The sequence below is a fragment of the Nelumbo lutea genome, chromosome 8, assembly GCF_056320005.1.
Source record: "Nelumbo lutea isolate HS-2025 chromosome 8, American lotus-T2T, whole genome shotgun sequence".
Taxonomy (NCBI): Eukaryota; Viridiplantae; Streptophyta; class Magnoliopsida; order Proteales; family Nelumbonaceae; genus Nelumbo; species Nelumbo lutea.
This window is the reverse complement of record NC_142691.1, coordinates 17,220,959-17,281,906: the sequence shown is the minus strand read 5'-3', so window position 1 is coordinate 17,281,906 and position 60,948 is coordinate 17,220,959. Positions and strand designations below refer to the sequence as shown.

At 33.9% G+C, this 60,948-nt stretch overlaps 1 protein-coding gene and 2 long non-coding RNA genes across 7 annotated transcripts; all 3 read left to right on the top strand.

Moving 5' to 3' along the window:
- The first annotated feature begins 788 nt into the window (after positions 1–788).
- On the top strand, positions 789–6,002 carry LOC148843056 (codeine O-demethylase-like). Of its 5 annotated transcripts, XR_016103349.1 has the most exons (7): positions 789–1,460; positions 1,635–1,897; positions 1,965–2,292; positions 2,504–2,775; positions 3,241–3,313; positions 3,430–3,498; positions 5,656–6,002. XR_016103349.1 is itself a non-coding variant. In XM_088958178.1 (5 exons), exons 1-4 carry the CDS (start codon positions 1,197–1,199, stop codon positions 2,744–2,746), a joined length of 1,098 nt encoding a protein of 365 aa, XP_088814304.1. In that variant the 5' UTR covers positions 789–1,196; the 3' UTR covers positions 2,747–2,775; positions 5,656–6,002. The 5 variants fall into 5 exon arrangements, 3 of the variants coding, with proteins under 3 accessions (XP_088814304.1, XP_088814305.1, XP_088814303.1); XR_016103348.1 differs by lacking the exon at positions 5,656–6,002 and having other exon boundaries at positions 3,430–3,596; XM_088958178.1 differs by lacking the exons at positions 3,241–3,313; positions 3,430–3,498.
- A 4,810-nt stretch (positions 6,003–10,812) lies between these two features.
- On the top strand, positions 10,813–13,020 carry LOC148843055 (uncharacterized). Its single transcript, XR_016103755.1, has 3 exons — positions 10,813–11,173; positions 11,481–11,614; positions 12,879–13,020. It is a non-coding gene; the product is annotated as an uncharacterized LOC148843055 (long non-coding RNA).
- A 3,750-nt stretch (positions 13,021–16,770) lies between these two features.
- On the top strand, positions 16,771–18,409 carry LOC148843054 (uncharacterized). The gene is made up of 3 exons (XR_016103754.1): positions 16,771–16,837; positions 17,018–17,111; positions 17,798–18,409. It is a non-coding gene; the product is annotated as an uncharacterized LOC148843054 (long non-coding RNA).
- Positions 18,410–60,948: the final 42,539 nt, after the last annotated feature.

Below are 60,948 nucleotides of genomic sequence, written 5' to 3'. Positions count from 1 at the left end.
AAAAAAAAAAAATCATCACCAGCTGTAATGTGGTTTTCCGGCACAATTTGTAAATTATTATTATTATTATTATTATTTTTTCGCATGAACCTCATTCAGACGTTATCATAGCCCAAGCGGATACATTCGCAGGCAGACAATTATTTGTCTTTTTTTTCCCCAAAAATACTATCTTATTTTAGTAATTATATAAAAATATTAATTTGTATTGATATTAAGGGCAAAAAGTTGCCCTTAACCGCAAGAAACCCTACAAGATTCGCCCATGTTACGGTACTAACGGGCCTGACTTGTGAGAAGGTAGCTCAGTTGCGTTCAATCTATGGTAGGTCTTCTGACGTATTACAGCAGATTCAGTCTCTCAGGCTGGGCCCACTCAGTTATAGGCTCGCCTATCCCAGAAAAAGCCCAAACTCCGAAACACCAATTTTTTGAGGCTTTGGAAAATACGATATGATGCGCCCCTCACATGCCGTGGGCAATTTGTGTTTATGGCAGTGTTTGGTATGGTATCCATTTATTTGATAAATATGGATATATCCTTAAATCAGCATTTGTCCTATCCCCACAATTATAAATTTTGGTATTGATTTACATGTACTTAAATTATTGAAGGAAGTTTTATTTTAAAGTTTCTACGGCGCCTAATGGCACCTAATCTCATAAAAATATTTATCAACCATTTTTCTCGGTTTTAAAAATAAATCAAATACAAATATTATTAATAAACGAAAATTATACCAAACACATACTATATCTATTCCCTGCTTCGGCTTTTTATTCAATTTAATACAAAAGATGATGCTTTAATGGCAGTGGGTAAATCCGATGAACTCATCACCCGACTCAGCTCATGAGTCATGATGTCTACAACCAACCGCCCGCGCTGCACCATACCATTAAGAATGCTTGTCAGTCAAACCAAAAGAAAGCAACTTCCCTTATTAAAATTATATGAAGCACATGCACCCAACAGTACTCTCCAATTCCCATCTTAAACTTCCTACGACTCTACTGTGATAATAGTATTGTCCTCCTCACCGAAGAATTAAAAATATCAATTAGAAAACCGAGGAAAAGAAAGCAGACCGAGAGAAGTCCTTTTCAACCTTATCGTCAAAGACAGAAATCACCATGACTTCTGGCACTATCTCTGCAATTCACCCACTCTGATCTTCGGTTCAATCAGCGACGACATGGGTGGAAATCCTGCCACTACCCAAGAGGCACCACTGCCTAAGAGGGTCCAGGAGCTTGCTATGAGCGGCGATGAACCACCGGCTAGGTTTATCCGTAAAGATTACATCAACGACGATGGGACGGCCATTGTTGATGCAGTCTCGTATTCAGTTCCTGTCGTTGATCTCCGTCGCTTGTCATCCTCCTCTTCATCTCTCAACGACAAAGAAGAAGAGATGGAGAAACTAAGATCTGCTCTTAGTTCATGGGGACTATTTCAGGTCCATAACAACACTTTGCCACTTAAACTTTTAAATAGATCTTGCTCTGTTTTCTTTACCAATCTCCTTGGGGGAAAAGTAGTCTGGTCTGGTTCCTCTTTTAGAGTTATCTTTTATAATAATCATCATCTTATGTTGTTAAGTATTGAAATGTTTCTTTTGAAACTTAATTAGGTAGTTAACCACGGAATTACAAGTTCTTTCCTTGATGAGATTCGTGATGTTACGAAAGGATTCTTTGATCTTCCCATGGAAGAGAAGCAAAAGTACGCCAGAGAGAAGCAGAGTTCATCCAATAGCTCGGGTGAAGCCTACGGGACTGACGATATTATTTCGGAGGATCAGATTATTAACTGGTCTGATCGGATGTACCTCTTAATACTCCCAAAAGATCAGAGGAGATTCGAAATATGGCCAGAGAAGCCTCATGCTTTCAGGTACTTTGAGTTTTATCATTAATTAATTGTATTAGCAGAATCAAAATCGATAACAATGCTATTGCAGAGAAACCTTGAATGAGTATGTCATCAAGACAAGCTTGGTAGCTGAGCTCCTTCTCGAAGCCATTGCGAATACACTGGATTTGGAAGAGAATTACTTCATGAACCAGTCAGAGGACCAGACTTTAGCATTTGCCCGGTTTAACTACTATCCTCCTTGTTCAAAGCCAAACCTTGTATACGGACTTAAACCCCACACAGACGGATCCATGATCACCATTGTGTTGCAAGACAGAGAAGTGGAAGGCCTCCAAGTTTTAAAAGACCAAAAATGGATCAAAATTCCGATAAACCCTCATGCTCTGCTGGTAAATTTAGGGGATCAGATGGAGGTATGCTTTTTCTTTTCTTTCTGAATTATTGACATGTTATTGTTCCATGGTAAGTCAATTCAGAAGTTGGGGTGAATCAAGAAAGTACTGAACTCATCTTAGTACTTGGGTTCACCAGACACCCCAAGAATATGACTGCATGTTGAAATCAAACTCTGCATCTAGAAATCATGGTCTGAAATCTAAAGAATCTCGAAAATGACACTGGCAGATAATGAGCAATGGGACTTTCAAGAGTCCCATGCACAGGGTGATGACAAATTCAGAGAAGGCAAGAATCTCTATTGCTACTTTCTATTCACTACCATTTGAGAATGAGGTTGAACCAGCAGAGGCATTGATCAGCGAAAGCAGACCCAGGTTGTATAGGAGGGTGAAGGTCAAGGACTATCTCGAAATCTTCAACCAAAGATACCTGCAGGGAAAGAGGGCAATCGACTATGTCAAAGCCTAACTTATGAGTCTCATCTATCATCTCTCAAGGTAATTAGCTTTCAGAAATAGTTGTGATTTGGTTACATCTCAATGTAGTCAAAATTGCACTATTTTCAGTAAAAATCATCTGGTATCCAAACAACAAAACAGAGGTGAGAGAACTATTTCAGTATTTTGGAACATAATTCAACTCAAGACTTGTTAATTACTTGAAGATGCAGAGGCAACAACTACCTTGCTCCTGAAACTCTATACTATTGTCCTAGGATTTTAATGTCCTCCCATGTGAAGAACCCTTGGTTAATTTGTAAAGAAATTCTGGCAATTTCCTGTTTGAAAATGTAATCTCCAAAGAACTAATTTTGATATGCAGTAGATAATTCAACGCATATCCATAGAGCTTGAGGTCCTCCTGTTTCAGCAGCTTGTTGAAATATGAACTGTCAAATTTGAACTTGTTTGCACCATCTCCCTTAAATCTATGTGAGGAAATTTTGTATCCTCTCTCTGCAGAAGGAATTTAATGATGACTGGGTGATCCTCCAATGGCCTCAACTATGACAAGCCGAGCAATAAGCTGGCAAAGGTCTGCTTAATTAATTTTTTCTTTACGATAATAAATTGCTTCCTCTTAAGTCTTCAATTGAGCCACTAATTGCAACCTCTGTATCATAAATGGCCGCATCTTTCTTGTCACTTCAGGGGAAGCAATAAAAGTAATCATTGATTCTTATAAACCCGAAAAGCATGAGGCTGGTCGATCTGCCGGAGGTATTTGAAAGGCATTCTTAATCAAATCAATTGTATCTTTCAAAAATTTTGGCTAAATGCCTCTCTCTTAATCAATCAGTTTTGATCCTACGACCACAAATGATGGATGATATCATTATTTCTCATGAGATATTCCATTATCTAAAACATCATCGAAAAGGTACAGGCTATGTAGCTATCAAACTAAACATTGCAAAAGCGTATGATCTTCTCGAATTGTCTTTTTTTCCTAAAAATCCTTAAAACTTTAAACTTTGCTCCAGAGTTCTGTCAAATCATTCATGAATGTGTTTCCTCAGTCTCTTACTTGGTTCTCATTAATGGTATTGCAAATGATAGGATTTCACCCACTAGAGGTATACGACAAGGAGATCATTTATCTCTTTATCTTTTCATTATTGCCATGGAATACTTTAGCCGTATGATTTCCAAAGCTGAGAATAATAACCAACTACAATGTGTGAAAATTTTACCTCGCGCCCCCACCATTTCTCACCTCTTATTTGCTGATGATATTCTTCTTTTCTTGAGAAGCCATGGAGAGGAATTAGACTCAGTTAAAACTTTACTTCACCAATTTCAGAGTCTCTTAGGACAATTAATTAACTTGGATAAATCTGGTATTTATTTCAGTAAAAATAACCATTCAAAACACCAATGTATGATTCGAAGACAATTCCAAATGAAACCCCTTCCTATGAATTCAAAACATTTGGGTCTCCCTTTAATTTGGGGACGTAATAAGCACTCCCAGTTTTCTTTCCTCTTGGATAACCTTAAGAATAAAATTAATAAATGGAAAGCTTCCACCATTAATCAAGCAAGTAAATGAATTTTGATACAATCAGTCATTCAATCAATTCCAACCCATTCCATGTCTGTAACTCAATTACCTAATAAAACCATTTTTGAAGTTGATCAAATCATTAAAAACTTTTGGTGGAATAAATTTGAAAAAATCCCCATCCTTACCATTGGGCTTCTTGGAGTAAACTTGCTATTCCCAAATCAGCTGGTGGTTTAGGCTTTCGGCAAACCAAATTAATCAATCTTGTCCTTCTCAAGAAACTCACTTGGAGATTTCTCAATAATCAAAAACAGTGGTGGGCCCATATTTGAAAATCCAAATATCTACCTCGTAATGCAGTTTTTCCTTATAGAATTTCTCATTCTAGCTCTTATTTTTGAAAATCTATAGCTCCAAAATTGCTAACTTAATCTCCAGAGGTAGGATTTCTAGTATTCATTTCTTCTACATAAAATACAATCCAAATTCCTTGGGTTCAATAAAATTATCAATTCCATGTAATTGCTCAACCAGTACCTAATCATTTAACAAATACTACATTTTTCTGATCTCATAATAAATGGTCATTGGAACTCTTCACTAATCCAAAGTCAATTTGATTCTCATCAATTTTCTCAAATCCAAAATACTCCCATATTACCTGCAAATTCTCCCACTCACTAGATTTGGACAAAACACTCATCTAGGAAGTTTAAGACTTCAGTTGCCTATAATGACTTGATTCAAAACTATCTTCCTATTCTCCCTGATCAAGTCAAATTTTGTACTAAATAGATTTGGAAACTCTCTTACCCTCCAAGATATCAACTTCTCTTATGGAGAATTATCCATAACTATATCCCCGTTAAGACGAAAATCCTTCTTGACTCTCAAGACTTATTTTGCGTTTTTCATCAACAACATCTTGAAAACTCAAATCATCTATTCATTGAATGTTCTTTCACAAAATTTGTATTATTTGCTTCTCCTTGGAATATCAATATTATAGAAATGAATCCTGCATCTTGGATTGACTCTATCCTTTATATTGAGCATAAAAGTCTAGATAAAGATACTTTTCGATTAATACTTTCCTGGTATGCTATTGCTTTATATTACATTTGGCATGCTAGAAGTGAAAAGATCTTCAAAGATTCACATACTTCTAATATTTGGGTTATTTGGAAAACTAATTCTATCTTTCAGGCAATTTCATCTCTAGATATAACTTTCCCCTCCCAACTATGCTTAAAATCTTAAATTATGTACTAATTGTCTCATTTTTATTGATGCAGGAAAGATTAATCATTCTTTATTTTCATATGGAATTATTATACTCAATACTCAATTACATTGTATCCAAATTTCAGGAGAAAAGAAGTTGCAATCTATAGAAGAAGCTGAACTTTTTGCAATCCACCAAGGGAGCATTTTAACACAGCAGCTTGGAAAATCTCATCTGATGTTTTGTTCAGACTCTCAAGTTGTAATCCAAGCTCTCCAAAATTAAATCTCTCCCTTGGTCGTCTCTAGGACTTTTGATTGAAACTTAGAACTTACTCTTTGATTTTACTTCTTTCCAACCATTACATATTAACAGGAGGTATAATGTTGCTGCGCATCAAATAGCAAAATGGTGTAAAAATATTCCACAGGAACATATTTTGCTACATAACTATCCTCTTGCTCTAAACAAGGTCCAGGACTTTGTATTTTATTCTTATTGTTAATATATAATCTTTTTACCTGTCAAAAAAATAAAAAAATCAAATCAATTGTATCTTTTTGGCTTCTCCATTAGTGAGATGGGTTATGTGTTTGCTTCTAAAAGTTTATGCAGCTTAATATGCAGGTTTTTATTTGAGAGGCAGAGGCCATAAGAGTCCAGATCTGTTCCTGACAGAGCGCTCCTCAACGCAACTCAGCTATACATCCAGAACATTTCCTGTAATTTGTGTTATTATTCATGGGAAGGTGTTCTCAATACATGGTGGGATGGGGCTGTGAAGTCAGTGTGAGGAGCAAATCCCGATTCAAGGCCATAGCCTGAGGTGACGGGATCTGTTCCTCATAAATGGGCGCCTCACAGGTACATCCACCGTGCGTGTGAGGCGGCCAATTGTGAGGAGCAGATCTGGTCTCTAGCCTGAGAACAAGCATGGTTGGTTAAATCTCTCTCTAAAGAGTTAAAGACTCCATTTAAGAGATAAAAATAGCAACTGTTTAGGCCCATAACCATTAAATCTGTTGAACTATCACTGGCGCCTGCTACCCACCAAATTTCAAAATTAACGAGAAACTCTGTGCATTATGTAGCAGATTTTGGTATTTTTCATGAATAAGTATATTATTCTAGTGCTGGGTATTAAAGTTTGGGCTCCAAATGGATCAAAACGAATTTATCCAAATTTGGCCCCTTTATTTTCAAATTCGAATAGGATCTTGTCCATTAGGTTTATATCCAATTCGAATGGAATTCAGATTGTAATCAGATATTAAAAGCTATAAGCAATTAAACTAAAAGTTGCCAAAATTATATATTATTAATTAAATGAAGTAAGAATTACTTTGATATTGCATTTTATAAATAAAAGGAATTCAAAATTTTCTATATGAAACTTGAAACTATGACAATTTAAGAAATCACAACAATCAAACCATCTTTATACAAAATAAATTTTAAATATACTAGTGAAAGGTACAAGTACCAGTTTTATAGTAATATGGATACGAGTATTGTTTTAAATCAAATCAAATCAAATCAGATTTTCACACAAATGGGGGAGGGGGCCGGCGTGGCCCATGCATCTCCCGAACAGGATTTGATCCCAAGTCTTGGCTACAACCAGCAGGGATCTTACCATAGAGCCAGTCGCACCTTGCAGATTGATTCATATTTGATCCAATTATAAATGGATTGAATTTGATATACCGTTAATGCATTGATTTCAGATTGGAATTCAGGGAATCGAAATTAAACTATTATAACACTAAAACATAAAAAGGTACCTGTTATTCTGTTCTTAGCAATCGGGATTGAATGATCGATGTAAATGAAAAGGAGATAATCGTGCAACATGGGTGACAGATGGACGCTTAAGGGCATTTTTACTTGGAAATGGATAGCAGAAATCTTAAGCTTCACTCATTGTTCACACAAATGGTGGTTTGCCGATTTTGTGGTTCTCAATGAAGAATGCACAAGGCAGATGGACGCTTAAGGGCATTTTAGTCATAAAAATATATTTAATAAGGCTGACATGAAAATGACATTTATGCTGATGTGGATAATTTTGTGGATGATGATACTAACAATTCTCTAAGGATGGTGAGTTTTAGAAAATAAAGATGGATCTCTCCCTCCATGTTTTGAAAAGTTATGGCAAATATAAGATAAATGCTGAAAACTTAAAGTGAGCTTTAGTCTTATAATGACAATAACCACACCTGCCTGGTCAATAGAAGAGGACCCATCTGTATTTATTTTAGGGATTTTTGGACTGCAATCCCTTCAGAAATATTTTTTGCAGCCGCCCCCCTATAAACCACAACATGACTGAGTCCACCCCTAGGAAATCCTAGCTCCACCTAGGGGTGGATTGAATCATAGTAACCCCTTTATTTTAAGACACCCAGCAGATGGGGATGTGGGGTTGCCATCTATCTAGCTGTGTCCTTAACTGTGTCACAAATCACAATCCATCACTTGTTAATTTGGCTTATTAATTCGTTTATATGCGCATTGACAGTTGACCAGAGCACCGATGCAGTGTTATTTGTCAATGTGTGGAAATGGAGATGTAGAACACGCCTTTGAAGCGGACTGATTTCATGCTGTCAATAAGTGTTATTGCTACTGGCCTAGTGTTGTTGTTTCTTCATCCTCGCCACACCTGAAAGATTAATTTCTCATTAAGAGAAGTGTACCATTCAAGCAACGCCACAGGAAAACAGGCATGAACGCGTGGTGTTAAGTTTTTAAGGCGACATATGCTTATCAACTCCTTGAGAGGTTTTGAAAGAGATTTTGTAGAGTGTGAGTAAAGTGTAGTGCGCAAAATATCCAATTCGAATTCTGCTATGACTTTTTTGGTGGATGTCAGATATCATTATCATTATTATCATTATTATTATTATTATTATTATTATTATTATTATTATTATTATTGTGTTATTGTTGTTGTTATAATGTAAGTAGGGATTTGCTGTCCGATAACTTCTGTTGCTTATATTAATTAAATACAGCCCCACTAATGACAACAAAATAATATCAAATATATGTTTGGCATTGGTGTTGTATATACCGAGAAAACGGTGTTTTTTTTTTCATTTGAAAATATTGCTACCATGTAAGGCATTTCCTAGAGTAATAGCAATACATTCTGTTTTGTACCAGTGCTCTATGTCTATTTTCAACACTCATACCTATTATAGAAAGTTCATCTCACTGCCACATTATGTTCTTATTGACATTATTTCCAAAACATGATTTGAAGCATCGTTTTTTTATGAAAAATTGATTCCAAATATGGAACTGTCTTCTGAAGCATTGATTTTTTCTAACATGGCTCTGATGTGTCATCATTTTTTGAAACAACAGTATCGATGCCAAACACTGCCTTAGGAAAAAGGGGATTTTGCCCGTTCACATTGGCCAACCTTTCCTCAATGTAAAACATGGATGGTCGACAACTTTTTTTTTTTTTTCATAGGGTGGGCATTCATTACCCAAATAGTATCGGGGTACAGTGGTGACAAGCCAATCAATCTACAGGGTTGTGTTCAAAATGTGAGCTTGTTAATAAAACGTTGAAAAACCTCCTATTCCAAATGAAATTGCACTTTTTGACAGCTTGAGACTGTACGTTTATATTCCAAATAAACAGTCTATTCCAAATGAAATAGACCGTACGTTCAATTCAACAGCTGCTCAAGCTCGTGCAACATTTATAGGACCTCACAGCCCTATTTCACTGTTTGTTTGGAACATCTCTCATCATTTGTCTTGTTATTCCTCGGGAGACCAATACATCATGGGATGAGGTCCATGAAAGGTAGGACTGTGAGCAAGGTTTAAAGTATTAGAAACGTTATATGTATTAGAAAGATAAATTTAAGAGACGTATCGAGATATGTTTTGGATACGCATGGATATGGACGAAAAATTAAAATACGCATGAAAACATATGGAAATGCTATAAATACTCTAATAAATCATAAATAAACATCAATACTATTAAATATAAGACATAAATGAGCTATTTATGCATAAAAGTACCATGTTTTAATATATTTTATGAAAAAACATATTATAATCAATAAACGGGAAGTTGAGAATAGAAACATACTATCTAATTATGGACATAATAATAGATCAAGTAATTATTTTGCATGTTTTATTCTAATTTTCTAAAAACTAAATAATTATTTTGCATGCTTTATCTTAAAAATTAAATTAAAATTAAGAAAAATAAATATGTAACAAAAAATTGAATGGATTTATGGATATAATAGATAAAACAATTATTTTGCATATTTTATTCTAAAAATTAAAAACAATAAATATCAATGTTTTAAAACACAGAGGCATTCTACTACCTAGAGGCGTGAAGCATAGTTCAGAATGCAAGAGGTGTAAGCTTCCTTAAGAAGAGGAAGGAGGAAGGGGGGATTTCATTTTTTTCTTTATCTTTAATAAAAAAATTTATATTAAAAAAAATAAAATGCATAATAGTTGTTAAAAGGGGTGTTTTGTTGAAGCGGAGCAAAACCCCCCTAACTCAAAAAAATAAATTAGGCTACATCAAAAAGGGGAGGGAGGGGGGGTCTGGGAAGGGATAGGGGGAAAACCACTTTCTTTCCTCTTATATTTTCTAACATTGGCTGAAAATGTAAAAGAAATTTGAAAAAACATATTTATTTTTACTCTTTCTTTCACAATCTTGAAAAAATTGTTGAATCTTGAAAAATTTTATAAGATTTGAGTATTTAAAAAGGTTAAAAAGCTTTTTGAAGGGTTTGGAAAAGAAAAAAGGGCTTTTGAAATGTATTTAGAAGCCCTCTTTCAAAGGAAGTTTTATTTGTGTTTCCACCACAGTAAAATTGCACTATATCAGTCGATACGCTACCGTATCGATAGTGTATTGGCCGTTATAGTGCCAAAATGCATCGATAATCAATGATACAGGCACGATATAGCCTTGATACAATGAATAGATATGACACATTCAATTTAGTACCATATACCATGGCAAAAACTTGCTAGAACGATATATATCAACCGATACAGACCGATATGTAAAGAATTTTGAACCTTGACTGTAAGTGAGGTCCACTGACCCAATAATGAAAAACGTGCAGATACACGGGTTGCAGGTTTCATCCGGTGAAGGGGTCCGGATGAGCTGAAGACAACAATTTACAACACGGGCTGGTCACCCAACCGCATTGTAACATGTAAGCACCCCACTTAAACCTAATGTGAGAAACGAACACTACTAGAAAAATGAGAAATAGCGGCGGGGGGGGGGGGGTGACGCTATAATATTTTATAGCGGCAGTCGTTTAAAACTGCCGCTAATAACTTTCCCTCCTCTTTCATTTTCCCATTCTCTTCCCGTCCTCTTTCTCTCTCGTGCGCTCTATCTGATCTCTCCCCACCGACTGCTAATAAATAATGCACGAATTTGGTCTATTTCCCCTCCTCTTTCATTTTCCCACTCTCTTCCCGCCTTCTCTCTTTCTCTCTCTCTCACTTTTCTACTATCCATACCGGTGGAGTTTGTCTTAGATTTCCACCGAGTAGAACCAATCAGCGACTTCAACGTTAGTGGTTGATTCGGTCTTTCACCACAGCATTGAACCAACGCCTCGAAGGATACATTAGAGGTAGGTTCCTTCTTGACTCTCCTTTTGTTGTTAACCACTTAGTTTGGCAGAAATTTTCAATTAGGTCATATGAAATAGGTGCTGATCCGACTGTGTCTTTAGAGACGGTGATGAACCATTTACAGGTTAAACCGAATATCCATTTTCCTTTTATTTGATTCTATAAAAACCATTTCTTCATGGTGTGGGCAATCAAAATTAAAATTATGTGTCATTGCATACACCATGTATATATTTCTTTCTTCCTTTCTTGTTTTGCAAGTGAATACATATTTGACTTCTCATGTTTGGGCGCGACCATGGACAGGAAACAACTCTAAATCATGTTAGGTTTGTGGGACTCCTAGGTGGTGGTTTTGGTTCAACACCGGAAATGAGTAGAAGGAACCTTATATGGATGGTTACTAAAATGCAAATTGTCGTGGAACGTTATCCTACTTGGTAAGATATATGCCTGGATAATTCCTAGTTCACATGTTTGTTATCTTCTCTCTCCCTGTATTTTTCTTTTCTTGGTATTTGAATCATCGTCCCTCTAGGATGGATATGAGGAATCACTTTAGGATGGATTCTATGTTCTGTCCATACAGAGGGATAAGTTTTGCTTGTTTTCCTCCATGGTTTGTCGTGTCCTATATCTTTGTATTGTTTGGTGGAAGGTACAAAGTGCAAGTTGCAAACTAGGGTTGTTCTGATGCTATTTTAACTGTAAATTGGAGTTTGGCCTAACATCTTGACTTTGCTCAGTTATATGTGTTTGTGATTTTGGTAATTGGTACCCAAGTCCTGGCTTCAAACCTCAACTTTAAGTACTGGATTAGCTTTTTAGCTAACTGTTCAAGTAAACTCAAGCCAGTTGCATCTCTCTTCCCCTGTTCTCTCCTAGCTAAGTTCCACCCATGACAATCTGGATGTAGGGAGTTAATTTGATCTCTATTGTTTTGATCAGCAACAAGTTGATTATTTATTTATTTATTTATTTTTGAAGTCCGGCTGTGTAGATCATGTAGTCAATAGATGCTACAAGTTCCTATACTGGATAAAATTTCTATTGGTGTTGTCTAACTCTCAATATTTCAATCTGATAAATCTTTTGTTGGAATTTACTCCAGAGAGTTCAATGATTTATAGGTGCAACTGAAATTGTTTGCAAACTTGTATGCATTGTACTACCCATGAATAGATTGGTGCACCTAACTAGTTTGAAAGAGTTTTGTAAAGCTTAAAGGAAGAAAAGCTTAAAGAAACAAATAATGACTATAGTCTTGAGATTAATTGTAGATCTAGATCTTGCAGCATACATGTTTTCTGGTTTCTAATCAAACTTATAATCTTTAAGGTTATATTTTTAATGAATTTATGGGGTTAACTAACTTGAATTTCTTAAATCTTCACTCAGATTCTACTCCTTGTGATACTATAACCTTTATATAGTACATACCATTATTTGGTTGTAGTGTGCGAATATACTCTTTCAGGGGACTAATTCTGTACTTTTCGAGTTGTATGAGATATTTGAAACTTGAACTGATCGTTTATATTTTTCTATGTGGTAGATTCTACATTTAAGTAATGGATTTGGTGGTAACAACAATCAAATACGTAGTTATAACAATCATATCATAGTTATTAATCCTCCTCCTCTCTATTCTTATTTAAGTAGCCAGTGGAATAAAGCTGGTTGTTTTTCTTATCATCTTGGCAGGGGTGATGTTGTTCAAGTGGATACATGGGTTGGAGCATCTAGAAAGAATGGGATGTGGCGAGATTGGCTTATTTGTGACTCCAATTCTGGTGAAACACTCACATGAGCTACCAGGTCGGGAATTTTTGGAGAGATTTTTGTAAATGTTGTGATATTGAAGAATTGATTACTATTTCTCACTAATGATATGTTGGTGCTATCCAAGATTTTAGTTTTAAATGGGGTTGTAGTGGCTGACTTGATATTTGGTGGTTGGTACTCTTTCTTCGGCTTTATACAGTGTGTGGGTGATGATGAATAAGCAAACAAGGAAGTTATCTAAAATTCTAGATGAGGTCAGAGGGGAGATAGAACCTTATTATATTGACTCTGCTCCACTGAGTGAAAGACAACGGTGTGCTTTGCAGAGCTTCTTCCATGGATTGAAAACTGGATTTTTTCTTCCATTGTTGCTTTCCTTTTTCCTTGGGTGCATGACATCGATTCTTTATCTAGGTGATCCTATCCTTCTAGCCACCTATTTAACACTAGCATCCTAACCAAGTGGTTCTGAATCTTAAGTGGAAAATAAAGGTGAATATTTGGATTTTGGTGAAATTTATAATGTTCCTAATTTGTATAAAGAAGTGCCTTGAGCAACCAATCAAAAGGGGGAAGTGCCTTGAGCACAAATTGTCTATGCTTGGTTGTATGTGTTTGTCTTCATTCATTATTTTTTTTGGAAAGTGTCTTCAGTCATTATTGTATCATTTTTTTGAATAAATTATATTTATCTTTGTACACAATGTGATTTCCAGGAAGTTTTAGTGAAGGAAGAGGGAAAAATGGCTTTCTTTTTCTATTTCTTAACTAATGGGGCCTAAATAGTCAAGTCTCTTTTCATGCACTGACCATGATTAACCCAAATTTGGCCTTCTTTTTTTTTTTATAATTTATAATTTATAATATACATATTATTGGATTTCTTATGAGATAGTCCCCAATCCTAACTTATTTTTATTAGTTATGAATGGGATGAAGACACTTGCTGGCTGAGATGATGATGAGCTTGACTTAGATGGCTGGTTCTGTTATTTACTTGGTTGTTAATATTTGGATTTTGGTATTTGGGTTTGGATATGATGGTGAGCTTGACTTAGATGCTCTTATAGTGAATTTGATGAGTTTGCAAACTATGAGTTCACCATTTGGAGATCAGCCTGGATGGAAGTTTAAAGAGTTGACTGAGTAGATCTCACTTCCCTCTCTGTGGAATTTGAAAGTAAAGTTTTTACTTTGTTGAGCATCATCCAAGTGATGAACACCAACTCTTCCATCTATCGAGCCAACCTAAAATAAGCCAAAGCATCATGTTTAGAAATCTCAAGACTAGCTTCAGAGTAAAATCTATCAATGTGTGTGTATAAGATATAAATGCTGAAAAGCTAAAAGGTACAAATTAATTAGAGAGAATACTTCTCGGGAAAGGGAGCCTTCTATACCTTGGAAAGGCATCAGAAGCAATGGTTTATTTCTCATCCATAGGATGCTCCCCACTTGTAGCCATGAACCCAGCAGAATTTTTGCTAGATCTTGCCAATGGAAACATAAATGATGTTTCTGTACCATCAGAACTAGAGGATAAAGTGCAGATGGGAAATTTGGAAACTGAAACAAGGAATGGGAAGCCATCTCCAGTAGTTGTGCATGAGGTAAAAAGTTGTCTTTGAATCTCCAAAGGACATGATCTCTCTAAAAATAACAGAATTTAATTCACTTGGAATATTAGAAGCTGAAATCTTACTTTAAGTCTACCAACACTTAGAAAATCAAGTTCTCATCAATTTTTATGCTAAATTGTCATAAAGTTGAACATAATAAGTCATTCTTGCAGTAACTAGAAAATACTAGGTTCTGGCTGTTGCTTATGCTGGATGAAAACAGTAGCTTGTGGAAGCCTATGAGACACGAGTTGCAGAGGAGAAAAAGAAGCTTATGGTGTCAATCTCCATTGATGAAGAACTTAAATTGAAGGTATCTTCTCCAAGACGAGAATGGGGGACAATCTGGTGGCAACAGTACTCCATCCTATTCTGGAGAGGCCTGAAAGAAAGGCGCCATGATTATTTGAGTTGGTTGAGAATTACTCAACTTCTTGCTACTGCAACTATCTTGGGTTTGCTGTGGTGGCGATCAGATTCTAACACCATGAAAGGGATGCAGGATCAGGTAATGACAGTATAAGTTCTCAAACTTGAAACTTGTTGAAGTTATCACCAAATTGACTAACCACAATCAAATATTTCTCAGCCAAGAAAGAGGCTACAAAACCCATCAAATGACCAACCTAGTAGGATGAACTTCAAAGTCAAAGTGCTGGTTGTACAACTTCTTGTTCCATCTCTGAACTCTTCAATGCCCCCCCCACCAACCCATCACAAGCACAGCTGGAATGACTGGTGGAAATCTTGAGGTGGTCCACAAACCTCAAATGTTACATGACATTATGTGGATTTGGGCGGAGTGGTTTCTAAAGGGTAACCTGGCCTACTTTGAGGTGTCACTGTGTCAGCCCTTCATGACTCCATCAAAGTCATCATTTATAGAAAATTATTTTAGTATTTGAAATTGACCTTTGCTTTTTTTGTCTTCTAATATGCTGATTTGCAAAGAGTTCATTTATGCAGTCGGTGACTACTAAGATTGCTCTCTGATGCCATTTTAGTAGGATGCAAATGTTTAATAGTGTCAAATGTCTACATCTATGTACTAGTGCTTCCAACCCATAATCAAACTGGCCCATCCCCGACCAGAATTCCAAGTTGTTTCACCACTGCTTGCCTGCAAAAAAACTGTTGGCTTGGTCAACAACCCAGTGACCCAGATGGTTGAGCAGCTGAACCATTTGACCGGTCAGTGAATCACGGGTTAGATATTAATTTTCTTTTTTCCGTTTTTGTATTTTTATCCATTTCTATAATTAATAACACATATTTATCACATTTATTTTTTGTTTAACATGATGAATATATAATATTGGGCATATACCTAGTTTTTTTCTGAGTTTTCTCCATATTTATGGTGAGAGACTGTTGATAATGACTGAAGTGGTTGACCTGAATGACTTATTGCATTATCTTATAGTGGGTAAAATAAATAAGGAGCTCACAATCTCCTTAATCACTTATTCACAAAAAAAAAAAGACAATTAGTGATTCACCTCAGCCACTTCAGATGTTATAAAATAGCCCCTAAGTCTGAAGTTGGATCCCTCTGTCTTTAGTTAACTGATCTTTCTGGAGTTGAAGGCATTCACTTTTGGTAAGTTGGAAACTTTCTGTTTGAATAAGGAAAGTAGTTAGTAAGTAGATGTAAAAATTCGATGTTCTCATTGAATTCATTATGTATGGTGTAACACATTTTCTATTACTAGTGCCTTGTTGCCAGTTCTGCTTTCACCTAGGATTTTGCATGTAAGTTTTGTTTCATGACTTTGGTGTTTAGCAGGAAATGGTAAACAGGTTGCCAGTGCCAGTAGTGTTTGAATTGACTTGAGATTGTTCTGTCAATTTTCTTATGGAACTGAAGCTGTACAATCTCAGGATAATTTTTCCCTCTGTGTTCACTCTCTCCATAAGAAATGTGCATTTCTGTGGCTTTTATTTCTCTGCCATCTTTATGATCAGTTTCCGATTTTGGAGTGCAACTTGGGTGGGCCTGGATTGAGCATTTGTTAAATTTTGAAAGGGCCCAGGCCCAATGCCGTCTGATGCTGTAGAAAATTTCCAAACAGGGTACCCAATTTGCACCCCTCCTCTGGTTTGTGGCATTTGTCAACGCTAACTTTTTTACTTTTATTGAACTTAACTAAAGTGGAGGTTTTTCCCGTTCTCATATATTTTATGCCATGTTAGATGATGATACGTCTGGAGGAAATGACGAAGACAAGGTGCTAATGGGGTTTATTGATGAATCCAAAGGTTGTATCTTTTTTCAGACATCTTAAACAGTTCCCCCTTTTTAAATGAAACATGACCATCTTCCATCAGCATACTTATTCCTGTTCTGGCATGTCCTACCTAACTTATTCTCTTTGTGGGTTTTGTTCTTATGGAAATGTTTAATGCTTACATTGGTTGTTTATTTGATAAATATTGCAGATCAGGTAATGTCATGAGCAGCATACCTTTGTCTCCACAATGGCTCTATGTCAAAACAAGTGAGACTAAGACAGGACCTTCTGGCCCATCGGGGGTACAAACTTCTTTACTTGTATTCATGTACAAAAATATATTATTTTGTATTTTCTTGGGAAGATAAAGTGAGAAAGCTGCTCACAGTTTTTGTTTGGATCAACCTATATCTCACTATTTTATAAAAAATCTTTGCTTTGGCCAACAACTCATCGACTGGATGGTTGAATTATTGACCCACTCAATCTGTTTACTGGGTTGCTGGGCTTTTATAATGCTTTATTTCTTCTGAATTTTTTCTTGTCACGATGCCATGGGTTGACCTGTTGACCCAGATGGTTGAACTGGTGATCTGTCCAGCCAAAGGACAAAGCAGTCCAGCCTCTGGCTTGGGTTTTAAAATGTTGCTTTATAGTTTATAACGCATTTATATTCCACCTCGGAGATGGCTCTTAATGATGGGGTGCATTTTGTTTAATTAAAGGAATTATAATCTGTATGTTGATATAATTCTTTCTTTTTTCTTTTATTTTTGCTTGCCTGTTCTTTGTCATGCCTTTCCACTCAATTTAGTTTTCTTTTTTTTGAGATCCATAAAGAATATGGTTAGTTTTATTCTCTTTCCACCATTTGTGTTATTTTGCCTCCAAAATAAAGATCCATGATCGAGCTTCACATCTCAAAAGTCAGCCAAAGTTGCTAAATATCAAATGATTAATATGTTATTTTGGATTTGTCATTCTATAGGAATCTGAGAATTGGCAGTTGGAAGAAGCCAACTGCACTCTATTCTTTTCATTTTTCTGGGGGCATGTGATCATGACAGGAGAGGAGAGGAATGCAGGAGCCTCAAATCAATTGAATATCTGCAGCTTGCAATGAAGATCAATTTCTCGACCTTACTTCTCGTTTGAGTGGCTAGTGATCATGATAGGAGAGGAATGCAGGAGCCTCAAATCAATTGAAGAGGTCAATCAAGAGATCGAATTAACAGATCTGCAGCTTGGTTGACATTCTCTTCTGCAACATCGCCAGATCCCAAGTCTAAATTAAACCACGCTATTGGTTAGTGGTTACAAAGAAGTGGGAAGGCAAAATATATTTCAAAGCCGTTGAATGGAGAAAGGACTAGTATTCAAGCTTAAATCTCTGGTTTTCGAAGCAGCCTGCTGGGAAAGCACATTGACATTGAATCAATCTCTTCAACTCAATCAATTTGCAAATTAAGCATCTACTTTGCCACTCCAATGCATATATAAATTTACTTTTGTACATGACCAAGGAGAAAATCTCCCCAATGCGAACATTAATCAATGAATTATTTTTTTGTATTTATTAATGAAAAATTTTTGGGATCAATTCTGACCTTGATCAAATTATCTTGTAATTGATGTTTTATTTTGTTTTATTTCGGTATAAATGAATATAGAGAAAGTAGGTAATTTGAAAAAATTAGAAAAAAAAATTGGTTATTTGTAAAAAATGCTAAAGAAGCTCAAGGCTGCCGCTAGCCGCTAATAGCCTTTTTAGCGGTTATACTGGCAGCCATTATAATTGCCACTAGAACGTTTTAGTGACAGTTCTTTTAGTGGCAGTTTGCCGATTGTCAGTAAAAGTCATTTTTCTTGTAGTGGAAGAGTTGGGCGTGATCGACGATCGATTTCCGACGATTGACATCAGATATTGGACGTGAAATAAAACCGACGACTGAATCCAACCAGGTTTGCCAGCACCAAACCCTCTCATTTTTTGGTTGCAAATCTTTCTGAAACTAAGACTCAGTTTGGAATAAGTACAAATACAAATCTTTCACAGCCATAAGAGTTTACAGCCACACGAGTGTGGACTAAGTTAACAGTAGAAGTCTATTCTTTTTATCAAGGTTTTTAAAAGCGATTCAAACAACGAACCAGTCAAGGGTGCACTTCCTGGGTTGAACGGTCTGACCATTCAAACCAAACTGTTGGCCCATTCTAACAAAAAATAAAAAATAAAAAATAAAAAATGGTCAAAACTGTTGAATGAATTTAAATGGTTCAACTGCCTAGGTCAACAATTTACTGACTAATTCAACATGTTTTTGGCAAAAATTTGGTTTTAGGGAAAATGGAACCAGTCACCTGCCCAGTTCCCGGTTCTTTGGTCCGACCGTCAAGTCCAGCCGTTTTTGAAAACCATGTTTTTATTATAAAAGGAGAAAGGAAAAGAAGTGAAAGAGTTAAGTGTATCTCTCGGTGATTGTTTTTAAAAGAAATCAGTGCTCAAATAGTTTTCAGAAGAGATGGCATCTTGTGGTCATTTAAACCTGAACCGTTGGTCAATGTAAATTATATTTTCACTGAATCCAACCCAATTTTTTATTCCTTTATTTTTTATTTTTTAAAGTTATAAAAATTTTATGATTAAATAATTAAGTTATTTGTGACTTTTTATAACTAGGTGATTACCGATGTAAGATTGATAAGGAATTGAAATTCTTCTTCCGCAAGACATCTATTCACTTATCTCTTCTATGATTAAATGATTAACTTATTTATCATTAAACTTTACCTCAAGACATATATTGACTTTTCTCTTTATCTTATTAAATGGGAAGACTATTAGATGTTTGAACGGATCCACTTGCAATTTCTTAACTTCTTACACAAATACAACCTCAACGGGAAAAGTGTTATCTTAGCAATTTGCTTGGAAATAGCCCATGGTATATATGATCTAATTCACATTAGACCAAGCTTTGCGAATCATTTATTATTGGAAATATTACTCATACCTATGTCTCCCTAATAATATGAATGAATCAATAAATATTAAGGCTATGTTTGATTTGAAGGAAAAGATAGGGAAAAGAAGGGAAACACAAGAAAACTAATACAAGGGTTGTAAAGGTTTTCCTACCTTTCCCTTCCTTTTCTTATATTTTCCTTCAAACCAAGCATAACCTAAAGAGATGGGGTTTAGTAGTTTTGGGAAAGAACATAATGATATTCCTACTTTGATAATAGGTTGAGTTGTTGAACTTTTATTGTAACTTGCCATTTTGAGGGGCACCCTTAGTACTATTTTTTTTTTTATAGTAAACGAGAATGAGAATTAGGAGGTCCAAACAATAGCAAAAATATATCCAACATAAATCTAAATAACACACTAATAGAAAAAAACCAATTACATCTATAGTTTTTAATATGGGCATGGTTTCAACCCTTCAACAAATAATTGATCACAAAACTTTAAACACAACAATTATTTAACATACTTATCGAAATCAGCTACTAGCTTATCGAGCTCTCTGACACAATTTTCTTGGATTTCTTCATAGTTTGCAACAAAGTAGCTTCATCTGAATCATTGTTTGAAACCATCCATTCAAAATTGAGATTTATGTATATTTCACTGAACTTCTGCATAGCTATTTCTGAAAAGGTTTTAGAAATTCAATGGCCAATAACTCTATCAAAAGTGAGGTGATTTGTTTTTGTTTTTGTACTTTTATATAAAGCCAAATTGCCAACGTACATTTCTGTTTTCTAGCCTAGATTAAAATAGCAAAAAAGATATGTGCATAATTTATTAAATATTTATAGATATGAGAAATATATAATAATACTATATTAATAATTAAACAGAATACCAATACAAAGAAATTTTGAAATTTTTATTTGTTTTTTTTGTAAAGAATAACAATTTTATATATTAAATAAAATTTGTTCATGTATCATATATATATATATATATTATATTCTTTTAATCAACAATAAAAAATGAAAGAGGGTTTATTTGTTGGTTTCAATCTTGACCCTACCTCTAAGTAAAAAATACAAATAATAGAATATTATTGATCAGCCTTTTCTCTATGTCCATGATAGGAAAAAAAATGATCTTTACAATAAAAGATAAAATGCTAAATTCCTTATAACTTTTACAGAAATCAGTTATAACTTTTACAAAAAATCAATCCTAAACTTTTATTCATTTCTTGCATCAACAAGAACATTCATGTGGCTATATGATAGTAGCAAATCCATCATATAATATCAAGTATTGCAAATTATTATTACGGCTATGAAGTGTGAAGAACATTCATGTGGCTATATGATAGTAGCAAATCCATCATATAATATCAAGTATTGCAAATTATTATTACGGCTATGAAGTGTGAAGAACAACAAAAAAAAAAAAAAAAAAGAAAGAAAAAAGAGAAGACAGGGAGAGAGTGAAAAAGGAATTAGGGGTCAATAACTAGATATGACTCTTTGTAATTTTTTGAGCAAGGTTTTCTATTTAGGTTGGACCTCTCTAAGACAACAATTAGATAGTTCTCTTTGTAACGGCTTGCTCGTGGAATCAGAATTAATTTTTAGGTCTCTCTATAATGGATTGCTCACTCAACTAGATTTTATTTTCTAAGGCAATAGTTAGATTTGTTGTTTCTAAGCCAAAGTTTTTGCAAAAACCCTGTACTAGAATCACTGTGAATAACTTAGCTTCAAAAAGATTTGTGACAAAAAATGAGAGGACTTGGTGTGCATGTTGACAAACCCGGTTGGATTTGGACCTTTGTAATTCTTTTCATTCGATGTTGGATATTGGTCGCCGGTTGCCGGAAGTCAATAGTCAACCGCTGGTGCTGACTACAACTCTTCGTTTTTAAGCTCCCCTTAAAAAGATTTGCGGCCAAAAAAATGAAAAGGTTTGGTGTCGGCAAACCGGGTTGGATTCAGTCGTCGGTGTTGCTTTACGTCTGATGTCGGATTCATTGTTCCAAATGTACAAATTGTACAATGGTGGAAAAACGACAAAAAACACCGCAAAAGAGGACCATGCCTCCAACAAAGACAACCAATGCATAGAACCCAACAAAGAAGACTACATAGCAAGGGGTGAAATGGGGAATATATCTGTATGGAGTACAACAAAAAAACTAAGAGCTTGTTTGTTTGTTCTCACTCTAAAAGAATGTTGTTTTGGATTCAAAATAATGATTATACTATTTAATAATTAGTTATTATTAATATTATTATTTAATAATTGATATTAATTATTAGTTAATAATTGTGACTTATTAAATAATATTAGATAATATAATAATTAATAATTAATTAACAATTGTAATAATAATAATTAATATTTGATTTATTACAAATACTAATTATTATAATAATTAATAGTTGTTTATAATTATTCATAATTAGTTAATAATAATTAGTAATGAATAATTAATAATTATTATTATTAATAGATTATTAACCTTTTGTAATTCAATGGAGAAATAATATTCAAAATTGTTATGATGATTAATAATTAATTATTGATTATTAGTGAATTAATAACAATTACTAATTATTAATTATTATAATATGAATTATTAATTAGTTATTAATTAATTTTTAATTATATTTATATTTATTATTATTATTATAATTAATTAATAAAAATTTTTATTGCTAATGAGTTGTTGGTAGTCTTTCTCTCATTTTATCACTTATTGGAGCTATTTCTAGGTTTCTGTAGATGATTTTATTCCTAATTCTATCATTTTAAGTTTTTTTCACTCATCTATTATCTTAGAACTTATATTTCTTCCACACTCATTTTTTGAATATGTTGTTTGTTAACTGCCCAAAACTTTGTTCCATACAATTAATATAGTTGGCCTTACAATTATTTTATAGAATTTTCCTTTTAACCTAAATAATATTATCCTACCACACAATAGTTTAGATGCACCCCTCCATTTTACTTAGCATGCTCTACTTCTTTGAGTGGCATCCTCCTTAATCTCTCCCTTATTATGAATTATTGAATCAAGGTACTGGAAAATGGTCACATTATAAGTGACACCCTCCTTTATCTTTTGGTTTCCAATCCTAAGTGTATCATAATTTATACTCTTATTATTATTAAATTTATATGTCATATACTCTATTTTAGTCCTATATTTTTTAACTCTCTTGTTTCTAGCACATTTTTCATAAGGTTAATTTTGTATTTAATTTTTCATTAGTTTCATTAATTAAAATAATGTCATCGACAAACAACACTTCCTAAATATGTTTAGTCAATTCATTTATGACCAATGCAAATAGATAACATCTAAGTACTGAACATTGGTAAAGACCCATTATAATAGTAAAATCTGAAGTCTTTACTACTAATGTTCTAATATTGGTTGTTACCCCATATATATTCGTAATTAGCTCTATATAGTTATTTTAAACCTTTTTATTTTTCAAGACCAACCATATTATTTCTCTAGGAACTTAATGATAAAATCAATGAACGCCATATAAAGATCATTCTTCTCCCTGAACTTTTCTATAACAATTGTCTTAGCTCTTTAAAGAATAATCTTCTCTCACTTATGGACAAAATTTCAAGCTCTAAATATCATAAACATTCCAGGAATAGATTCAGTTTGGTTTTTGAAAGTAGGATTCAAGGACTAAATACAATAAAATAAAAAACCCAATAAAGCAATCCTCTATTAGCAAAAGTAATCAAAATTTCAAGCTTTCTTACATTACTAACCCGAGAATGATAAACTTTCTAAAGCTTGAAATGGTTCCATGAAAAAAATACAGCCAGATAATGTATAGTTCTCTTCCTAGTGGCTTCAGCTCCGACTCCTACAAAGAAAGCGAAATGAAAACCTCTCTGATTCCCTACATTTGGTCTGCTCCATCTAACCTGTTGAGCTCTTAGACAATGCGTTTAGTATTTATTTTTGATTTATGTCTCTTCTAAAAGAACTTTGGGTTTTGATTTATGTCCATCTAACCTGCACTTCACGTATAATCCTTGCACTAGAAATTAAGCTTCTAAACTTTAACGTCGCAGTTCCTGATTTTCAATCTTCCTTTGAAAATTAGTGCATCCAATCAATCAAATTGCAAAGATTTTGGAGTAAATCCTTTTCCTCTTTCTTTTATTATTTTCTGCTTAGGAGTCCTTATACAATAGAAACAAGCAATTTTTGTCCATATTTATAAGATGACCTAATATTGATTCTTATGCTTTCAGCTTATCTTTCTTCTTAGGTGAAGCAATGAGCAGATTTCTATTTGAATAAGCTGCTTTGGGTACTCGATCGGATTAGAGGGAGGAATTAAGGAGAGGGTTAGGTTTGTGTATTTTGTTGTTTAAAAAGAAAAAAGAAGTACTTTGCATAAGCCAACAGGATAATCTGTGGCATCACATGAGAGAATAGACCGACTTGAGTAGCCTTCCATGTATTGCAGTGGATCCACCAAGACGTTACATCATCTAATTCAAGGTGGGGCATGATAACACATCAAAAGTTTTGATTTTATTATTTCAGTGCAGCACAATAAATGTGCTTCGAATCAAAGGTGGGCCATATCAAATATATAAAAAATTGAAAGGTACCCTGATAAAGTTTCTAGCTGGTTGTAATGAAACCTTGGAAATACATTGAAAGTTGGGGCCATGGTAACACATAATGAAAGGTTTTGAATTTTGATTTTGTTATTTCAACGCAGCACTATAACCTTGTAATCCATCGTTATTGTTATAGTGGAACTTTTGCTCCCTTTGGCAAAACCACATTAAATCTCTGTGTGTTCATCAGTTGCTTTATTTTCTGTTTATTTTTGTATTTCTCTACTTACCAATAGTTTCAGATCTTGGCATTTTCATTACTAAGGCTCAGTTTGGAAGGATTATAAATATAATTATGTATACTACAGATAAATGCAAAATAATACAAAATAATACAAAATACATGATTTTGCACTCTACATATATATTTGCATTTGTACTCCTTCCAAACTGAGCCTAAGGGGCTATATGCTCATCATATGCGTGATGTTGTTTAAAATAGAAATAATAATTAATACATCAGAAGTTGCTGAAAGAATAATTATTCTTCTTTTGAAAAACAAAATACACATAATTGCAAATACGTAGTAAGAGGAAGGAAAAACATATATATTCATGGCACGTGGATTGAAAAATATATTCATATGATAGTAATAATATGCTTTTAAAATTTTGAAGAATTTTGTAATATTTCTGTATATTAAAATAATTCTTATTTATCACATTTGTTATTTTATATGATAAACATATGATATTGGAGATGTACCCAAATGAATTTTATATATTTTAATAATTTTTATATCTTTTTTTTTTTGTGTTTTTATCTTTTATCTCTTATTTTTATTATTTAATTAGAACACCAAGGGTTAATATATTTGACCTAAAAGGTTGAACTATTGACCTATTCCCAAACTCATGAGAATAACTTTGGTTTTGGGTTAGTTTTGAATTTCATGTTTCATTACCATGATCAATAAAAATAATTCTTTTCTTATCACATTAGTTCAAATAACATTTTCTACCCCCACAATTAGGGCCAAAAGATAAGGCATTTTAGTCAATAGAATAGCATGCCACAAAAGATGATGGGATTTAAGAGTAGAATTTAGTGAAAGATGACGAGTGTTAATATCTTACATATAAGTCCTAATGAGAGGGAGTTAATTAAATAAAATGAAAAGTAGTAATTCAAATTATAATTTCTACCCTCACAATTAGAGGACCAAATTGTCAATACCATTATCAAATACACCCTCATAATTAATCAAATAAAAGTTTCACTCTCTTATACATACCGTCAATACCATTGTCATATATATCCATCCACCATCCTTCAAAAGCATTCTAATTCCCCATTTTTAATAGCCATTAGCTCGGTACCAAACAAAAGAAAATAACATTGTTTGGTCTTTTAAACATCCCACAGACAGGAATACGCATCAAACACCACAACAACCGCCATGGTAACCATCCCGCGACAGATTTGTTAAACCATTATTCACACAAAACTGATTTTGAAAATTAGAACAGAAACACAAATTAGATATAATACTGCTACATTGAAACGGAACTCAACTCACAGATCTTCTAAGTATCAAATATAATACATGGCAAATGCAATCCAAGTCAAAAAAAAAAAAAAAAAAGCATCCTTTGTCATGTTTATTGTCACAAGAGTCAACTATCTCTCATTCTCAAAAGCAGACAGATCTCTGATTTTATACTGTAATTCTCTACAGGTAGCAAACAAAATGGGCCCTGAAAAAGAACATGAACAAAGTAAACGAACCATAGTTTCTACATGCTCACTACAAAAGAAAAGAAAAAGAAAAAGAAAGCAAGCACAAGTATTATCTCTAACTATTCCAAGACTACCACGAGACATCTTTGTTAATCCGCACAAAATTTCTGTATAATCTTTTCCTCCACCACTCCTAATAAACACAAAAATCTATCACTGAACGTTTACCATATATGGTCCCCATCCAAACAAACCCTTTTAAAAATATGGATAGCCGTGATATATATCTTGCACCAATTCATCACTAATGAAACTTTCTGCAACTCTTGTATGACCATCTGCTTGGTCACTAGTGCTTTCTTTTCTCAGCCCCTTTTATAGGGGGGTATTTGTAACCGAGTTCATACTGCATAAAGAAACTTTCTGGACATTCATATATGCTCTAGCAGGAAATTGATTAAAACAACAACATATTGGCGTCACTCCATTGAGAATGGAGAAAGAAGCTGGATTAGATGTTCAATTAATAATGACTAGCTAAAGGAAGGGAAGGTAACAAAACCAACAGAAATTAATTTGGAGAGTGTATATACAGTATAAATAAATACATACCAAATTAAATAATACGAAATACAAGTTTTACATTCTACATGTTTGTATGTGTATTAGTTTCAAACTGAGTCTGAAGCAGAAATCATTGAATAAATATTAAATACATGCAACATGCATGCAAAACCATGTATGATCCTGCATAATAACCAATCTTAAAACTAAGGGACCAAGAAGAAATAAGGCATAAGGCATTCATGCGCATTTACAATAATATCATTAGATGTATAAAAGGTTAGTTGAAATTAATTATTTCAAGCAAATGAATGACATGCAGAACAATATGACTAATTAGTTACCTTATGTTTCTGAAAAAGGTTAGTTGAAATTTATTATTGAGAAAACCAAAAAGGCATATATGTATATATACAACAAGTATACAAAACCAAAAGCCGCTGCAAAATGAGCCACAAACAAGAAAAGAAACTAATAACCCCTTAAACAGGCCCAAGCCTACACCAAACACGCTAGTCCGGTTCCAAACAAAAAGCAACAAGACTTCAAGGGACAGTACCGCACCCTAAGTAACCAAGCTCCAGACTAAGTCCCAAGAACCCAAAAGGGTCCCTCGCCTCAAACAACTGAAGACCTCCCTTTTCCTTCTTTGTTCATTCCTTCCCAAGTACAAAGAGGCAAACATCTTCTTAGGCCAAGACCTTTCTACCCCTACACCCTCTTCCCCTTCCACGCTTCAAGATTTTGTCAACACAACCTATTTGTTATTTCTAGTTGGTTTCGCCTCCAACACCTTAGATCTTAACACGCCCCACACATCCTCCTCGATCAACATCTAAAAATGAGACACCCAATGTCTTCCCAAAATCCAACATAGAATCCACTTGACCCTCAATGGTGTGAACATCAGAACCAATGACAACATCAGCTCTTTCTGCATTGGGGCTAAGAGTTGTGGTTAACGTTGTTGAATTCTTGGAACTGAAACCGACACTAGTAACATCTGCATCCAACAAGTGCGGAACAGAGTCCACCCGAGAATGAGAACCGGAAACAACAGACTTTGGAGCAGTGCTGACAAGATCAACGAGAACCAAGTCTTTTCAAAGAAGCTTGCCTAGCGAGAGATTCCCGGTTTTGACAAGATGAGGCAGGAGCCCTGATTTTCACTGGGTCCAACTGTCCAAGTTACGCTTTAACTATAAACCAATAGACTTTGGAGCAGTGCTGACAAGAGCACATGGCTGAGCATCGTATCTACTTGAAACTTGGGTTTGGTGTTTGGTGTACTCCACTCCACTGATCATCCACGTGATTTTCAATCATATTGGAATTTGTTGATATCTAATAGTTTGAAGGATAATCTTGCTCTTTATCACATACAATTGGCAATGATATAACCGCTTTTTTCAAAAATCAAGTGCCAAAGGTGCATGTGATACCTTGAAGAAGAAGTTCCAAGGTAGTGTCAAGGTACATACTATTAAACTTCAAACTCTTAGAATGGATTTGGAGAATATGAAGATGAAGAATTCTGACAACATTAGAGATTATCTTAGACTGAGAGAAATTGTCAATCAATCAAGAGCCTGTGGAGAAGATATTATTGAATAAAAAAGGTGGTTGAAAAAATATTAATTAGTATGGCAAAAGAATATGATCTAATAGTAACCACCATTGAGGAGATAAAAGATATCACCACTCTGTCGTGATAGAATTGATAAGCTCTCTAGAAGCTTATGAAAAAAGACTAAGAGGCATGATGAAAGATCTATGGAAAACATTATTCAGTCTAAGATCAATATAAGGTCTCTGAAAAAAAAAAAAAGGTGAAAGAAAATTCAGAGATTTGATCCGCTATATTGATAGTGATTGGGCAAGATCAATGGATGACATGAAGCCTCAGGTTATGCCTTCTCTCAAAGATCTGGTATATTTTCTTAGTCATCAAAGAAGCAAGACACAGTAGCACAGTCATTAGCAAAAGCTGAGTACATACATAGTAGCAAAGTCAAGCCATGTGGCTAAGAAGAATACTTGAAGAAATGGGTGAGCGGCAAAAGGAACAAACAATGATCTATGGCGATAACAAGTCTACTATAGAAATGGTAAAAGATCCAGTATACCACAGCAGAACAAAACACATTGCAATCAAATACTATTTTCTACAAGAAACAACTAGTAAAGGAGAAATTGAGCTCAAGCACTACAATACTAAAGAACAATTAGTAGACATTTTCGCAAAGGCATTGTCACATTTAAAGTTTGAGTTGTTATGTGACCAACTAGGAGTTACAAGAAAGTATATTAAGGAGGAGTTCAAACTTTTAGAATTAATTAGCTGATGTGACTCTAGATACTCATATTATCTCTAGGTTTCTAGTAATGCTAAGAGAAAAGGTCTACAATGTTGTTTGGCTTTGAAGCATCGACTTAGCTTTAATATAAATAGGTGAAGCCATGTTCATTAACTTTAGCACAAGTCAATACAAGTACCTATTTTCCCAACGTCTTGAGCCCTTACCATTTTCTACCACTCTACATTGCCTATTTTACTCTCTCTGATACCACTATCCTTCTATAAACTAACGCACTAACGCACAAGCTCACACGCATCTCAAGCCCCAACTGTTCTACACTCCTCAATAAACTAATAGAGTTGAAGGGCACTTCATCTATCATAAGTTTCAATGCCGATGATGTAGTTATATTGTACCATTGTTCGTAATGGATAAATAGGGCTACAAATAGATAGAATCAAATTAGAATAGAGATATATATTCGATTTTTTTGGTAATAAGCTACATATCTGAGTTTGATATATAGTTATTGTTGAATTGTCAAACAAAGATTTAAAAATGGTTTATGTTGTAAATGCATGGGAGTGTAAATGGACTGATTACACTGTCCTTTTCTACTATAAACTAGAATGTTCATATTTTTTTGATAGGAAACGTATGTAGGCATATTATATTCACATATTTATTAAGGTTTAAGTTATACTTGAGGAGAAATGAGTATATTTTTATTAAGTTTAAGTTATATGGGCTATATACGTGTTCAAGTTATTAAAGGTGCTAAACCTAAGTTGGGTTTTATTAATTTGGTTTGGGAATAGTTTTGTCAATAAGTGGAGTTTGGGTCAAGGTATAGATTTGGGCCTGACCTAACAAGTGTTGGATTTTAATCTCATAAGAGATTAAATTTAATGGGGTTTGATTGATCAATTACATGAAAAATACACCTGTACATGTCTTGAAAAATAGTTTTTTTTTTCTCTTACTAAAACCAGTTTTAACTTGTTCCACATTGGAAAATTACAAAACTTGTTTTGAATTTTTAAATAGTAACTTATTTACACTCCTTAGAAATATAGAGGAGAGTATAGAGACTTGCTACCGCACAACGCGTGCGCATGTATTTGTAGCGCAATGAGGTGCTTTAGATACACACTTTGCTTGCACTTCACATGGCTCGCGGAGGGTGGCTTTGACTTTTGATACAAGGTTGACCGTTGATGTTTCAACGGCTTCGACTAGGAATGATCAAGAGGCACTATTCAAAGTTAACAGTCATTAACTCTTACTTACCTTTTTAATAGTCACAAAAATTGTGACTGTTTAAGGAGCTTTTTATAAACCAGCACCTTCCTCTCCTCCATGACTCTTTAGTATAATGGGTTTATGACAACTATTAGTGGCTGGTCAACACAACCATTGCTTGTTGAATTAGAAAATATGTTGACCAATCAAGAGACAGTAAATAAGATGATGGCTAGTGTCTCAATCAAAGAAACAGAAGAAGCACTTCTCACTCGGAAGAAGGGACCAAGCAGAAGGCCTAAGTAGCAGAAGCCTGCTAAGTTTTATCAGCAGAAGGAAAGTTATCAACAAAGGGGAACTTCTCAGCAGTACAAGAGTAATCGATGCAATGTAATATGTTACAATTGTTCCGAGAAGGGTCATTATGCATGTGAATGCTGGTACAACAATGTCAACCAGTCAGCAAGGAGATAAAAGGAAGTGGAGAAGAATGGGAAGCCAAAGCCTCTTATTGTATTATAGAGCCAGATGAGCATGGCTGTTCTGTTGAAGATTATTCAATGGTATCAGCACCAAATCTTGGAGTAGTTGACTATAGCCAAGACTGGATCGTTGATTCTGGATGCTCAAATCATATGGCAGGAGATAAACAGAAATTTCAATCTATGTTAGAATATAAAGGCAAGTGAGTTTTTGTTACAGCTAACAATGCAACTCTTAACTACTGCAATAGAACAGAGCAGCTGAGAGAAAGAACAAGCATTTAGCTAAAGTATGTAGAAGCATGTTGTATAGTAAAAATTGTTAGATTTTAATCTCACAAGAGATTAAATCCAATGGGTTTGATTGGTCAATTACATGAGAAATTGTATCTGCACACTTGGTTGAAAAATCAGTTTTTCTCTTCTAAAAACCCAATTTTGAACTTGTCCCACATTGGAAAATTATAAGTTTTGTTTTCAGTATTTCAATAGGAGCTGATTTACACTCCTTAGAATTAGTAGAGGAGAGTGTGGGGATTCGATATCGCACAACGCGCGCACACGTGTGGTGCAATGAGGTGCTTTGATGACCGTGATCAACGGTCAAGATTCGATCGGGTGTGATAAAGAGGCGCAGTTCAAAGTTAACAGTCACCAACTGTTAATTACTTTTTAAACAGTCACAATGTTTGAAATTGTGACTGTTCAAGGTGCCTTATCTAAACCAACACCTATCTTTTCTTCATACCTCTTCACAAATTATTTAAGGAGCATGAATCAGACTCCAAGTCAAACAATTTCAAAGTTCACTCTCTCTCACTCTCTCTCTATCTGGTCTGCTACAGTCTCACAGAAAGTTTCTTTGGAGACTCTTCAACTTTGTTGGTTGCAGATTCTCGCCCAAGGCTCTGTTGTATTCTGAGAACGAATTTGCCTGTAACCCAACATCAAACTCGGTAAAACTGAGTGAGGGCAAATAACGTTCTAAAGACAATGTCTTCAGACGTGCCTTAGAGCTTCTCCTCTAAATTTACAGTGACTCCATTTTTCCTCAACAAAAATGTGCTAGGATGATTTCGGGCAGAAGGCATGGAGATTGTAGCACATGTTATCAATCGACTACCACAAGCATCACATGGCTTTCTCTCACCATATGAAAAGTTATGAAATCGTCAACCCATAGTAAATTACTTTCGCATATTTGGTTGTGTATGTTACGTATTTGTGCCAAACCATCTATGCAGCAAAGTCGATAAGAAAGCTATGCGGTGTATATTCCTCGGCTATGATAGAGAAAGAAAGGGATGGAGGTGCTATGATCCGAATACCAATTGTTACTATATATCTCGAAATGTGGTATTCGATGTAGCTTCATCTTGGTGGTCACAGTGGTATTACCCAACTCTGAAGTCATGGAGGAAATAAAATGTACACGAAAAGTTAGCAGAAAAAGATTCAAAACCTTAGTAGAGCTTGTCAGGTTCACAAAAATCTCCAAAACCATGGAATACTGGTGTTCTTGAGCAAAAGGCAGCTAGAGATATTAGACCAAGTCAGATGGAGGAGCTCGAGGAACAACCAAGACAAGAATTACGAAGATCAATTAGGGTTAGACCCCCTAACCCTAAGTATACAGATGACACACTCGCTAAAGAAGTTAGCAACTTAGAACCAACCAGTTATGAAGATGCCTGTCAAAGTGAAAGATGGCAAAAGACAAGAAAAGAGATTCAAGGCGTAAAGCATAATGAAGACTTTGGATGATTAGCAAGAGAGAAGTCATTGCTGAAGGGGAGAAACGAGAAGTCAGCAACCAAATTAACTTTTGGTTAAAAAGGACCCACGTGGTCCTTGTAAAAACCATAAAAAATAAGAATGGCCTCTAATGGGCGGTAAGCTCATGTATAAATAGGGATTCACCCCCTACACCTATGTAGTAATCCCGAGTTTAATAGTAAGGGTGTGGTCTTGTGGTGAGTAGCCTCCAAGTAAGGTTAAGTAAGTGTAATTTCTAAGTTAAAATAGTGCACGTGTGTGATACATTGTGAATGTCTGTATCTTTGTATGCTTTGCATTAGTAATATGCATAGCTATTTCTAGTTATAGTGTGTTTGTTACTCTTTGCTTTTCTTGTGTGGTACCGCTTGTTTGTTGGGTTTCTACATTCCATTGTTAAACGATTTTTCTTAAATCATTTATTACTATTTCATTTTTTTCAATGTCATCATATCCATTGTTAAATGATTGGCCTTAAATCATTTATTACTATTTCTACCCATGTACTTGTACTTTCTGGTCTTACCCCTTAGTCATTCTCACCCCTTCAACTCACAACAAATCACTTCTTATCAATACTGTTGAATGCATAATCATACCATCTTACTCTACATGCTCTTTTCTTTATTTCAAAGATAATAAAGAAAATTCAGAATGGTAGTTTTAATGGAATTATAGGGTCGAATATACTGCATTACCATGTAATAAGGTTCAGTACTTTGGATCAGAACGTCAGACGCGCGATTCATCCCCGCTGCTGCTCCTAATGCTAAGGAAAAAAAAAAAAAAAAAGCGAAGTAAGGATACACTTCAAAGGTAAACTAAAATCAAGCCAAAAGTAAACTAATATCATTCATTTCTGTGTATGTGAATGCAATGATACATAATTAAGAGAAAGACATAATATCAGCGCATACTACCACTCGAGCACGATGAAAAGTATGCTGGCGAAGGATACAGAAAATGCGATCCTTGGAAGTAGGCAGAGAAATTTTGTCCATGGATTTTCATGGTTGGAAAATAAGCATATTAATGGGTGAAGAAACAGCGAGATAACCTGGGAAGAAATTGCAACACGAAACAGGGTCGGTGCATGTTTGCTTTTGTCAGGGTGGAACAAGAGGGATTTAGAGGGATCCATTATCGATGTCAGGTATACAGGTAGAAGAGCGATCTCCACCATAAGCATCATTGTATCAAAAGAAACTTTTGCGCGTTCTGTAAGATTCAGAGGAGTACCAAGTAAAGCAGTAGTAGGAATGGAAGAAGAATTCAATGGAGTTGAAGTTCCAGTGGGATCAGAATCACCTGTAACATTGCCAATGTCAACGGAAACTTCAGAACTTGTAGAATTCTGGGTGGTGCCATATATGGCCGTAACAGTAGTAATAGAAGTAGGAATGGAAGAAGAGTTAAATGGAGTTGAAAAAGCACTTTGGGTTAAGTGTTGAGGTTCAGGGAAAATGGAAGTTGAAGTTCCAATGGGATCAGAATCCCCTATAACATTATCAATGTCAATGGGAACTTCAGGACTTGTAGGATTCAGGGTGGTGCCATGTTCAGGTTCAGGGGAAATGGAAGCCGAAGTTTCCATGGGATAAGAATCCGGTGGAACTTCGTCTGGTTGTGTTGTGAGACGGGATGAAGACGATGGCGGCAGCATTTTTACACCGATTGGGATGGGGGCGAGACAAAGAAGAGAAGTAATACAGTCGTCGAACAAGTGAAAACCAAATGGTAACGACAGAATTTCAGTCCGGATCTAAAGCATCGCAATTCCTGAAAAATTTCTCATGGGTGTTCAGGGAAGAAGGAATGTAAGAGATGGGTACGTCCGTACGTGGTTTCCACGGACTTTCGTTGCTTCTTTATTCGACATATGAGAAATTGTCTAAAATCTCACCATATTTTAGCATTTAGACATGAAAAACAAGAAAAAGTTCAAAAAATATTTCAAATATAAAATTTATTAAATTGAATAAAATAAATAAATGAATAATTAAAAGTTTATTGGGATGGGACTAGTATAGACTATCTCAAACCAGACCGGACCTATCGATAGCCCTAAATATTGGTTTCAAGGGGAGAGAATAATTTGTTATTAATTATTTCTAAATAAATAAATGTTTATTAAAATCTCTCTCTCTCAATGTCAAATCTCCTTTCTTTTATTAATTTATTTTATTAAAATAAATAAATTATTTAATTTTATTAAATAAATACATATTTAGATAATAATAATAAAAATAAAATAAATAAATGAATAAATAAAAGTTGAGACAGAGAATAGGAGGAGAGAGAATAAGGCAAAAGAGAAGAATGATGGCATTTTATTTATAAGATGGCATAATTGTAAATAATTATACATGGCATGCCTACAATTTTTGAATGTTAGAGTCAATTATATAAGGAGGTTTGTCTTTTATGTGGCACTCTTATAACATTTAAATATCATAGGGCTAGAGGCAATTACATGGTGAAGCAAGGATAGTATTTGTCTTATATGTAGCATTTTAATAATTTTCAAATATTAAAAAGTCAACTATACAGGGAGATTTGTCTTGTATGTGGCATTCTTATAATTTTTTAGTAGTATAGAATATGTTTCAAAGTATCGATATGATACGCCCAATACGGGGTGTATCGTATCGTATCTTTTGAAAAGGATATGGTCCAAAACGCTTGTTTCCAGGTGTTTCGGACCCCCAATTTTTTTAATAAAAAAAACATGCTAAAAGCTTCCCAAAAAACCAAAATTTGAAAAAACAATAGAGTTTCGGCCTTTTCTAAGTACCGATACAATACGACTGAAACTCGTATCGTATTAATACTTTGAACCTTGGTATAGAATAATGAGAGGTGGGAGAGAAGAGAGAGTAAAAGAGAAAAGTCCCTTCTTGTATGCCTTTCTATTGGAGTTGGAATCTTCTGCCAACAAAACATGTTTCAACCCTCTACCTCTATCCATCATAAAAGTGGGACCTGTCATGTATAACATGTGCAATGTGAGACCCACCATGTATGATCCGGACTCTTTCTATCCTTCTTATTTTGCTTATTTTGGTCTGAACTACTGGGTTGATTTGGCAGATGGAATTCACTATCCTACCAGAAAAAATTAGTCACTAGATCGCAAACTATGTCCAATGGGCTCCCCACAGAGCCCACCTCATATGAATCCGGATGTGCTTCTCACTCCTTACACCAAATTGACGATACATCCCACCTTACAATGGGAGAGATTGAATTGGCTGGAGATAAAATCATGTACACAGGGTTGGACTATGATTTTGTCATGAATGAACATTGGCATGTTTACTATGGGCCCATCTGTATTGAATATTGGTGTGTTCAGTCGTGAAAGGTGACCTACCCTAATGTGCATGATTTTGTCTTCAATTTATTTGTTTTTTACATTGAAAACATTTTCCATGAATAAAAAGCATAAAAGTATGGAAGTTATTGTCAATGTGCAACTGCTGTGAGGAGAACATCAGGACTCGCTCCATGCACCCTACAGCACATCCCCATTCTATATCTTTACTACCTATAAGCAATATTTGGTTTGAAGGAAAAGGCAGAGAAAGAAACCAAACACAGCCATAATGTACCCAATTGGTGTATTCCCTTTCAAAGGCCACCTGTCCACTTATACTTTTCAAGTTTTTATTTATTGTTCATGGTAAATAGAACTAAAATGGAGACATCTCCTTTAACTATGTAAATTAATTAAAAAAATAAAAAAAAAGAAAACTTAGGATCCATTTAGTTCAAAATTAATATTAGAGTTGGAATCAAAATGGGAATTCCTTGGAATCAGAATTGAAATACCTTATCCCCAAGAGAAACGAAGTCAGATTTCAATTTTTTATTATTGTTTTATTATTATTATTATTTTAATATTTAATAATTATTGTCTTAGTATTTTATTATTAATTTATTAGTATTTTCTTTTTTGTTATTATTTTAATAATGTTCTATTATTTTACTGATACTTTATTAATATTGGGATACGGGGTTTTTTATCCATAGATATTTACTTTTTGAGAAACTTTGGGAATCCCATTCCAGGGGGCTTGAAATGGCGATTCCCCCATATGAGAGAATCTCATTTCACCAATAATGTGAATTGGAATTCTGTTCCAACCAAGCAAATGATTGGAATTGAAAAATCTGATTCTGATTCTAACTTTAGGCATCTATTCCAACAAATCAAACAGACCCTTAATCCAAAAGAACTTTAGCGCTTCATCTCCTTTTTCCCCATTTTTACTATATGCATCTATTCCAACAAATCAAACCCTCCTCTTCTTCCCTCCCTCCCGCTATATGCATTAGATGTTGATTTTCGTATGGATTTAGACTTTAGCCAAGGGGGCAAGGGAGCATAGATAGAATAAATTAGTTTAGATGTTTGATTGTAGGGAAAATTAAAAGTTGAAGGTTACAGTTTGTCAGTCGTCACCTTGGATAAATTCAAAGGCCACCTGCAGTGCACTAAGGGGCGTGTCCCCCTCTACAAAATATCTGTTCATTAGGTGTGCAAACTTCACGGATTGATCAACGACCCAGCAGCATTGCATTAATCTTGGGAGTATAAATAGCTGAAAATTGATATTGATTTCAAAAGTACAGGTTTCTGTGGCAACTGCGGTGACCAGAGAAGACAACAGTACCATGAAAGGTTTAGTTGAGATTGCTGAGTGGAGAGAAAGAAAGGATGAAGGGGGTTTAACGTGGGAAAAGAAAAAAATTTCAGGGAATGGAGAGGAATCTTAAACGGAGATCTTTCATCTGGTTCAATTTTGAGGGTATTTTATAGTATAGATGAAAATTTGTGTGGTGTATTTTTATCTACATCAAACTTGTGGTGTGGAGATGAAAACACACCACCCAACAAGGTAGTTATTCTGCACCATGGACAAAGATGTGTGGATTGAACCACACCACACTCCAAAGGTATTTTATAAGGTTTGTTGCATTTCAGTTCACACCTTGTGTTATGATTCCATGCATCTCATCTTTAAGGTGGTGTGTTTTTATTAATTATAAATTAATAAAATATTAATAATTAATTTATAGTTAGATATAAAATAATAAATATATTATTAATTACTTAATTTATTAATTAATAATTATTAGTACATTGATTTTCCCTTTTTCAACCAAGCAATGGAACATGAAAATTTTCCAGCCATTCTCCCTTTCTCATCCCATCCAATTTCATCTTTTCCTATCCCACCAAACTTTTTCCTTGAACCAAATGTAGAGAAGATTTCTTTATTTTTTGTTGTCATTGCCCAGTGAGAAATTTTCTCATAAGCAAAGAGATAATAAAGGGTTTTTTTTAATTTTTTGAAGCATTAAGAAAAGCATGAACTAACCCTTCCTCGTTATCTTGCTTGCCAAATAGACATGGCAATCGAGTAGTTGGTTCAGGTTTGAGGTGGATCAAAGCATTTTTGAGGGGACAATTCGGGTCGAGTTGGCTTTCAGGTTGAATCACCAAAGCTAGACTCTAACCATAAATATTTATGGGGCTGTTTGGCATTGTTGCCATTTCCTGGAGCAACGGCACCACATCAGTGCCACATCAGAAAAAATGGTGCTCCAGGAAACGGGCATTTATTTGAAACATTTTTTCATAAAAAACAGTGCTATAAGCCATGCCTCGGAAATCGGGAAGCCATGACATGAAACAATGCTAAATTTGGTGTTTCCTGGAGCTGCAGCTCGTTACTGCCAATAGACAGTGATGTGGCACTGGATAATGGATACCAATTTGAAAACGTTTCTTGGAGCAATGATACCAAACCAAAAAAAGTTGTTGCTCTAGAAAACATCCTACCTGGCAACAACAATTCCAAACAAAAATAAAAGCAGAAAAAACAGTGCTCCAAATCACACATCATGCTACAACATGATGCCAAACATATACTATGTTAGATTATACCCATGAGATCAGATGGGTGAATGATTCAACCACTTGAATCGGTTGTTTTTGGCCAAAGTCAAATATCTTTACCAAACATATGGGTTTAAACATCCAGTTCAAATTGTTTTAACAGATCAACCATTGGAGTCAAACATTAATTTGAAACGTTGGTTTGAAAATAGGTTACACATGACCCGACCCAACCCAAATTTCTTTTGAGTTAGGCCGCTATCTAGTTCGATCAGGTTGCTGGATAGGAAACCCTAACACGCTTTTTTCAAATCATGTTGGATCAGGCTCACAGGTTGGATCGGCTTTTTGCTGTGGTGAATGGATTGGTGATCCACGGTCCTTTTATTTTCTTCGATTTTGATCTATATCCTCGCAAGAGTTTGGTAAACTCTGTGATGATTAATGAAGCTTAGTTCTTCTTATGATTTATAAAAAATATAGAAAAAAAAAAAGAAAAAAGCTTAATAACCAATAAACCCACATCATTAAAGGGGTACATTTTACCTTTCATACAATACCGTTATCTCCTACCAACAAAAATACCTTACATGTTGTAAATACGACATGGATCCGATCTCATATCGATGTCACAGTATATCCCACCATGTATTGGGAGAATTTCCCCATCTATTATTTGTATATTAAAGGAAAGTAATCAGGCTTAAGTCCTTCTTATTCAGACATGTGGCGCTCTATTTTTTTATAAAACAATATTTTAGAAATGGTTAGTTATATTTTTAAATGAAATTCAAAATTTAAATCATTGTTTGAAAATATTTTAATTAATAGATGCATGTTCAACCGAATAAGAAGCTTACATGGTGATACCCATTAAAACTATCACAAGTATACGGCTCAAAACTTCTAATATAAAACATTTAAAAAATTTGGAATATTTCAGATCATAGACCCGTAAATATGGAATCATGCCTAATAAATAATAATGCACAAGTGCAGGAGATGCACCCTCAATTAGACCTATTCACGGGCCGGGCTTTGCTTTTACATTAACAGAAATTGTTTATGCTCGAGCCCGAGCCCTGCCCAACCAATGGGCCTAGGTCTTGAGCCCGAGCCTGGCCTGACTTAAAGACCTCAAAACCCAAAAAATAATGAAAAGTCACATTATTACTTGAAAAAAGAGAAGAAAAATATTATATATATATATATATATATATATATATATATGTGTTTTTTTATTATATAAAGTATATTTTTATTAATATAATACATTATCAAGTTGGGCTCGGGATCGGGTGGAGATTTTGTGAGAAATCCCGAGCCCGAGCCCGAGCCCAAGCCTGCGAGCCTGAAATCTTTTCCAAGCCCGACTTAGATTAGGTTGGACCGGCCTGGCCTGTTGGGCTACACAGCCTATGAACAGGTCTACCCCTAGCCATTCAATTAGGAGCAAATCTAAACTCTTTGGCGATGTTCGACACCATTTATATCTCGTGGACGGGACCATCCACGAAATTTGGTACCGTTCGGCTTGGTGTGGACAGGATCGTCCACGCCACACCCCAATATAGCGTGGATAGGTCTCGTCCACAACCCAATATATCGCCAATGGGAAAAACTCGTGGATACGTCCTATCCACGATTTATTTTTGATCTTATGTTCAATTTTATCTCTGAAATTCCTATAGTTGCATTTCAGTTATATGACCTAAAATATTAATTATTTTACCTAATTTTTTTAATTTTATAAAATTTTGATGTTTTTATCAATAAAATAATATTTAAAATATTTATTATTATTTTTAATTATTTGACTATTGTTTTATAAAAAAATTAATATTTATTGCAAGGTTTTTAAAACCGACTCGGAGAACGAACTGGTCAGGAGTCCAGTTCCTGGGTTAAACGGTCCGATAGTGCAAACCAAACAGTCGACCCGTTCTGACCAAAAAATAAAAAATAATAAAATGGTCAAAACCGTTGAATGGTTTGAACGGTTCAACCACCTAGGTCAATGGTTTGCTGACCAAATCAACATTTTTTTTTTGCAAATTTCCGGTTTTGGAGAAAAACAGAACCAGTCACTTGACTGGTTCTCAGTTTTTCCGGTTTTGAAAACTATGATTTATTGGTTAATATTAATTCATTGATGCATTTTTTAAAAATATTTATCATATAAAATGCAAAAAATATATATGATTAACTATATATATCATTCATAAAATGTATATGAGATACATTGAATAAAAAAAAGTATGGTGTGGCTTGGTCCACACCACGCTACAGAACGCTACTGTCAATGTGGACTGGTTAGCCCATACAATTTGTCCACAGTTCAGAACAACTGCGAAATATGGTGTGGTGTAGATTAGTCTCTGCCACAATGTGTGGTGTAGACCCGTCCACACCCATCAATTTCTTTCATCCACACTACAATACACCCCCTTTGCCTATTGGGACGGATTATGCATATGGTATGCGGATACACAATATCTAAACAATTTGAAAGGACTTTTTATTGAGATCGGATTTGCTAATTTACATATCATTCATGTAAAGATATTTCCTGCGATGCACCGGGAGGCACACTAGGGAGCAAATCGGAATTTCTGTTTTATACTTGTTAGCAGCAACAACAAATTCAAATCAAAGCTTTAGATAATGTATTAAAGACGAGTATAGCCACATAGCACCCAGCTGGCCACATTCACCCAGCCACATATATGAAACATCGGTTTGTTGTGGTTACAGATATTCTCAATGCATGGCTAGATGAACGTGGCCAGCGGTGTGTTGTGATCAGCAGGTCCAAACTCATTAACGAAAAATCTATGATGCTGAAAGATACGATAGAAAAAAGGTTTTGATAAAAATCCACCTAATTGATTCTTACTTTTACGATGCAGGTTGAGAGTTCAAATCACCTACCAACTTATTTGTTCCAACACCCTACCAACAACCTCCAACACCACATCTCATACATAGGTCCACCCTAAAGGTGGGGCCCTAATTTTATAGTGGGATGTGTGGTGCCGGATGAAGTTGGTAGAGTGTCGTTTCTTAATTCCTGCCAAAAGGAGAACCCATTAAAAGACGTATAATAGAAAGATAAATGATGTATTAATGGCGTCATGTACTAAAAAGTCTAAAATCGAGTAGGGAATTGCTACCATCACTTTTGCAAACAGATGGCGCCTCACACTGACCTCACATGTACATCGCACTGTGCATCGGCAACATCTCTCTTACTTATGTGTTGTTATTTAGGAGAGATGTGCATGTGAGGTCGTTGTGAGGAGCAGATGCCACCTCTTCCCAACTTGGCAGTCAGCTTCACGTCGGAAACATCAGGGGACGTACGTTGTTGGCACCGTGTATTTGTAGCTGATCTGAACTCGCTAGACTTCCGTAAATATAGTCGGATAATCAGTCTTGTAATTTTCCCTTTTTTCAGATTTTGTCTTTCTTTTATCTTTGGGAAGACTGTAATCAGTTTCTTACTAAACACCTGGGAGTGATTTTATCAGAATGGCGTTCGACCTGATCACGCTTCCGTCGGTAGAATTCTCGGAAGGACGCATTGAAGGAGGTAATATATACAATTATACACACAACAACCTCGCAAATCAATAATGGTACAGAAGCATGCAGTAAGAACAACGGGGACGATAGAGAAATATAAAAAAGGAAAGAAAAGAGACCTCACCGAGAAGCACTGCTCCTTCATCGAGTTTCTGAACCATTCTTTTCGGCAACAAGAAGCAGCTAGCACTCCTGCTGGCTCTGGACCTTCACTCTTTCCTTCGCCATGCCATCTTCAGATGAAAGAACTATATGTATATGGACTACATTTTCCAGCATGTAAGGGTTCGTTCGATAAATATTAAGCAAACTGAATACTGGTTCTTCTTAATTAACACACCTCGTGCTAGCTTGTTCAGTAAAGCCCGCAACCAGGATACAACGCAGATTAGATTCAACTCCAAGTGCAGTGACGGTAATGAACCTGAGAGTTCTGTACGTACATATATACTGTAGTTGGCAAGGAGAAAGGTGATAATCACATTCTCAGCGGCAAAACAGGCAATTTGAAAACTGTTCAATTTAGCTGCTACACACGAATTGCTATACATACAGTTAGTATGTGACAAGTGTCTGTTTTATTGTAGGTTTAGACACCTCTCACGCACCGATTGCAGATTATATAACGGTTAACTGTGTACAGCAATCGTGTACAACAGATCCGGCGGAGTTACAAATTCATTTTGGCACCTTCATGGAAGAAAGAGGAGGCGGGGACCGCCATTAGTTGCCGGGGACCATCGCAGCTGGTGGAAATTAGCAGTCCAGCACGGCCATGTTATCACGTGAAATTATGAAGATGCTCTGAGACGTCAACTTGGTTTTTCCATGCATGCATCCATAGGAGGAGGAAATTATTTTTTTTGAAGGGATAACCCTTTTATCCAAGGAATATGACTTATCCACCATGTAACATGGCCAATGTTAATTTCTTTCTTTTTTCAGTTCTTTTAAAATGAGTTCTCAGAAAGTATCCAAACACAACTTGTCAACTTGCTTCTTACGATTTAATATATATATATATATAGGTTTCATATAGGCATAAAATACAAAGGAATCGCATTGCCAGCTGGCTGAATCAATCCGCATTCGTGAAATTGGCTCTGGCTCCGGCTCATACAACGATTGGATGTTATGTTCATAAACAACACTGTATTGATTATAGAGGTAATTACTTAAAAATATATCCTCTGATTTGCAAAATTATTATACACGGATCCGTGCCATATATGGAATTTATCAAGAGAAAGTTAAATAATAGAAATACATAAGAGTATATAATTGTTTTATATTTTTATTTTTAACTAATTAATAATTATTTATATTTTAGATTCAACTATGATATAGGAAAGACATGATACTTGAAAATTTTTGACCAACTGTAATTTTTTAAATTTAAATCTTTTGAACCAGCTAACCAAAACAAAAATCAACCCAAACTAATACAACCCGAGTTAGGTGGTTTTCAACATTAAACCGCATCTCACTTAAAAAATTGAGGTTGGAGTGATTTGAACATAGAACTAAAGTCATGCAACAACCAAAAACATATGTTTCTATAACCACCAAGCCACATACCACTTTTTTATAATAAAATAAATACCTTAACCTTTATCAACATTAAAGTCTAGTAGTCTATATACAACCCAAATAAATAATATATACTAATATTCAACAACTCCAACTATAAATTAAAAATAATAATTTTAAAATCAATATTTTATGAGCAATGGAATAAATAATTTATCAAAACTACATATATACCAAAAAATAGATTTTTAATTTCAAGAAATTTATATAAATAAAATTATTATTAATAGAATAATTATTTTAATACTTGAAAATTACAAATTTGCACATTATATGTATATTCAATTTTTTTATAAATTATTAATTAATATTTTAATTTGCATTAAATAATAATGTCTTTACTATTTAAAAATAAAAAATATTATTTACAAAATATTTTAGAATAAAACATAAATTGAATTGGCCAATTCCACTAATCTACATTTATATAAAAATAAAATAATTTTTTATTTTAGAAAATTTATACAATAAAAATATTAATAATGGAATAATTATTTTAGTAATTAAAATTTAATGGATTTTATATATTTTAAGTTAAGATTATTTATTTTTTATAAATTATTAATTAATACTTTACTTTACATTTTATGATAACATATTTATTTTTTTAAATGAAAATAATATATTTACGTTTTATAATAACATATTTATTTGAGAATTGATTTTATTGTTGATTATTTGTTAATTTTAAAAAATAAAAATAATAAAATAGAAATATTGATATAGTAACTCAAATGGAATAGTTGCATATGTTTTGTGCATTGGTCTTTAACAGAAAAAAATAATAATGAGTTTGTGCATATATTAATTTCTAAGAATCTATATTCTTGATTGATGCACTATCAATAAAATTGCATAATATCTATGCATCTTGCTATATTAGTTATAATATATTTCTCCATATATACCATTAAAATATAAAGTTCCTATGTATTTATATACCATTTAAAATTATTTTGACATTAAACTTAATATTATTAATATATTTAGGGAATTTATGTGCATTTCCCTTGTGTATCCAAACATTTTTCGTATTTTTCGTCTGTATCCATGCATTTCCTAAGCGCATCTATATGCGTATCTATATCTATATCTATATCCAAGTTGTCCAATACGATACTCGATACCAATACTTTGATCCTTGATTTTCACTAATGGTCAATTTGTTTTAGGTCAAGGTGCAAATAGATCGGATCACGATATGATCTAATCTGAAGTCTGATCCTATATTCTCGGAATCAGATAGCCCCATTTTGAATTGGATTGGATGATAAAATTTAATCAGAAATCAAATTGAATTCGGATCACCCCCCATTTTGAATTGGATTGAAATGTTACTTGTAGCTTTTGTTTTTATTTATCTAAATTGTTATATTTTATTTTTCTTCTAACAATATATTATTATTTTAAATCAAATCAGATTGGATCAGACCAGATCCAAAAATCCGACTTTCTCATCAGATTCAAATTCATATCCATGTTTATCAGATCCGATCGAATTTGGATATACCTTAATTCAAACCAGATCTAATCCCTTCACTTCCCTAGTTTAGGGTGACCAACTCCCTAACATCACTAGGTCAATTTGGTTGGCCAAATAGCCTACAACCAAACCGAACCAACTCATGATCTCTCATAATTTTAGCTAAATTAATTGCCTAATATCTAATAAATAATAATAGTTTAATCTCCAATAATTATTGAAAATTTATAGTAAAAATACATAATTGTTGAAAATATATTAATAATTAAAATACAATAAATATTAATATTAATACAATAAATACTAAAAAATATATTAAATTAGTCAATAAATAATTTAATCTCAAATAATAGTTTAATCTCTAATAAATATTAATCAATAAATCATAACAAAAATACAATAAATTAAACTTAAAAATTTAAATAGCAGTAGTTTAATCACCATTAATTATTGAAAATTTTCTGTTAACAAACAAAAAAATAGATTTTTACATAATTATTGTAAATATATTTGTCACAAACAACAATAAATAATTACTTGAAATACAATAAATGTTAATTTTAGTATATATAAGTTTATATTAAATATAGATTAAGATTTTTAAATTATTATTAATAAACACTAATTTTTTGAAAGTTATTTTATATAATTAATAATTGATATAAGTTAAATTAGTTATTTACAGTATTATTTAGTTTTTTTAAATAATATCATTGTTTGAATTTTATAATATTAATTATTTATTGAATTTAATAATCCATAAAATTATAATTAATAATTTTATTACATAATTTAGTTTTTAATTTTGTAAAATATTATATTATTATTAATTTGAATATTGTTTTATAATTTCTTTTCTAGTTTTTAGAAATTTTTTAAATTTATTACATAATTTTGCTATTTTAACTTTTTAAAATGAAGTTATGTTAGACATTTCCTTAGTTAAAATATCTACTTATTTAAATATTTAGATAAAATTTAACATGTTTAAAATGTATCATTATTTGTTTTTTATTTATTTTAAAATTATTATATAATATGAAGTATTTTGTTATATAATTATTTAGCTATTTTTAATATTTTTTTTATTTAAGATATTATTTATTAAAATATTTAAATAGTATTTTATTTTTAATGTTAAATTTTTATTTATTTGAATAACATGTAAATTGAATAATCCAGAAAACTAAAATTTATATTTTTAGTACATAATTATGTTGAATTTTGTAAAAATATAAAATTATTAATAATATGAATATTATTAAATCTATTATAATTATTTTATGTGTTCTGAATAAATATTTTGAAGATATATATATATGGATAAAAAGCGGGGGAGAGATTTTAGGCTATTGGGAACATGTAGGGTAGAGAGAGAGATATCTTAGGTAATTTTCTTGGGAAAGGGGTGCATTTCATTGGTTGTTTAAGAAATGACATGGAATAAAAAATAAAAAATGAGAAAAATTTTATGTTTTAGTATATACTAGCAGGGACCCGTGCGATGCATGGGCTTTGTTAAAACAGTTTCAAGTAATAGATTTAGGGGTGTAAGTTGGTTGTACCCAATTCAATCAAAGCTTTTGCATATGTTGGGTTTGAGTCTAAACTAAACTTAGATTGGGCTTAGGTTGAGACCTCAGGTATTGATCCGATGTAATTTAAGTTTGCAAAACATTTTATGTATGTATGTATGTATGTATTATCAACCTATTCTATTTGGAAATTGAGCTACAAAGCTCAAAATGCCCAAGCCCAAGCCTAGCCCGAGCAAGGATAGCAACTGAGTGGGTTCGGGGAGTGTTTTGTAAATTCTTGACCTTACCCCCCTCCCTAAACCTCTCAACCCATACTCGCCCCAAAAACCATAGTGGGTTGGATTTTGAGAATCCAAACCCTCCCCGACCCTACCCTCCTCGCATTCAAGGGTAGGGGTGGATTGGGTTTAAAATCTGCATCTAATTTCCTATTATTTCTTATCATATATAAGCAATAAATAAGTAAAATGACAAAAATAAACATCAAGAGATTTCTAATTATTTGATTAAAAAGTGTAAAAAATACATAAACTACCAATTATCCTTTACATAAAATTCAAAAAATTCTTAAGTTTAACACCTAGTAAATAAAGTTTATATGCTTTCCAGCAATATTCGAGTTGGGGAAGGTCAGATTTAGCATAATACCGTACCTTACCTATACCCATGCAAGTTGTGGAATCCTAAAACCCATCACTTAAGTAAAAAACCCACCCCATCGGGGAGGTAGGGGCGGGTAACCATCGAGTACGGTTGAAACTTCCATCCCTAGTAAATTCTAGACTTTCCATCAAGTAGGGTAGAAATTTTCATCCCTAAGCCCGAGATTCTTAGTTAAGGTTGAGCTAGGCCTAAACTCAGCCTTAACCTTGAATTGGACCAAGTTTGAGCTTGAGGATTGGGACTTAGGATTAGATTGACCCCAACCCACTCAAGTTAGACCTAGTAGGGACCTGTGTGATGCACATTCTTTGTTAAGTGAAAGCTAAACAATAAAAGCATATATGAGTAGACAATTGTTTTATATTTTAAAATTTTAAATAATTAATAATTAGTTATATTTTATATACTACTTTTAATATTTTCTTACAATACAAAAATAACAATATGTGATTTCAGCTAGGTTATTCATCAAATGGATAAAACCAACCAACACGACCCAACTCGACTCAAGTTGGTCAGTTTTTCTAGTATTTCTAGTGGGCTTCGGTTCAATGATTTCCCAACCTAACCAGGTTGGGTTGATTTCAATTTGGCCATTTGTAAATCGACAAAAACCAAACCCACCCGTCCATTATATGTGTGTGTGTATATTAAATATAATTTTTAATATGGAAAAGTGGGAAAATTCTCATATTCCTTAGTCTCAAATATTTTATATTATAAACTTAAATTTTTAATAATATCACTATAATTTTTAAATTTAATTTTTTAAGTTTAAATCTTTTGAACCAACCAATCAAACCAAAAATTGACCCAAACCAATATAACCCAAGTTGGTTGGATGACCAACTCCCCAACCCGACCAAGTCAATTTGGTTGGCCAAACAACCTATAATTGAATCGAACCAACTTGTGAACAATCCTAATTTTAGCTAAACCAATAGTTTAATCTCTAATAAATAACAATAGTTTAATTGCTAATAATTATTGAAAATTTTCTATTAAATAACAAAACAGAAATAAATTTATACATAATTATTGAAAATATATTTATCACAAAAATGCAATAAATAATTACTAAAATATAATAAATATAAATTTTAGCATATATAAATATATAATAAATGTAGATTAATATTTTAAAAATATTATTAATAAATATCAGTTTTATGAAAGTTATTATCTAGAATTCTTAATTGATATTAGTGAAATAATGTCTTTATTATTAGCACATTAATAAATTCAATTATTATTATTATTATGTTTTTTAGTATCTATTAAAACCATTTTTGAAAGTTATTACCTATCAGATTCCTCTAAATTATTTAATCTATTTTTCGTTATTTAAATAATATTTAAAATTTTTAAATTATTTATAGTTTTTGTTCTTATTATCAAGTATTATTAAATCTACTATAATTATTTTTCTATTTTTGATAAAATTTTTAAGGTTATTACATAATTTCCTTATTTAATCTATTTTATTTATTTTATATAATATTTAAAATATTATTTAGTTATTAATATTTTTAATATTTAAAATATTTAAAGTTAATTATTTAAAATATTATTTATCTATTTAAATAATATCCTTATTTAGTTAATGCAATATTACTTATTTAATTTCATAATCCACAAAATTATAATTTATGCTATTATTACATAATTTTGTTAACAATTTTGTAAAATATAAAATTATTATTAATTCAAATATTATGAAATCTATTATAGCAATTTTCTACTTTTAATAAAATTTTTAAGTTTATTACAAAATTTAGTTATTTTAACTATTTAAAATTTAGTTATGTTAAAATATTTCGTTATTTAATTTTGTAAAAATTTTCATTATTTGGATTTTATAAGTTTTAAAGTTATTACCTAATATTAAATATTTTTTATATAATATTTAGATATTTTTAATATTTTTTTTTGTAATATTTAGTTATTGAAAATTTTAAATAATATTTTTAATTTTAAATTTTTATTGTTTGAATATTATTTAAATTGAATAATTCATAAAATTATGTTAGTACAAAATTTTGTTATGAATTTCATAAAAGTATAAAATTATTAATAATATATATATATATATATTATTAAATATATACTAATTTTTTTTGTTTTTAATAAATATTTTAAAGTTATTACATAATTCATTAAAATATTTAAATAGTTCTTAAATTTTTTAATTCAAACTTTAATTTGATACATATAGATGAAAAGTGGGGGAGATGATTAATAGGAATTAGAAATAATTTAGGAGATAAAGAGGAATTTATAGATAATTTCGGAGAAAGTGGTGAATAGTGTTGCCGCTTCGCTAGATTACATTAGATTTGGTAGAGAGAGATTTTATGAATAGTTTTAGGAAGGGATATTCAGAGGGATAAACATAGAGGAAAGAGGGTGAGCCAAGCATGATGAGGTGTCAAAATGATAGAGGGAGAAGGAAGTGATGAGGTGGTTTCATGAGGAAGCAAGAAAGGCTAAAATTAGAGGGGCTGAGAGTTCTCCAATGGGGTAATGGAGAAAGTTGAGACCATGACGAGGGAAATGCAATTTAACAGTGTTTTTTGCCTTTTTTCATTAAAATTATAAGAATGCCACTCTCTCCTACCAACTCTATCTCTCTCTCTTGTTTTTTTCTTTCAAATTACAAGAATGTCACTCTCTCTCCAACTGAGGGAGATGTCAGCTCAGCATCTCGGTTGCTAGGGGACCTGCAATCAAAGGTAATCGAGTTCGAGCCGAGCTAAACTCTAACTTCTGAGCTCAAGCTCAAGTCTCTAATTTGAATCCGAGCTCGAGCTAGACGACACCACGTCCACTGAGGGAAACCTTGGCTCGGCACTTCGGTCACTGAGGGAGATCTCGGCTCAGCACCTTGACAATTGAGGGAGTCCTTAGCTCGACACCTTGTCAACTAAGGGAGACCTTAGCTCAACACCTCGCATGCTAGAGAAACCTTAGTTCGACACTTCATCAGCTAAGGGAGACCTAGGTTTGGCACCTCGGCAATTGAGGGAGACCTCGGCTGCTTGAGAGACCTACAATCAAAGGTAGTCAATCTTGAACTTCTGACCTTTTGACTTGAGCCGATCTCGAATTCAAGCTCAAGTCTCTAATTCGAATCGAACTCGAGCCTGATTATTTAAAGGGAGTTATCCAATCTGGTATATGTTATATGGCATTTCAGTTGATTATTTAATTTCTTAGATTTTTGTGAATTTTTAAAGAATTGAGAGAGTAGGAGATCACATGTAGCGTGTCAATGGACTAGATTTGGATTGGACCTTGTCCAATCCAAAATCAATTTGATCGGATTGGATGTATCAATAAGACGTATTGAATTGGATCAGTCCAGATTAAATGGTCCAAAATATTTATTGGACTGGATTTGGACCTGGTCCATCTGTAATGAATATTGGATTGGATTGGATTTAGCCAATATCTGGTCCACTAATAGAAGATAAGAATATAGGTGTCAATGGATCAGGTTAGGATTAGAATTAATATAAATTAAAACAAATTTGAACAGATTGGATGGTCCATACATTGAATTGGACTGGTCCAAAATAGTTCAAAATATTCATTAGATTGGATTGGACTTATCCATTTGTAATAGATTCACATTGGACTAGATCATATTGGACCAAATCCAGTCCAATTAACACCCTTAAATTCACGTGTAAAGCCTAGTTAAAAACCATAGTTGTGTTAAAGATTGCGTTTGAAGAACAATTAGTAACATTCCCTAAATTTTTTCATAAATTCAGTACTCCATCTAAAAGTTCTTTTTCTTTCTCCATTTTTCTATTTTCTAGACCTGGTGTTACATATCATGTCTCCCATTATCCTACGATCCCAATTCCAATTCATGCCTATTTTGGGGTTTATTGAAAAGTTGCACTTGCACACCATGCATTATGTGCCCAGTTGAAATTCATGTAATGCTATCCAACAAATAAGCCTTCTGTTTGGGTTATGGTTGAGCTGGCTACGGATGCCATGTGGTAGCCTCCGTGGCCATCTTATCCCTCTAGCCACATCGGCACCACGTGGAACAGATAAGTGCAACTAAGAAGGAGAGTCTTGCACGGACAAAGAAGGTAGCTCTGCCGGGGAAGAGGACTCATCCCAAAGACCTCGGCGGGCAACCTCATCACAACAACCCTAAAAACCTCATCTGAGTAGGACACAGATCTTTGACTATAAATAGGTAACTTTTGCTCAGGGTAAGGGACTTTTGGATCTTCATACTTTTATTTTGCCTCTTATGGTCGGACCAACATTGTTCTCATCTGCTTGGCCCGACCACTTACCCTTCATTCCACTGACTTAAGTATCGGAGTGTTTATCTGGGGAACAACTCCTCGAACCTCTGATTTTCTTTCTTGATTCTAGATCTTGTTGCATGGCTTCATCCTTCCACCTTGATTTTATTATTTAGTAGGATTATCTGACTGCGGTCTTAGTTTGAGACACCTCGGGTCGAACAACATCACCTTCCTCGTCTTTTTCTTCATCCACATATATGTGCCTCTTCTAAGATGTTGTTGCTGTTGAAGCTCCTAAAAATCTATTTGAAGACCTGCTATTTGAGCTCTTTGGTTCTCATCGTGAGTTTTATATTTTTTTGTTATTGAATTTGATTTATTTCCGGTGTTTGTTTCTACTTTTTTTTTGTTCTTATTCTATAAATAAAGGTCCACTACCTATATTGCTTTAAATACTTAAATTTCCGTGTTGATTTGGGTTATGATTTTTTGGGGTAAAAGGCTTAAATATGTCCCGATTTTTATAAATTAATTTAAATGTACCTTAAAATTTTGAAAAATACTTATATATACCTTGTAAGTTGACCCCACTGTACTTGAGAAAAAAAAAGAAGGGAATGTAGAATGGGAGAAGGAGAAGAAAAAAATACAGGAAGAGAAGAGAAAATAAATAAGGAGAATTGAGTTCCATTTTCCATTGAGACATGGTATTTATTATTTCAAGAAGAGAAGATATGTTCCAATTCCAAAAGAGAAATGGTTTTGGCTATGTACAAAGAGATGCAAAGTCTAAGGAGCCAAAGCCCAACGAAGAAAAGAGAGGGGATGTAGAGTAGACCTATTCATGGGTCGGGTAGCTTGATGGCCCGGCCCGGCCCGGCCGGCACCCCGGTCGGGCTTAGTCATGTAATTAGGCACACGGGCCTGATCTCGGGCCTAACACAGTAAACCCAACTATGTTTCAGGCCAGGCTCGGAATTTGTCAAAAAAGCCCAACCCGACTCAATATTATATATTTTATAAAATACATAATATGTATTTTATATATTATATAAAATATATAAATAATATAATATTTATTAAAAATATATATATATATATTTATAATTTAATATATACATTTTTTATTTTTTTCTTTATAATCTCTCTCTCTCTCTCTCTCTCTCTATCTATCTATCTATCTATCTATCTATCTATCTATCTATCTATCTATCTATCTATCTATATATATATATTCAGACGCTTCAGCAATAGTAACAGCATGGGTTAAATTTCAGGCTCGGGCCCAAGTTGTAGGTCTGATGGTCGGGCCAGGCTCGGGCTCAAGCCTTAGAAAAATTTGTTAATACAGAGTGAAAGCCCGGCTCAAGCCCGGCCCAGCCCGGCCCATGAACAGCTATTGTAGAAAAGTTGTAAGGGTCGTGCAATGACCGGCAAGAACTATAATTATGAATTCCGCCTAAATAATTAAATCAACTCAGAGTCTTAGACGTTTCAATCCCAAGTGATCGTCGATTTAAAATTTATCATTATAATTTAAATTTTATAAATATTAGTTTTTGCATTATTTTTTATACACATTCAAATATTAAGGCTTAATTTGAAAAGAGTGTAAATATAAATATGTACTGAGCACTTAGGTTTTAATCCTCACATCCTGAAAAGTATGAGATTTATTTCAAGCAAGTATGGGATTTATTTCAAGGCAAGTTCGGTTTAGAGGTCGGTTTAGGTAGTATAAATCTTTAGATCCTAGAACAGGCCTAGGTGAGGGCTGGTTCCAAAACCCTGCCCTATAACAAATTGAGTGGGGTCAGTTCAAGGCCGATTTAAGGTCGATTCCAAGCAGGACCTACCCATTTGCTCATCCCTATTAAAAAAAACAAGGAGCAATAAAACTTTAATTCTCGATAATTTGGGCCTAATGTCACTTTAGTATTTACTGATAACCAAACCTGTATCAGGACATCATGTGCAATCAAAATTATCCTTCAAAATAAAATACTGTTCACCATCTTCTCAAACAAAAAAACACTGTGAACCAGCGAAATCTTTCTCAAACGAGAAGCACTGTTTCTCTCACAATATGCAGTAAATCAATGTTTATTCAATCAATTTAAAATTATAAAGGATGAAACAAGAGAAACAAGACTACCACAGAAATGGAGGAAACAGAAGATCTGATGAGTTTCAACAGACTGGAAACGGTTGTCCAGGTAAGGAAATCAAAGTGAGAGATATGCATGAAAGGATAACTTCAATATGAAATTCATGAAAATTCAAAGGTTTCAGGCTGCTAATTCAAAGCCAACATCCACAAGTAGAGTAATTCGGAAAACGAGATATTAGATTCAAAAAGTTGAGAAAGAAGTCAATTTCGGTAATTTTTTATCAGGAAAAAAAAAAGAAAAAGGGAGATTGCTCTCACAAAGATTGGTGAATTTACCGGAGAAACACCTCATGATTTAAACAGATTAATTGCAGTAGGATTGCTACGGTTACAATCACTGAAGTTCGTCATTGGTTCTCTTCTTCGCCAGTTTTGATGTTTCTCTTTCAAGAGATTTGAGTACATATGTTTTACTTCAGATCTATGCAACAGTTCTACGGCATGTACAGAATGAGTTATTATGCTTCTGGTTGAAGAAATAAAGAGGGTCTCCCTGAAAAGGTGTTATTGGGAAAATAATTGAGAGAAAGACGGTTCAGCACAGGGTCAAATTTTTTTGATGCTAATTCATGGACAGATATTGGTATATAGAATGGGATTTTTGACATTTAGAATGTTTATAACTCTACAATGAAAATCAGAAATCTGCATTTAGGCTTGTCCATACTTCTCCCAAAAAACTTTGGCTGTTGGGGGGCCAACAGGCTTTGTTGAGAGTATTTTTGGAAATGCCACCTTACTATGACAGTGGGTAAATTAGTAATTGCTCATATTTTTATTTTGACCAAAAAGAAAGGCATTGATGCAAATAGATAAATATGCCAGTCCAAAATTGCTCATTGGCCCCAAACATCCAAATTTATCCGTGATTGCTTTAACTAATTATTTATGCTTAATTTGGAAAGAGTATAAATACAAATTTATAGAATACAAAACCTTACATTTTTATATTATTTTGTATGTATTTGTATTCCTTCCAAACTGAGCCTTTTACAAATGTTTTTTTTGATGCAAATCACTTTTACATTTGTATTTTATTTTTTTTTTCTTTTACTTGTTCAGATATATAATCAAAAGTTCTAGAGACGATCATATGATTTTGCAAAAAAAAATCACATTAACACCCTACGTACACATTTTAACATGCATGGAAAACATCTCCCATGCTTATAATTGGGAGTTACTCCCAATACACAGTTGGGCGAATCCTGTGGGGTGGTGATAAGAAATTGTTTTACCCCTTCACTTTTGCATTGGTATTTATACTTGATAAATCTTGTTTTTCTTTGTCTTTTTCTTTTGCTTTTTATATTTTATTCTTTAAAACTTATTCAATTTTTAAGTGTTTTTATAATAATAACTTATTCAATTTTTCTTCTTCCAAAATTATCCCTAGTTGAATTTTAAAATACCACTTATAAAACTATTCCTAGTTAATTTTACAAAAGTACTTTTGTAAAAGTGTTTTCATAAAATTGATAATAATAGACTTTCATAAAAGTGCTTTCATATCATAAAAGTTCTTTTATTAAAGTTCTTTCACAAAGGTACTTTCGTAAAATTTGAAAGAAACTAAAGGACAAAATAGTCACAAATGCTTATTAGAAAAAAAAAGGCTACCAAACACCCAATATAAAATAAGTGCTTATTTTTTAAAATAAATACTTAAAAAAGTTTGAATGTCAAATGCAAATAAGTGCTTATTCAAATAAGCACTTATTTTTTAAACACTTATTCAATAAATACTTACTTTTAATATAAGAACTCCCAAACGTGGCCTTAGAACAGCCAACTTCTTTACGAGTGATTCTATATTGCTTGCTTGTGTTGTGACGTAGATGACAGGAAACCGGTGATTGATAAAATCAGAAAATATAATGAAATAAAAATAAAAAATGAAAACAACACAAAGCTAAACAAGAAAATTTGGGACTCTCCCTGTATTATATGTTAGTTAACAAATATTTGATTTAACATTATCGGTCAAGAGAGAAATGTGTGCAGCCAAAGTTTTCTCAAGCCAAACGAAATCTCTATCCTCTCCTACTCAAATGATCACCATTAGGTGCGATTTCCATCTTACTACTATTGAGTATTTTTCTATGATTCACACATTTTCTTTCTTTCTCTCTTTGCATTGACTTTGGTGGGATATTTCTTACGATGAATCTACTTTTTGTTTTGGATAGATATGAGTAAGGGTCAAAATATCGATATGCCTGATACACTGGTAGGGGGGTATCAATCGGTATTGTTATTTTACCTTTTTTTTAATATTTTTTCAAAATTGATTTAAGGGGGTCAGTTTAAGGCTCCTTCACCCCCTAAACTGGTTGGAACCCCGATACACCCTCCATAGGGGCATATCAGGGAGCTCTCGAAACAATACGTATTGACTAATACGTATCGATACTTTAAACCTTGGATATAAAAAATGGAAAAGCCAAGAATTTTATTTTTAGGGCCAAATTAAACAAGAAAATGATATAGAGAGTAAAAGTAGGGTTTGGGTAAGTTATTTAAAAAAAAAAACAAATAATTATTTTTTAATAGGAACATTAGAGAATGATCTTTTACATTTTAATTCAATTTTTTTTTGGGAGGAGGGAGGTGGGGGGAAGGACTCACTTTATTAAGTTTTTGACCAAATTTCCACTTAATAACCATATAATAATGGTTGAGGGGAGGATCCCCACCAATATACTTGCCTCGGCCCCTTTAAATCAAGTCGGGATGAGCTTTCGAGTTGCCAAAAAAATATAAGGTTAGAGTTTAGGTTCGAGCTAGCTAGCAAAGAATTATACGTATATACATATAAAACATTAAATATTATATAATATAAACCCAATTCTCATGAAAAGTCTATATATTGGAGATTCGATTTTTGGTAAAATATATTAGATATTTGAACTCAACTCAAAACTCAGTTTATATCAAACTTTCCGCTTAATGACTAGTTTCCATCCATTAATTCTCTCTCTCTTCGTAAAAAATAAATCACCAAAGTCGAACAACCTTTATCTTACATATATTCAACAGTCAAATTTAAGCAAGTCAAAGTCAAATGATTCCTTATACACTTAGGCTTAATTTGAAAAAAATATAAATACAAATATATAAAATGTAAAATCTTATATTTTATATGTATTTACAATGTAAATATTTATAGTACTCTGTACTCCATCCAAATTGAGCCTTACAGTCAAACTTTCGGTCGTTCATGGCTCAGAGCACATGAGTTTGTGTCAGTGACTGTAGTTATCTTGGAAAGTAAATAAATACAACCGGCATTGGGGACCATCTTGTTAATTTAATCCCTCGTGAGGTGAGGCTTTGGAAAGAGACGAAGAATAAAAATATATACAGTCCAAAACCTTATATTATCTTTTCAAAGCAGCTATTTATATTTGTATTTTTCTTAAATTGAGCCTCATGATTGCAGCATTCTCTTGTGAGAGCCCTTACAACTCCCATTAAAACATCACACTCTAATCAAAATAATAAAGGGAGAAGTATGGACAATGATGTTGCATATTTTGTCTTGCTGGCAAGTGATTTGGATGTCTGGCTAAATAATTCTTATCTGGAATGTAGTTTGGATGTCTAATTGAATGGTTCCTATTTAGACGGTGGCTTGAATGCCTAGCTGAATGGTGACAAGCTGGAGAAGTGGCTCTGATGCCTAGCTAAATGATGACGAGTTGGAGAGGTGGCTCTGATGCCTAATTGAAGGGTTTTTTGGTAGCACCCTATTGTTCTGACCAATTCTTGGTGTCCGATGACTCAAAGGTCGAGCTGGAGTATTTCCGCTGAATAAAGGCTTGGATGCCGAATTAACTGGATTGAATTAGGAGGCTGCTCGGGTGCCGAGCTGGGTAGCTCTTCGAAGAGATCTGTAAGGAATCGACGTCAAGGGACTCAGGGTGTCTAACCCAGCGAGGTCGCTCTGATGCTTAAGTTAGTACTCTTGTAGTGATTGCGAACTAGAAATTAAAAAGTGTGAAAGCTAGAATGTACTTAATCGCTTGTACTTTTTTTTGTGCCATTGGAGTTGGTGCCTTTATATAGGCATTGCTTGGCGTGGGCTTCACGCACCGCATCCGTGATTTCCAGGAGGTCGTGCCCAATTGGTCCAAAATCCTCAGAGGCAACTGTCATGCACATTGACAATCTTCCGGAACACTCGGTATGTGGGACAACTTTTGAGAAGCTTGGGAGTGCCGGGATATGCATGCCGAATTTGTCGACGAGCACAACTCGCAGGTCGCCTCTTGGACCTCAGTGAGGCTGGTAGGCCCTCGAGGGAGGTCGCTCCTCGCGTCGAGGTCACTTCGGCTAGTGACGAGATGCTACAAGTCGGCCCTGGATGAAGTGCTCTTAGCCGACATAAGTTGTGGTCAAAGTTGCCAAGTCAGAGCGAACTGCGATTTGGGACTCCAAATCATCGCTTAGGTGGTATTTATGTATCATCTAACTGTTCTAAGATGCCATGTGTCATGATATGATTGGAGGGCCAAATCCACTCTCATCAGATAGGTCCAATGCAAATTTTTGATTTCTACTGCGGAACTATAAACATTCAAATTGACAACAATCTATGCTCTATACATCAACACCCGCTCGTAAATTAACATCAATTCCGAACTGATACCTACCCTGACGGTACTTTGAGCCTACAAATTCTAAGTCTGGGCTGAACCGTCTTTCTTCCAATAATAAATTCAAGAGTCTACATAATCATCTTTTTTCGGTGTAAGCACATTTTATTCGGAGGTTTCAGATTCGCAGCTGTACAAATGTGCTTTCTTCCTTACAACCCTCTTCCCCAATATAATTCAAATCTGATCTAATAATACAAATTATAGATTGGATTTAATCTTAGTAGTTGGATCTCAAAAAAAATATTGATTCAAATCAAAATTGATTAATAATGTCGAATATTCATTAATAAATAATTAAAAGAAAAAATATCACTTTATATAAAAAACAAAAAAATAATATAAAATTTATAAAAAATAATATAAATATATTTATAAATAAATAACAAATATTGAAATATATACTTTAGGATCGCAGGGGTGATCCGAATTCGACTGATATCCGACAAAATAGGTTAAAATCAATCACAACATTTGTGCTATCCAATTTATTTATTAACCTCTCACGTGTCCATAAATTATTGAGCCATATAATTTATAGTCTCACTATGCAGTGCTGAGAATAACTAACGTATTGTTTTATGACCCAATTCCGCTTCTCATTGGTTCAGCCACGCTGGCAACTTCCACAAACAAATAATGTTATTGTATTAATTCTTAGTAGACATTTATTCCTTAACATTTTTATACTTGGACTAATAACCTAAACATGTATATAAAATATATGTAGCTGTAATTACCAGTTGTGTTTGGACAAATTGATGAGCCAATTCCGCTTCTCACGCTGCCATGCATGTTGCCAAAGGAATCTTAAACCACGTGATCACATGGCTGGCCGTAGTTCCTGGTCCCCCTGTGGTCTGGTTCCTTGTGAATTCGGTGACTGTGTGGGCAAATCTATGATACAGGAAAGAGGTGATACTGAAAAGGAACCTTTTCATCAATCACACTCCTGTGAACTTTTGATAAAATTTCATGATATTGGTTATTACATTTATGATACTAATTGGTTGGTTATGATTTTTTTTTTACATCATAAGTGATCCTATTTTGTATACATTATGAAATTGGATTTACTTTTCATAAATCGCGTCTCACACCAACCTCACATGATGCGGCAATCGTGCATTGAAGGACAATACCAACAATGGAAGAAATCGGCCTCAATCAGAGAAAGGGCCGTTCGAACAGTCTTTACAAACTTTCATCGGGAATAATTCTGTATTTCCAATACCAGGCTATAATGAATGTTCGAATGGATTTTACTCTAACTGAATCCGGTCTCCCATAATGACCTGCGTTCATACATGGTTACTGTAAACAACTAACCATGAATTTTATGACGTCAAAAGGACATAAGTGATCAATGAATGCGAGCTGGTGGGCTACTGGTTATTGTCTTGATGAATCGTGTTTTTCATCAGGATTTACTCCTCCCAGTGTGCGCCACTCCATCGGTATTAGAAAAAAAGCTCCTATTTCAAAAAATCAAACCAGTATTAGCCTCCTACAAGGACCCACATGTTCAGAAGTTTCCTGCACGTGACACCTTAGCATACACGAGAGGGTAAAATGGTATTTATAATTAATATTATTTTAATTTAAGACAGAAGTCGCTCTCAAACAAGTACATATGAGTATTGACATACGTGCGGGGGCGTGTTCTGTGGAGAAACGCTGTCGCTGTATCATCCAACGTACTCAACAATAGGAAAAACTTTGGCTATTTGAAAACACCAGCTTGCCTTGTTTCCTCTACACATGACATGTTAATTCAAATTCTCAGTTCCCGATAAACGACAGTTCACCTATTTATTTTCATATATTTGTTTTTAGTCAAAACAAAATAAAAGATAATTACTAATTTATTCATCGATTAGTTGAACAGGGATAAGGTTCCACGTTAGTAATAAATTCATGGCCTTACTCAAACTTTATCATTGATTCCAGAGCCCTGTTCAGTTAAGCATCTCCACACAAACATGTCTATTACTTATAAAGGAACTGTAGTTAGTATTCCTACAGCTTCTTCCTTAATTTCCATCTTTTATATTTTGCATAACTCCAGCTTCTGAAGATGACGGACCTTGTTAACGAAGGTCCAGAACTCCAGCTTCTCTGGTCCGTCCGGCAGCAGGATTGCATGGCGACGATAATGGTTCAGTAACTCAATCAAGGAGAACTAGCTGCTCCGGTGAGATCAACTGTTTCTTTTTATATGTCTTTCTTCTGTTATCCTCTTTGGCGTACATCTGCATGCATGGTTATGAATTTGTCAGATGATTTCCGAGGTTGTAGTATAATTCGACTTTATCTACGTTCGTTCAATCAGCATTCGACTCACTGACGGACGCGTAATCAAGTTGAAACTCAGCTGAAAAACACTGATTAGTGATTACATGTTCATCCAACGAGAGAAAATTTTTACATGGTTGAAGGTAGAGTCATGAATGGGTCGAGTCTGGTCTCTGGGCGATTGTAGCGGAGGATTGAGAATTGGGATCCAATCCTGCCTTCACCGAGGGTTAGAGTGGATTGATGGTCTGGAATATCTGCGCCCCACAACGTCCCACACAGCATAAACAT

Bases quoted from the DNA above. Each gene is read 5' to 3' on its own strand.
- LOC148843056 (XM_088958178.1), top strand. From the start codon at position 1,197: ATGGGTGGAAATCCTGCCACTACCCAAGAGGCACCACTGCCTAAGAGG. The intron at 1,461-1,634 runs GTCCATAACAAC...AAACTTAATTAG, and splicing joins GTTCATGGGGACTATTTCAG to GTAGTTAACCACGGAATTAC. The intron at 1,898-1,964 runs GTACTTTGAGTT...ATGCTATTGCAG, and splicing joins GAGAAGCCTCATGCTTTCAG to AGAAACCTTGAATGAGTATG.